This window comes from Hibiscus syriacus, unplaced genomic scaffold, assembly GCF_006381635.1.
Source record: "Hibiscus syriacus cultivar Baekdansim isolate YM2019G1 unplaced genomic scaffold, ASM638163v2 tig00001713_pilon, whole genome shotgun sequence".
Classification (NCBI taxonomy): Eukaryota; Viridiplantae; Streptophyta; class Magnoliopsida; order Malvales; family Malvaceae; genus Hibiscus; species Hibiscus syriacus.
The window spans coordinates 797,318-869,406 of NW_024061883.1; the positions used below are offsets into that span (position 1 = coordinate 797,318).

Genomic DNA, 72,089 nt, shown 5'->3' on the forward strand with positions numbered 1-72,089 from the left:
TAGTGAGAAACAAGGCTAGACTTGTTGCTCAAGGGTATACTCAAGAAGAGGGCATAGACTATGATGAAACATACACTCCCGTAGCTAGGATGGAAGCAATTAGAATGCTATTAGCATTTGCATGTTTTCATGAATTTAAATTATATCAAATGGATGTTAAAAGTGCATTTTTAAATGGTTTTATAAAAGAAGAAATGTATGTGGAACAACCTCCAGGTTTTGAAGATTCAAAATTTCCAGATCATGTTCTTAAATTAACAAAAGCTCTTTATGGTTTAAAACAAGCTCTTAGAGCTTGGTATGAAATATTGTCAAATTTTTTAATTGAAAAAGGATTTTCAAAAGGAAAGGTTGACACTACATTGTTTTTAAAGCATAAAGGTAAAGATTTATTAGTAGTTCAAATTTATGTTGATGATATAATATTTGGTTCTACTAATGATGTTCTTTGCCAAGAATTTTCTAAGCTAATGCAAAGTGAGTTTGAGATGAGCATGATGGGAGAGCTCTCATTTTTCTTGGGACTCCAAATCAAGCAAAGAAAATATGGCATCTTCATTAATCAAGCTAAGTACGTCAAAGATATGCTCAAGAAGTTTGGACTGGAAAATGGGAAACCTCATGAGACTCCAATGAGCTCTTCAACAAAGCTTGACTTAGATGAAGGAGGTAAATGTGTAGATGTTAAATTATATAGGTCAATGATTGGATCTTTGCTTTATCTAACTGTAAGTAGACCGGACATTATGTTTAGTGTTTGCTTATGTGCTAGATTTCAATCATGTCCTAAGGAATCACATTTACTAGCTGTTAAGAGAATCTTTAGATACCATAAGGACAATCCTAGTTTAGGACTTTGGTATCCTAGAGACTCTAGCTTTAGCTTGCATGCCTTTTGTGATGCGGATTATGGAGGATGCAAATTAGATAGGAAAAGCACCTCCGGTACTTGTCAATTCCTTGGAAATATGCTGATTTCTTGGTTTTCAAAGAAGCAAAATTGTGTTGCATTATCTACCACTGAAGCGGAATACATTTCAGCCGGTAGTTGTTGTGCACAAGTTTTATGGATGAAACAACAACTTTTTGATTATGGAATTGAAGTAGGTACCATTCCTATCAAGTGTGACAATACTAGTGCTATTTGTCTCACTAAAAATCCCATCCAACACTCTAGAACTAAGCACATTGAAATAAGACATCACTTCATTAGAGACCATGTCACTAAGGAAGATGTAGTTCTAGAATATGTTGATACTTTGCATCAATTAGCGGATATCTTTACAAAACCCTTAGACAAGGAAAGGTTTTGGACACTTAGAAGAGAATTAGGTTTAACTGACCTATATTCACTTAGTGTTTAAAATAATTTAGCACTTTTAATAAATACTGAAAAATGCTTATAATAATAATTTTTGATTGCATTCTTGCTATTAGTTAGGGGGAGTTTATGATTCTTAGTAAAAATTAATTTTATGTTCAAATAATGTTTAAAGATTAATTTAATTAATTGAACATAATTAATTTTTGATATATGAGTTGCCAACACCACTAGAGCCTATTAATTTAGCATTTTTAAGCGTTTGAAACATATTTTTCTTTTGACATTTTTGTGCTTAATGCACCGATGCACTTAACAATGCATCGATACATCCCTTTGAATGTGCATCAATGCATCCGTATGATGCACCGATGAATGCATTGAATATGCATCGATGCATAAGACCATGCACCGATGCATCCGTCGGGTTTTAGGTTAAAATGCTTCATCTTCTTCATTTTTCTCAAAACCTAAAACACTAAACACACGGCCGTCGATCCTCCGATGGAGTGGACTTGCTTGTCATGTTTTCTTGTTTTTAAAACTTGGATTGATTTTGATTTTTATGCTTTGTTTGGTACTTTGAACTTGATTAGTTGTTGGATGTTTGTTTGAGGATGCTTGAACTTATTATATATATTTGGTTTGACATTTTAACGCTTTCTGTTTATTAATTTTGCATCATTAGAAATTTATGACCAAATTATGCCATTTCACATTTTATTATGAATATTGTTTATGAAACCTAATGGCTAATCTCTCTTTTGATTGTAATCTTAGCAGCTTATAATTATTAAATAAATTGGCTAATGTCTTTCAAAAACCTTGTTTAAATCATTTTATAGAGTCTTTTTGATTTAACAAAAAGGGGGAGAAAATTTAAGATGTGCTATAGTAAGGGGGAGTAAGTTTTTCAAAATCGATTTCAAAAATAATTTCTTAAACAAATCTTAAAATTACTTAAATGTTTTGTTATATCAAAAAGGGGGAGATTGTTGAAAACATTTTTGATATTTCGATATAACAAATTAAGTTAAATGAATTTTAAGATTTTACAAATGATTTTACAAATTTATATTCGATTCAATTAACCGAATATCAAATTATTACTCCAAGTTTTTCAAGATCAATTTTAATCCTTACTAAATGTGTAAAATTGTGATTTGTACTTAAACTATTTTTGAAACAATTTTCACAAAGTATTTTGAACCAAAAACAAGCCTTAAATCAATTATTCAAAGGCATGCACCGATGCATCAGTCCATGCATCGATGCATCGATGAATTAATTGAACATCGAATGCATTCCATGCACCGATGCACTCACCATGCATCGATGCACTCTGAATATTTTCAAAACATCGAATGCATTTGATGCATCGATGCACAGGCCATGCATCGATGCACCAGGCTATTTTTCAAACATCGAATGCATTTTATGCATCGATGCATCCTTAGTGCACCGATGCACTAAGTGTCCCAACGGTCAAAATATTTGAATTTTACATGAATGCACCGATGCATCCTTTATCATGCATCGGTGCAGGAGACGCTCCACCTAGAAAAATTAATTGCTTTCACACTTAAACGGCTATATGATCTTCACTAATCATCCCCAACGTTCAGAAGTGATTCAAGGTGTATTTAAACAAGTTCTGAAGCCCTTGATCAACAAGAAATTATAGAGAAACAAGAGAGAAAGCATCAAACACCAAGTTTGTGCAAATCAAGCCAATTTTCCTTTCAATATTCATTTTGCTTTCAAGAACACCATTTGTGCTCATTTGTAATTATCTTTGAGTGTTCTTTTCTTGTTCTAGAATTGTGCAAACATCTTACCTTGTGAGGTTTTCCTTGTAAGTTTGCAAATTTGTAATCTTCTCTTTGGGAAAAGAGTGTTCTCAAGAATTGGGGTATATTCCTGAGGGTATTGTAAGGTTATCTCTTTGGCCTCAAAAGAAAGAACAAATTAGTGAATTTGTTGGAAAATCCTTAGTGTGGATAGCTAAGGTAGTGGACGTAGACTTTGATTGAGAAAGTCGAACCACTCTAAATCGCTGTGCAAATCTTTTCAATTTTCTGCAAAAGCTTCCATCGAATTTTTAATTGCCAATTCACCCCCCTCTTGGCTAATTCCGTCGATCGATTAACTCAACAAATTTCCAAGCATGTGTGATGTTTACAATTATGTGTATAGATTTGTATATGATTCGGCCATACCTAGGGTTTTAGGATATTAGTTGAATTTGGTTTAATTTAATGTTGTTATTGTTAGAATAACATGAATTTGATGTAAAGAAGTTGAATTCATGCTTGAAATTGAATTAAAATCAAGTCCTAGTCTACTAAGGTATTCTTTCATAAAAAATAAAATAAGGGGAAAATATTGAAAATTTTCCTATGATTTTGAATTATTGGAAGTATTCTATGTGATTTGGAGATCAATTTGGATTAATTTGGAAGCTTGAAATAGAAAAAGGGCTAATTTATAAGTACTAGAAATTGTGGCACATTATAGCATGAATGTGAGATTTAGAGTATTCAATGATAATATTTAGCATTAAGATGATGAAAAATTAAGTCACAAAGTTTGTTGGAACCAAATTGCAAGTTAGGTAAAATTTAAGGGTGGAATTCGAAAAGTCTAAGAAATATAGGGACTTGATTTCAAGTTTTTAAATGTGAAATTGCCATTTGGGTAAAATAATACATTGCTTAAAATTTTATTTATGTGTTCATGTTTTAGTTTAAATGTTGAGTTGGTATCGAATTCCAAGTTTATCAAGTTGGGTGGTTGAAATTGAAAAGTTTAAGAAAGTTTAGGATGAATTTACAAGCTTTTGAATGTTTAAGTGTTAATTTGAATATTTTATTAAGGTGCTGGAAATTTTATGTGATTAATGTGACAAGACCATAATAGTGAAAGGCTATTATGAATTTAATGGGAAGTCAAAGTGAATTCTAGAAAGAATTCATAATTAGTGGTTTGATTGTGCAATTAGTAAAAGTTGAATGGCTGATAATGGAAATATATATTTTTGGAATTTAAGGAAATATTTTGAGTAGTTTAAAATTTTGATGGGAGTAAAATTTAGTTTTATTTCGATTCAAGTATCGATTTTATTTCTATTGAATTTTATATTTATGCTTAGATTATGTTAGTTTAATACTAACATATACCATGAACATTTTATGTTAATATATGACGTCATCATACCTCAATAAATCTAGTGATTCAAGTAACTTGAAAAGAAGGAAAAAGTGCAAAAAATTGAGAAGATTATCGTGGAGGAGATTCGACAGGAAAGCAAAGGTGAGTGCATTTAATTCGTGTTTGTGTTATCGTACAAACATTGGTTTGTGATGAGCTAGTGACGGAGTTACTATGATAAGAAGTGAATCCTAATGTGATGTGAATTGTGATTTTATCCTAAAGGTTCATTTATTAATCTTACAGAACTATGAAATTAAGATAAGGATGCTAATTAAGGAAAGTTGTCTAGAAATTATAATTTGAAAAGTGAGTTTAAAAATTCACCATAAATTATACATAATTGATTAGAAGATTATCTCTATACTGTCAGATTCGTATAGCAGTCTAGCTTTGTGTAAAATAGACGGTGACTGATTTTGAGGTGTACAAAAAATATATGAATTTTTAATCGGTGATAGGTCAGAAAATAGGACATCAGATTCTGCCCGAAAAAGCTTCTGTCAGACAACTTTGAAAATTCACTATGAATTGTAAAAATAGAACTAGATGAAGTACCTTATATGATTAGATTCATATTTGAATTGAGTTTTCATTAGTTCAAATAGAATAATTTTTTAGTATATTAATTAATACAGAATAATATTTGTTTGAAGGTAGAGCAAACTGCTAGAATATAGAATTTTGATAAATTGTATATTGAAAGTAGTAGAAGGCAAATGATTTAAATTTAAAACTTAGTGAGTCTTATATTTTAATTTAAAATTAATAATAATAATAAAGTGTTAAAATGAGTACAATTTGTTTATTTGATTATTATAATCAAGGATGACTTGTGATAAGTTAACCTCATTTTATTTTCCAATATGATTTATAAATTTTCTGTAAAATTTTTCATCAAGTTTTATGAATGATTTTGGTTATGAACTACCCAAGTATGATATTTATGATGATTAATTCTAAATGTTTACAGTTATCAAATGATTTTCAATTATTAGATGATTTACAGTTATCAGATAATTACAAAGATAAGATATTTTACATTTATCATCTACATATTAATAAATGATTCTATGATGATAAATATAATCCCATTGTATGTTGCATTGAGAGTCGTAAGTACATTTGGCATGCCATTAAGTGAGTACTTATCAGTTTCAGTTCAGCTTTGGTATATTCTTGTATCAATGTTCAGTTATCAGTTATCAGTTCAGCTTTGGTACATTAGTGTATCAATGTTTAGCACTGTTGGTGCTCAGGTTATGATTGCACTAAAGTGCATCATACTCAGTTTCAATTATGATTTGGCACCGTGTTGTACCTAGTGCGCACCGGAAACTCACGTACCTTATATTCTCTTATATATACATTAGGTTATAACAGTAAGTGCGAATATTATAACAATACATAAAAGGAAAGAACATAGAATTGAAAAGAAAGTTATGAAATATGTTCGAATGATAAGAACAAAAGCTATTTATGATATTTAATGATGACTTACATGATTTTTGACAAAATCATGAGATGATGATTTTTCAGATTTTTAGAAGGAAAAACGGCTTGACTAGTGTTTTTACTTAAATTACAGTTTGTTTCTAATATTTTATGAAATTTATGGTTTTATATCATTTTAGTAATATTTCTACCTCATTAAGTTTTACTTAGTGTGTGATGATTTTTATGTGTAGGTTCGATAAAGTAGAGGTCGTGAAGTGAGGAGCTTGACAGCATCTTGTGCAAAATCAAACCTACCGACAATATCAGTAAGACATCCTAACTTTGACTTATTAGTGGCATGTACATTATATTGGTTGGGCTGCTTTATCATATTTGTTTTAAAATGGTCTGTAATAGTAATTATGGTTATTTTCTTTAGTTTTGTCTAATTTTAGTATTAATCGTATTTATGAGTGAATAGTATAATATATTTTAAAAGGTTTAAAAAACAAGCGGAATTAGGCAGTTGTATTTGGATATAAACAACACTAAACTGCCTATTTACTGACTGAAATCAGATTAGTTTTCAATGATCAAATCGTAATTTATAAATTTATATGATTAAAGAAAAAGTTTTTAAAGTTAAAGAGGAAATGTTTTAAAAGAAACAAAATTTTAAGCATTTAAGTTCATCAAATGTCAGTTGAGTTGATTTGACATCTGTGGCTCGTATTTCGAGATATATATGGGATATGTGTTAGACAATTCCTTGAATTTTTTGTACACTGCTACAAGGGGAGTTAACCTATCACAACTACCATCCCACACTCTAGATGGAACGGAACAAACATTTCATCCCCAGGCTAGTTAGGTGGAGTCATCATGTGGTTACTTTCATTCACTCATATGCATCCAGCTACTATTTATTCAAGGGGTTTCCAAGTAATGTTGTAGCATAGAGGAGTGCCCCTCTACAGTTATACCTGGGCAGTTATTTACATTTCACCACAATTAACAACATATGGGAGTTTGATTCAAACAATTAAGTTCATTCACATTAAAATATACTAAGGCATTCAGGATTTCTTTCCTAAAAATTTTCAATAATCCTAAGCATAAAGAGCATACAATTTATAACAATTTAAAGCCAAAACAACCAAGTCCTTAAAGTAAATCCTATTAAACTCCAAAGTCATGTACATTTAGTTCATGATAGCCGCAGCCGCAAGGATATATCATCATCGGGCATCCTTAAATTATTCCACTAACTGTCTAAAAATCACAAAAATTATGCTATAACAGAAATTATTAACTATCATGAATGCAAATGCTAACTATGAACACTACCTCCCCCAAACTTGAAGGATGCATTATATGCAATGTTTGAAAACAAAAATAAAAACTAAACTATATGCTAGGATATGTTATTCAAGGTACCTTGGCTATCTAGAGTGGTGGTGTTGTAGTGCTTGCCTTGCGTCTGTGACGTTTCTTTAGTGTAGTAGGGCTCAGTTGTTCAGACTTTGATTTCGACTTAACATGTGGTGTGACATCATCTTCCAACTTAGTAACAGGTGGGAGCTTTGTATGCCCATGATCCTTTTCAAATAACGTATAGTCGATCATTGGGGAGATTATTGCGAAATTTTGGATTGCTAGGATACTTTGATAGTAGGCTTAGCAATAACATGTTAGGGTTCAGGGGGCTACTCAGGTAAATCTGGTGTAGTATCCTCTGCTTTGTAGGCAGGTTCTTGAAAGGTTCCTACAAATAATATCGTGGCATTCTAAAATGGAGGCAGTATGGATTCGAGAAAAGTAGAGAAGTCATCGGTTGTCTAGGAAGCATCTCCTTAAAGTAGAACTCTAAAACTGCATCACGTTGCTTCACGTAAGTAAAGAACGTCCTTTGATCATTTACTCTGAGTGGACTCAACCATAGCAGCAAGTTTTACTGCAACAAAAGATTTTGCATCAGTCTCTATTGATTCGCTTGGCTTATCTTTATCAAATCCCAATAATTTTTGGATTTTCTCCTTAGTCATACTTTACTTCCCTTGGTGTATCTCATCAAACTCATCTTCAAAAATGTCTTTCTTTTGACATAGGGCGATAATAAGATTCGTGAAAACCAAAGGGCTAGCCTTTCGCTTCAAACATGCATGCACCTCCTTGGTATTGATCCATTCAATGTCAATGGTACATCCCATAAGAATAGAATGCAGTAGCAAAATTCGCCGCAACGATACAGTTGTATGATAGGATGTGGGCAAACACTTTGATTTATTGAAGTGATTTCATAGTCTGGCATTTGGAATGAGGTATGTCCTTTCCATCGTATAGCGGCTAGCTTGATTTTCTCACGATGTAATGCCTTGAAAAAAAAGGTCTTGTAAGACCCAAAAGTTGCACTCATTTTTTACCCCGTCCATAAACTTAGTATGTCGATGTACTACATCTTAGAGTTTAAATAAACGATTTATGAAAGAGGGAGTAAATAGAATGGTCTTACCTTAAACATAAATGGAGTGTTGAGATGAATACAATTCTTTCATGGCTGAGACATTGACATCCCTAAGGTGTTGAGAAAATTTATTCTACTTGTGCCTTGTCGCCAGATCCATCACCTTGTGTCCAAAGCCTTCTTCGTACAAAAATATAAAACCTTTCTCGAGAAGTATGTGACAGTACTTCACATGTTGGAATCACTCTTTGGCATCATCATCCTTAAAGGGTTGCGGTTATTGGTTGGCTAAAGATACTATCTTACTCCTTACCGTTGTCAAAAAATTCAAAAAGATCAATGGAAGACAAAGAAAGCTTGGAGTTTTAGCTATGGAGATGGCCAATTGTTAGGGAGAAAAAAAGGGTTAAGAGAAAGGCAAGGAAAACAAAAAGGAAGAAAGAGTAGGGAAAATAAAAATTAAGTGTGGTTTTAAAGTGGGGGAACGTGCAAAAAAGGGGAAAAGTAAGGGTTTTTAATTAATAAAAAGAAAGTATAATAAATAATGGCTGAACAGTTAGGGAGAGAAAATAATAAAGAAAATAAGAGTTGTGGAATTTGAAAATTGAAAAATAAAAAGTTTCCACTTTTTTGTTTGTTTGTTGCCCAAAACCCTATGAAGATAGGGTTTAATGTAATCCCTTTTGTCCAATTACCCAATGCCGCCACTTGTCTAAAAACTAAGTAAAATAATACCTAAAAAGAATCCATGGAAACTGAAAAATTAAATGACAAGATAAAGTAATTAAATAAAATAAAAGGCATGTGTCATTTATGCACACAGTAATAAACAAAAATGTTGTAGCAATTTAAAAAGGATAGAAGACCAAACTCATGCATCCTAAAGGTAGAGTGCAACCTTGTCTCATCGTGAGCTGCTTTCAGTTGCTACTCCCTCCTTTCCTACATATAAACACAACACCCGTTATGCTAGAGCAACCAAACTAATTGTCTCCCACAAAACACAAATAACATACATATATCATAACAAGTATGCATGAACATCAATTGGAATTTGAAACAAGGACAGATGAAAAGGAATGATGCATCACCTCTATGGTATAAAACCGAAAGCTCCGGCTAATATGCTTCACTAATGATGCATCATCTTCAGCAACTGCCAACAATGAGGCACATGAAGTAAGTTCTAGTACATCTTTGTTCATTCCAGGATTACAAATATTTCGAGCTAAAGGTTGCAAAGTGAACTCGAATATATAAATTTATAAGTGAAGTACATATTCAATGATAATCATTGATTATTATAAACCAATAGATTCCCCTAAATCAAATGACTGATACTAATACTCCTCATTACTTATGAGGTTTAACATTTAATACCTGTTAAATTTTATATTAAATAGCTAAATAGGGAAACACAAAAAATAAATTGAGATGAACTATGTTTCCACATGCTAAAGTATCACGTGACACTGATAGATTCTAATTGCTTTTCAGATACAGTTATGAAATGATATGGATAGATCGTCATCAAGTGGGGCATCTTTTTCAAACTCGAACTGTTCCCAGCCAGGGCTTTTTTGTTGGATCCTTTTCAGCTGCATGTAAAATTTAATTCTTACACACAAACCAGAAGGAAACATCTATTTTAGCAAGATAATTGAGGACTTACAGCTACTAGCTTTCATAATTAATAGTACTGTCATATAACATTACTGCAAATGAAATTATAATTTCATAAACCTGGCAACGGGATGGAAAAGATCATACAATAGAGAACAGTCAACCAGGTAAACCATCAAAGCCAAAGTCTGAAACAACCAGATCCCGAATAGTAAGCACAGTAACACTAAAAACACAGTTGGTGCCATCACCCTAGCAAACATTCTAGAATAAACGGGTACAGGAAACATAAGAAATAAGTTTTTGAAAGAAATAAGAGGAGGGGAGAGATGAAATACCTCTTCATCACCATCAAAATCATCTTTATCAGCATCTCACATTAAGTTACTAAAAAATTAATAAGGGAAGCAAAAGATGATCGTTATGTAAATGGTATGAAACAAAACCAGGGGAAGTTACAGTGTTGAAATATGCGAGGGGATTGGGCCATAAATCCTCCTTGATAATCTCCGCTACCTGCAGTTTTATCAAGTGAATGATTAGACTAGCTCTTTACCCAAATATGAAAAAAATGAAGGAAAAACTACATACATGCATCACATGCATATAGAGTTTACCTCATCATGAATCTCATCCATGTCATCTTTCTGCTGAGCATCAGTAAACCAGGTAAAGAACCAACATTCATGTGTATTAATCTTAGTACAATATTATAGATGAGTAGACATGATAAGAGAAGAAACCCTCACCATGCCTTCTTTCCACTTGATTTTGGTGGCAATAATCTTGGTTCCTTCATCAAGGAAGGTAAAGGTCTTTGTAAGTATCTTCAAAGTATGGATTGGAATCGAAGTTCTGAAAAGGCATAATAACATTTGCCAAAAAATTATGATGACTGATTAGACCATGATTAAATGTTTCTTATACCAGACGTTTAATGCAATAAAAAAAATCAAGTGCAACTTCAGTTTCTTATAGAATTAATATAAGAAAAGGAAAATAAATAAACTTACAAACGTAATGGAGTAGCCAGATTTCAGATCTTTAAAATCCTCCACTTCGAGTGAGCTTATATACTTGAATATCTATCAAGAAACAAAAGGTTGAAAATAAGAAGAATGAATAAATAAGAAAACAATTAACTAGAATATATCAGGCAAATCCAGAACACCTCTTAATAAATGAATAAATAAATAAATGGAACCAAAAATAAATTTTGCAAAGTAATATAACTATATAAGTGCAGAACCAGTTTCAGTTTTGGAAAGAAGTGATATTAAACCTTCTGATCCTCTTCATTCAAAAGTTCACCAAGAGTAGGATGACTCAAGAACTGTACATAAAGAACACAAGTCAACAAAAACCCTTCTCCTCAACATGGAGACAACTTTAAAGAAAATATATATAAATTTATAGGAAAGATTAGAACCGCTTACAGCCGTTAACCAGAAATCAGAAATTGACTTAATCTTCTCATTCCGCTTATCATAAATCGGCTTACGTATTTCATTGTACTTCTGCTCCACTTCTAAAACTTTCTCACTCGCTTCCTCATTGATCTACAAAAATAAAAAAAAGAAACAACAAAAGTTTAAAAATAGAAACACCATGTATAACCATTTACCACCTATAAATAAACTCAAAGAAAACATATCCAACTTAAATCACCTCTGTATTAAGACATAAGATCCTAAAGTAACCACCTACAACAATGTGTTGAACGACTCTTTACAATATGTGGAAGAGAACAATTAAGAGACTAAATCTTTTTACAATGATGCGATGCAGAACATAAAAATGACTACGAAAGCTGATCAGTACAGAAAGTAACAATCCAATTTTACCACATAACCCCCCCGGGGTGTGGCAATAAGACACAAACGTAAAGGAACTCCCCCCCGGCAAGTAATAAGACACAAAATTAAAGGAACTCCCCCACCTTATCTAAGTGAGGGAGACACTTAACACATGGAAGAGAATAATCAAGGGAATCGAGTTTCCTAAAAAATGCAGAACATAAAAACGACATAGGAAGACCGGATATAGAAATTAACAATCCCATTAACGCCTTCTCCGTAATAAGACATGATACCCAAAAGTGACCTCTCAAAATTCGTGTTTAAGACATCAAGTGGACACTTAAACTCGTAGAAGGAAACAATTAAGCTCGTCCATATAATTCAGACATATCCAACATACAAAGTTGATCAGGTACGGTAATTACTAATCAAAGAAAAAAAATTATAAACATTAATTTCATTGACAAAATTGTTATTACAGAAAATTCAATACTCACACACTTAAAATTATCCCAGATAAACACGAGAAAATCCAAAATTTCCCTGCAGCATTCCTCAAAATTTCTCATAAACCATATACAAAGAGCGAAAAAACATGAACATATATATAACTGAAAATGAAATGAGAATTAGAAAATTGGACCTTCTCGAGCTCGTCTTGGATATCTTGAAGCTTCTCGATGGAAAAATGAAGTCTTCGTTGATTTGTTCAGATTTATCTTCTTCTCCCTTCTCTGCTAGTTTCATATTCTTTCCTTTGTCTGCCACCATTTTGTTTTCTTTCTTACAACCAAACGATGAAAAATCAAAACCCTAACCTAAATAATTGCCTATTTCTCTCTGTTTTTCTAAAACCCTAATATTATTTCCCTCTCCTTGGATAGTTACGAGGGAGAAAGATGCTTTGTTTAGGGGTTTATGTTTAACTTCGACAGGAATAAAAATATGTGAAGTGGGAAAACTGAAAAAGGGTTAAAGGGCGATGGGATTTAAAACTGTAAATTTGTGGCGTTTGTATGGCATTTTTTTTTATAAAAACGCAACTAAAATAAGAGTCTTTAGCGGCGTTTGTATAAAAGCGCCACTAAAGTACGAGTCTTTAGCGGCATTTGTATAAAAATGACAGTAAAGTATGAGTCTTTAGCGGCATTTGTATAAAAACACCACTAAAACATGAGTTTTTAGTGACATTTGTATAAAAACGCCACTACTGTATGAGTCTATAGCGGCGTTTGTAAACACAAACGCCACTAAAGTACGAGTATATAACGGCGTTTGTATCAAAACGCCACTAAAATACGTGTCTATAGCGGCGTTTTTATAAAAACGCCACTAAAGTACTACTCTGTCACGGCGTTTGATGAAAAAATGCCACTATGTGTGCACATATTGCAGCGTTTGTACAAAAACGCCGCTAAAGTACTACTCTGTCGCAACGTTTTGTATAAAAACGCCGCTAAAGTTACCATTTTATGGCGTTTGGAATGTAAACGCTGCTATATGTTTAAAGTTAGTGGCGTTTACTCTTAAAACGCCACTAAAAACACCGCTGTAGAACAATTTTGCTGTAGTGGGATCTCCTTGATAGCCTCCAAACTATCCAACTCCACAAGAACTTGGCCTGGCCATCACCCAACTCCTTGACACACGGCATCCCCAAGGACACCCTCTATATCTCAGTTTCCAGTAATGAGCATATACCTATATATTTGGTGAAATCCATCCTCTATTCTCTACCATAATTTTGAATAACTCCTCCACATGGAGCATGACTCGATTTTATATTCCCAACTTCGTCCAGATTTACCTTCAGCCAACCACAAGGGGGAGGCTACCATAATTTTTCCCCAGGATTCGAATGTACCTACAACTAATAGTATAATCTATTTAGAATAGTTAGAAGTAAACTACATAAATGGTCACTGAAATATAAGTAAGCTTGTTTTTTTAGCATTGAAGTTTTAAAGGGATTACTTGGGTTATATAAGAGTCCAGAGTGGTAATCAGAATCTTCAAAACCGCCTCCATTTATATATACAAATATAAAAATCCAGATACATTCGTTGCTTTCTTCACATGTCAATGAAATAATTCATTGATTCCTTAAAAGTGGCAAGCTTAATATTGGGAATAGATAGTGGAGGGTCTTACTCTGTTCATCTTTGTTTTGCCAAAGAAAGAATTATGCGACAATGAAGGGGAAAAGAGTTGAACAAAATAAGGGGTGTTTTGCTAGATTTTGATGAGGGGTGGAATGCCAAGGAAATCAGGATAATGCAGTTTTCAAAAACTGGGTAAAGTGTAGTGTGTAGGGGTTGATGAGCTCAACAGTGGGTTCGAGTCAAAGTGTGAGGCATAACTTGACCAGGTCGAGTGCATAGGCACTGATAAAGCATTTTGGTGGTACTGGAGGTAAGCAGACGGCTGCTTATAGGGGCTTGGGTGAACCTAGGCTATACACCATTTATGTAATCCACCATCACAAGAAGCTTTATAATATTCTAAGCATATACAAATCTTAGATTCATTGTTCACTTAAAAAATTTACATCATCATTCTTCACTTGGAACCCACAACATATATAAATCCAAAAAAAAATCATCTTATTTCTTATTCTTTTCATTTTTCTTAATTTCTTCAATTGTCCCATCATGACAACTCTTGCACGAGACATTATGGGAAGATTCACCCAAATAAAAAAAAAAACGAAAATGTGTAGACATCTTCTTTCTATGATTTTGGCAGTCAAAGAATCTCCTCCTATAGTTGTTGTTTGTCCAAGCAATGGCCAACTTAATTGAATGTCAACCAGTGGCGGATGTATGTGGCTCCTTAGAGGAGCCACTACACGCCCATTATTTTAAGAAAATGTTAAAGTTTAATTTGTTAACGAGAATATAAAAAATAATAATATATACATACCTAAATTTTTTAGTATAAAGTATACAAGATTTTGGACTCTCATTTTAAATTTCTAGATTCGTCACTGATGTCAACAGTTACAAAGTGATATGTTGAGTCAATCTTTCATATTCTAATCCACTTGAAATTTCATTTTTTTCATGAAAACTTGTTCTTAAAAAAGATTTATGTTTGAAATTAGAGTTTACTTAGGGATTAGGGCTCCTTTTTAAGGAGGATTTTTTATTGGAGTCAAAAGTTGGCGACGATTATTAACAATCGAGTAATCTATTTGTTATAAAACGATAACGTGAGTGACCTTTCGTTATTTAAAAAAATTAACTATATATATTTAGATATTAATTGAATCAAAACTTAGACGTAGTAAATAAAGTAAAATAAAACAAAATCATTTGGAACAATGGACGAATAGTACAAAGGATATTACTGCCTTTGCTTTTGTTGATTCCCTTCATCTTTCACCAAAACAACGTGGGGCTCCGAAAGAGTGAAATTTTCCCAAATTTTGGCAATACAAAGAAGAAAAGAAAAGAAAAATAGATGGATTTGTAAAAGGCATAGCTTAATTTAGGGCTTAACAAGTGGTGTGGCTCATAATTTCATCACTAAAGCCCCCCGTGAGAGATATACCCAAAGGAATCTTGTCACACCCCAAAACTTGATTTTTAGGACAAAAGTGCAAGTTCTAAAATTTTTGGTCAAGTTTTGGACCAGTCACATAAATCTCTCATAACTCAGACACCTAAAATAAAATAAGGTGTACTTGTTGGGGATTGAACCCCTAACCCCTAGAGTAGTCAACCATGCCCCTAACAACTGGGCTAGGTTATTGTTATAAAATTAAATAATTAAAATTTTATTTCATATTATATTTTGGGTGTTAACCCATTTGGTGAAAACACCCCCCATTTCGTAAATCAAAACCCCCACAAACCCATTTTTCTCCAACTCGAACCACCCATTTCTCGTTTCCCTCTAGCCAACTGCCTTCGATCAGCTGTTGTATACACCGCCATTACCACTGAGTTTAGTAGCGACTAGCGATCCAACCCCAACCCTCCGATCACCCGATCCGACCACCATTAGGTGTTATATCGTGAAAATCCGTCGGCTCATCCTCCTCGTTTCGATGCTACCGTCCGTCGGTGGGTGTCACCACCGACCCCAACTGAAGCGCCACCTCTGTCCAATTGCAACCCAGCCGGTCACTCGCCGTGTAGACATAGCATTCACCGGGAACGAACAGTTGAAGCCTTGCCACAAAAATCTATTTTTCTCCCCTCGGTTTTTTATTTTTTTCGACCCCTCCAGCCATCGATGAACCTCACGCCAACCGCCATTGTACTCCCCAAGAGGTTCTGACCAGAACCCAACCAAAACCATCGCCCGACGTTGCGTCATTTTGGTCGATGGCCATGGGTAAGCTCCTGATCTCGTTTATCTGGTGGATTGTTATGATTTTGGCTGATTTTTGAGTTGATAATGTTGTATAACTGGATGTGGAAAACTCAACTGACCGAAACAACCCCCATAGCCGCTGCACGCGCCGCTATGCGTCGCATGTGCACGTGAGACTCATCCCCCATCTCTGGTTTCTTTTAGAAACTGTCTAGGTGGATCAAACCGGCTCAACCTGGTCTGAACTGGGTCAACCCGGACTAAGTCAACTTATTGGCTTTGACCCGTTGACTTTGACCAAAAAGTTAATTTTTTTGAAAAGACATATTTTATGTTTTCAGACGTCCTGAGTCCGAATCCGAAGTAAGTTTCGCCAAATTCGAACTTGGTATGCTATTTTCAACATTTAACCTTCCTCTTCGATCCTTTTCTGCAATTAAGCCCCACTTCTGATGTAATTTCTGTTTATATGCATCTGATATATTATTAGAAGTTGGATTCAAGATCGAGAGTTATCGAATGGAGTTTAAATGTTTGGTAAGTGGAGCACGAAAATCGAGGTAATAATCTATTGCCTTTTGTATGATATATGATACACATTGATAGTTGGTAAATGCATGAATGAGTTCAATTGATCTTATGGGTATCGTTGATTAAGGTGAACCCAATATGATTACGATAAGAAGCTAGTAAACCGTATAAGACTCGAATGACTCAGGTAAGAAATTAGAAGATATATAAGAAATAAATTCAAGTTCAATGATTAATTAGTAAATCAACTGAATTCAAGATCCTTAAACTTTGATTATTTTTGTTAAAGGTTAAATGTCGGATAGACATGCATAAGAAATTACAAAAATACCCTTAAGTTGTAAAAATGGTACGTATTGACCCTGATAGTGGAATTACCACGAGAATCTGTATTTTGACCCGTTAAAATTAATGACACACTTGTTAATTCCTAATTCATTTGGAAAATATCTTATAATCAGTTTTTAACCTCAGAAAAAAGCACAATACCTATAAATTTTGATTCTTGAATAAACACTTGAAGCCTAATTTATCGGAAGTATTGCCACTAACAGAATTGAATAGAGTGACGATAATACCCTTAGGGTTCGTTTGGTTCACGAAATGTAAGATTACCAGTGGGAATGCAAGATTACCAAGGAATAGGATTACTGGGAATGTTGTATTTTGTGTTTGGTTGGTTTAACATGAATGTAAGATTACTGTGTTTGGTTAAAGGAATAAAAGATTATTGGAATGTATATTTGACCAAATTATCCTTATTATATATTTGTTTTTTTAACAAGTTGGAAAATTTTTATATATTTTCTTTAAAAATTTAAATTCATAAAATTTATATAATATTTTTACAAAATTAAAAATATAAAAAGCTTTAATGAAAGGGTAAAATTTTATTTTAACTCTTGAACTTCATATAAAATTTTAATTATAGACTTATTTTGTAAATCTAAAATAGTTTAAGGATAAATTTGTAATTTAACCTTCGTAGAATTTTTATTATTCAATGACAGAAGAATGATATTTTTGAAAAAAAAATTAAGGGTAATTTAGTCCAAAATGCCGGTAATCCAACAATACCTAAGGAAAGGGAGGTAATGACATTCTCGGTAATATACCCCAAAAAATCCACTATTGGTAATCTTACATTACCAGGAATGAGATTCCCGAGCTAACCAAACAGGGGAATGTGGATTCCATTCCCATGGGAATCCCACATTCTCCCATCCAAACTCCCCCTTAAAGTGTAAAAAGGACTATGGATATCTATGATAATGGAGACGACCTGAGAACTCATATTTTGATCCACTTGAACCTTGGATTCACCGATTAAATTCCCGATCTATTTGAAAAACCTCAACAATAAGTTTCTACATTTGAATTTCTTAATATGATGATCTCCTTGTTTTTGAATGACCATTTGAACACTAGATTAATGGAAGTGCGACACGTCATTGAAATATTTAAATGATGGATTATCCTCAAGTTTTGAAATGACTAAAATAGTGAAGTACTAAGGTCCGAATGATTGACAAGTATCGTAGTGTTGGGATCTGTAGTTCAATTAGACTCGAAATCCTGATAATTTAATATATAATCTTGAATACCACAAATCATTGATTTACCCTTATTGAGTTAAATTACTGAGAATTCTCTAAGAATCAAAATGTATGAAATACCCCTGTTTGTTTGAATAATGGAATCACTCCTGTCATACTTGAAATCTTAATTAACTTTGATGCAAAAGATTTTGAATACCTTCCTGATTACCAAGTACCTCTGAAGAATAATTGGAACCGCTAGTGTGTTCACGATTTTATGAAATTATGGATTTACTGATGTTTTGATTTACTTTTAAATGAACTATGGCTACATGATATTTGTTCTATGATTACCTATTTCCACTGGAAATTATAATCGTTCCTGATTTATAGATCATGAGATCTACAAGTTACTACTTGAATTGTTTTATTGGGATATTATCTGGGTAGGCTGTAGTATGGAGGTTAAGCTCAGTCAAACTGGTAATACCTTTTATAGTTTCAGACCGATCGAGCTGGTAATTCCTTACGGGCCTAAGGTGACCTTTGGGTAGGCTTCGAGGCCCCGAGAAACTTTCTTGGATAGACTCCCAGGCCCCAATGCACTCATTGGGTAAATCATGGGATTGCATATGTTTCATCTGAACTGAAATCTTCATGTCTTTGACTCGAAGAAATATCAGTGAAACCTCATCTCATCCCGAAAATCGATAGACATCTGAATCAATAAGGAAAATTTATGCTAGCCTATTATCTGCATGTCCTTCAACATCACTTAGTAGTTCTGTATTACTGAGCTTCCCAAAGCTCACTCTTTACTCACCATTTTAGGTTAAAAGAATCAAACTAGTGCAGCTATCAACATCAGTAAAGGAGTTCCATCCGAGTGTGATTAGAGGGAATGTGGGTTGTACTCTATTTTTATATCCGAGTCTGAAACCTGTTTTATTACTGGATAGTGTTGAATTTTACTTTTAATATATAAATAATTTTATGAAATTGCATTTTATTTATAAATTGGTATATGATGTTTACACGTTAAACAAAATTTTAAATTTTTTCCTGGATTTTTACTGTGGATCGCTCCAGTGGCCCCAATGTGACACCTCATATCGGATCGAGTCACTTGCATCGGTCTGAGGGTGTAACAAATCTCACATTGTGCAAATAAAGAATGGAAGAAAGAAAGAAAGGTGGTGGGAAATCAACAATGTGTCGGTCAATCAATTTCTTTTCCACTTAAAACCCATCACCCCTTCTACTACTATTCATGGTATATAAAAGTTTGGTTAATGAAGCGATTTATCTTTGTTCATTTATATTTTCTTAAGTCATGAGTTCTAGACCCATAATACCTTTTTTTTTTCTTAGAGTTCTTTTTCCTCTTTCTTCTAAATAGGATTAAGATTATATTTAATTTTTTTAAAAAAAATTGATTTACAAGTCGAACTAGTTTTAGATGATTAAATTTGCTTATCATTTTAAGTTCAAATCAATTTTAAATTTGAGTCATTTTGAATTTAGAATAGAGCATTTCATTTTGGATTTGGTTCCTTTAAATGTGACAATTGAATTTCATCATGGCAAACCATTTTAAATTTGTTATTCGAATTTAATTTGAGTTCATATTTAAGTTAGTTTTATTTAGATCAAATGAATTCAAAGTATTAATCTATTATAGTTAAATTTGACTAAGTCGAATTTAAATTTATATTAATGGAACTAAAATTGAGAAAATTGATGTACTTTTAGTTTCATTTAAAAGATACTCTCCATCTATATATATTACACAAATCAAACGACTTTAATGGTTAAAAAAATAATTGTTATCTCTCGAGGTCTTGAGTTCGAGCACAACATCTATAGGAATATTTGAGCAATCATTGTCAAATAATTGAAAGACTTTCAAGCAATATAATATCGTAATCACTCTAAATTAATATATATTATAATTTTTTGGGTGTTTTGTTTGACTCATTCTCTTACACAACCTTTATTTTTATTTATTTGCATCTTAGCTGCCATTGCATAAACCTTACAAAATCACATTACATATAGGAAATTTTTTCATTAGAAGAAAAAAAAATAAAAACTTTAATCAAAATCATAGACTATAAAGACCAGAAGCACATGAGTTTATTGGTAACATGAGACCCGTATTTATAATGATATGAATATGCTTAGAAACTAAAAGCTATGTATGTAACAAAATTCATCGCTATTACTTTACAAGTAACTTAGCAAACATTGAGGCCAAACCCCACGAACCCATTGCCTCCATCGAAGGAAATTTGGATCCCCTCTTGCTGGATGTTCCCTATTATTGAAAGCCCATAACTTGAGGGAGCAAAAGCAAAGCAGAAAGTTCCCACATCATCAACCAGATTAAGAAAGTTCCTTACTGGTAGGGTCATGATCGGTCCACCTGAGAAATAGAATGATATAGTCAGAACCCGAACCGAGATAAAACCCGATAACATGTACCAAAGATGGACAATCCTGAGGCACGAGGAAGGTTAGTTGTTTGCATGATAAAAGTGTCGCGAAAGGCATTGTAAGCTGAGGTTGGGAACCTTGTCACGGCAGTATCCGTGTCCATAACAACTCCTCCATACCCTAGTTCGGTGAGTCGGAAAATGTCTTCGGATATGGGCACCGAAATAACTCCTACTCCGAGACCTGAAAGTCCAACATAGTAAAAACTCGGGGCTCTTGGATTACGTAGCAAAGGGACCCATGAAGCCCCGACGGGCATTGCTCCACGATCGAATACCAATGACCCGGATGCATCGGTGCCCCGACTAACTAAACAGTAGCTAAATGCACCACCTGTTTGACCACCCAATTGACCCACAAGTGACATGGATCCACCTCCAAGGCCCAGCAACCCAGCTGCCCCGATGAACATGCCCCTGTTAATATGCCCGCATCCGATAGCCACGTTTTTAACGACGGTTCGACCAAAAGTGAGCGTTTCGAGTGCCAGGGTCCCTTTCGCATAAGATCCATCACCATACGAAACTTTGTACCGGCAGGACCGACCCGCATTGCAACCCGAATTCTCGATCCGATCACAAACTGAAGATCTACACGTTACGCCGGTGAAAGAAGCAGAATCAGCCGGGTTGAAAACCGGGTCGGATTGTCGATAGCATTGGTTACAAGGCTGACACTGGACCCAAACAATATCACTGCCCAAATCAACAACCATATACTGATTCCTCGGAGGGCTACCAACGCCTATCCTCAAGAAATACTCTCCACTTCCTAGCGCCGTTCCTGAAACGACGTCCGACCCAAAATGTCCACCTCGTAAGAAGCGTCACCGTCGTGGGTTCTGCCTCCGGGAAGACGGCGGAGGAGGCTTGCCTCCCTTTTCACGTCCCTTTCCATACGAGCTAGAAAACGGCGGCGATGGTCGTGCAAAGTAGAGGCAGCTTTGAAAGATAACTTGTCTCGATGGAAGAGTTTCAGTTTCGAAGTCCCTCGACGATCAGTTTCGGTAACGTTGGAGAGTTGATGAAATTGAGATGGTTTGAGAGGCTTAAACATCTCCGTGTCTAAGAGTTTGTTTGACGTTCAAGAGTTGAAAGTGAGGGTACGAGGCAGTGGCGATGCCGATGCTAAATAGAGATAATTGCAGTATGGTCACCAGGATTGTTGACATTGCTGCTGGTGAAGCTAATGGCATGGTCCTTGAGGATGGTAATAGAAAGGGAGGGATTTATTTGAGGCGGGTTTAGGCCTAGAAGAAGAAGAAGGACATGTGGGGTTTGGAAATTGATGTCGAAGGACTAAAGATGTTTCTGTTTTGGTTTTTGGACTGATCAAGAGTTTCGGAAAATTGTACATTGTTTTTCAACTTTCTCTCCTAATAGTTGTGTTTGTAAAGATGTATACATATATTATCAACTAATTAAAAAGTTTTAAATAAATATCATCTTATAAATATTCTAGACTAACCAAAATAATAATAATAATAATAATAATAATAATAATAATAATAATAATAATAATAATAATAATAATAATAATAATAATAATAATAATAATAAGATTTAGTCAGAAAAAATATTACTTTCTTAGTTAGCTTAAGCCCACGAGAATGAGAAATGAATGTGCTTAGCGGACATGGAATCCCTTTTTGCAATTTAATTTGTGGGTCTGCTTCCTTTGTGAAGAAGACCTTGCGTATCTGATTAGCTCCTTGAAGGAAGCGCAAAAGTGTGAATATACCTTTTGTACATAGTATGGTTCGTCCACTCGACTCAATATTATAAGTTTAAGAAGCGAATTAATATATCTAAAAATTTAAAATTGGCAAAATTACATTTTACATCTCAAATTTATCATTTTTTTACTTCATTCATTAATTTTTTAGGTAAAGAACTCCACCAACTATATGATGTTACTTTATCGAATCCCCTAACTATTTAAAGTTATAAAATAGTCCCACGATTATATGGTATTACTTTATCGAATCCTTTAACTATTAAAAGTTATAAAATAGTCTCCCGACTATAAGATTTTGCTTTATTGAGTCCCTTGACTATTCATATGTTCTAAACTCGTCCTTCTTCATTAAAAAGTGATGACAATCTAAGTTGGGTGTTAATCTGTTAACTAAGATATGATAGTCATTTGAGATTTTAGGATCAAATTTCATCATTTTACAGTCAGTAGGTTAACGTCCAGATTAGGCCACCATCAATTTTTTAATAGAAGATTATGAGTTAGAAACATATGAATAGTCGAGTGACCATTTTGTAACTTTTAATAGTAAAAAAGACTCAATAAAGTATTATACTATAGTCAAGGACCATGTCATAACTTTTAATAGTTGAAGACTCAACAAAGCAGCGCACTATAGTCGGAGGACCATTTATGTACTTTATCCTATTGTTTATTATATTTTTGTATCAAACTTTTATTTTTTTAATGGACTCAAATATTTAGGAAATTACTTTGTTAAAATATTTATTACATTTTCTTTAACTTTTACCCTATTGTTTATTATATTTTAATAAGATTGTATAGTCAACGACAATTTAACAACTTGTTATTATTCTATCATTTTCAAATTAATTTATTAAAAATAAAAATATAATAAAATTTTAAATAAAATTAATAAATTTGAAGAATAAAATATTTATTCTGAGATTTTCATATTATCACACTTTATATGGATTTGAATCTTAAAATTTTCTTTAAAAATATATATTTATGTTTAGACAAAATAATAATAATTGTTCTAATAATCGATGAGATAATTATTAACTACAAGGAAAGCAAAAGATATTGGTTGTGTGTGTAATGTATTATGCTACGGTACATAAAAATGTGTGCAAGTATACACAATCAAACATGTAATATAAAAGTGAGTGAGTATTGTCTCCACAGGAATTGGTGGGACTTAGAGTAAATAAGTAATGGTATGGACAAGTGATTAAGAATGTTGTGGCAAAATGGTATGCATAAGAGTGTGAGTGTGAAAATGTTGTGCCAACCAGTAAAAGAATGTTATGGAAAATAAAGGAAGAACGTTATAACAAAATAAAATTGAACACCGAAGAATGAAATAAGACTTGACAACCTCACACAATTATGCCTCTATAAGGATAAATAGGTGGGTTTGCTATGACAATTAATATTATGTGTCTAGAATGGTCTATGCGTTCTATGAGTATGCTGCTCGATAGGGTTTGCACTAATGCTCCTAGGCTATCTCTACTAAGGAAACTGATAGAGAAAATGCTACGACAATGCCTCTCAGTGTAAATTGTAGCGCATTCCTATCAATTATGTTCTACCCATTTTAGTCGATGAAACCATCTCCTTATCTCTAAGGTGGATTAGAACCTCACCATCTCGATTTAGTTCCTTTGTTCATGTCGATCTAGCCTAACTCTCTCGATATTAAGCATCTATACTTAGAAAATGGCTAACTCTAGCTCTTACAAGTCTAAGCAATTAAATAAATAAACAATGAGCCAAACAAACATTTAAACATAAAAATATTCACCCATCCATTAAACACAAAATAAAAATCATCCAAGTAAACCCGCGCCAAGTAAGTTAGTTCATGTTGGCCTAAGTTCAACCATCATCATCATTTAGTACAAAACCACTTAAAATAAGAAGACTCCCAACGTGAGTTGATTCCGTGACTTTTCTACCACCTTGAACAACCTTAACAAACTAGCCTCTCTCTCAAGGGCATAGCTTGTTATCCCCTTGAAGCTTGGTTATGGAGGTCACCACAAAAGAAGGAAGAAAAAATAGAAGTTTTGTATAACTACCTTTTCTTCTCTCCCTTATCTCATATTTCCAAAAGCTTCATTCATTTAAGGTGTCCTTAACTATTTATACTAAGGGAATTTACTAGGGTTTTGTGCCAAAATTCCTTTTATACTCTAGGTGTCATCCCTTTCATGTGAAGGGTATGCTAGGCTGGCATGTGGTCTCAAAAAGGACAGCTTGGCATGACATTCACGTGCAAACATAGACAACTGACAGCTCTCATAAAAATATCTTCGTTCTTTTTGTCATTTTCTACCTAGAAATATCATCCAGAATGCTATAGCATTTCATCGAGTCTCCTAATCCAGAATGCTATGGAAAATAAATGTTTTTCCTTTAGCTCTCTTCACCTGCACATCATCACAAGAGCACAACCTTTCCTGACAAGCAACACCAGTTTTCAAAATAAACAAAACAATACCATTATATGCAACTATATTAGCCTAAATGTAGCTAAATGCAATGAAATGGGCTTTTAGACAACTAATAACCTAAGTAAAAACACAAAATATAACCTTGTCTCATTCGGCTGTACGCCTTCAGAAAAAGGAATCCAACCTCGTCATCAACATGCAACGGCAAAGAGAGAAATTATCAAAATTAAGAGCATATTTTCTACCCAAAAATTACTGTAAAATGGTAGGGTATAAAACCCGAACCAGAATGTCTTTGTAAGGGTCCTTTCTTTTTGGAAAAGACCCTAAGAGAAGCAATCAAAAAGAGTAAAGAATTTTTCAGCGGTACTACTTCATATTTTCGATTATTTCAATACATGCATGTTATTGTCGAGTTAAAAAAAAAAAAAGGAAAATCACTTGTTTGTTCGAAAACCTCAAAAGGACTTTCACGGCTTCCTTTGTGCCGATAAGAGTCCCGTCTGGGGAGAGACAGTAGCCATTGTGGTTTGCTAGAGAGGGAGAAGTCGAGAGATAAAGGTTGTTTCGAGAGTTTAGAGTCTCGGGATTAGAGTTTTAAGACCAAAATTTGGGTTGTGAATCTGAGCGTTTCGTTTGAAGGGGGTTTGGAGAGGTAGCAGTCACCGAAGAGTGGTAATCGGAGGAAGGAGACGCCGTTCGTAACCCTAGGTCACAAAATGAGAAGAGGGTGAGAAAGGAGGGAGGCGGCCGAGAGAGAGTGAGGAAGTGATTAGAGCCTTAGGTTAATTTTAGGGTTTTAGGATTAAAAATAATTAATAACAGGGTAAAAATAGTCTTATAACAAAACTTTAGGTCTAATTTGTTTCAATTCCCTTAACTTTCAGCTTCTATTTGCATTTTAGCCACTGTTTACTTTTTATTGCTAATTTGTTTCAAATACAGGGCACTGATTGCGTAATTTTTCCTTTCTGTGTTAATAGTTAATTACACGCCGAAAAAAGGAATAATTGCTTAAATGCCATCAAACTTTGCACTTGTTTTTGCATATTAGTCTTCACTTGTATGATTTTATTATTATTTTTTAAATTTCATCACTATGTTTTGTATGTTTTCATTTCGATCCTTTAAATTTGTTTAATTAATTAATTATTTGTATTCAATTTAGTGTTAAACCTTTTAATTTAGGTTATTTAGTACTATTAGGTTTTATTTTAGATTCGATTAGTACTCAAATTTAGGGTTTAGATTTCACTTATAACTTTTAGTAAAACTATTCTTTTACATTTGATCCTTTGATTTAGTTAGTTCACATTTTAGTCTCTATACTATTAATTATGGCTCTAGCATTAACATGCTTGAGGGTTCTCATCGATTACTCGACTCAATAATTCGTAAAATAAAAATTAATTAAGTGATAGAGCCTTCACTATTAGGTTAAATTTCATTTAGTCCTTTAATTTAGGGGATATTCGATTTGGCTCTCATATTAACATGCCCGAGAGTGCTCATCGATTATTCGATTTAATAATTGGGTAAAATTGACTAGGAATAATATTAGAGATTACAATTTCTAGGTTTAGTCCCTTAGGTTCTTTAAATTTCATGATTTGACACTCTTGGTTAGAAATTTACCTTAATTAACGACTTAGTGTAATTAGGTTTAATAACAAATTGATTGATTGCATTTTGATTTTAAAATCAAGGCAATGTTAATTTACTAGGCGATTAATGATGTATCCTCCGTCATTGCTTGAGGGTGACCACTGTTAGTCTTCGAAATAAATTGACATCATTTTCAAACTTCGCATCATATTTTAAAAATTAAGACAATGTTTATTTATTGAGGTCGATAACAAAGCTTCCGCTGGTGCTTAGAGGTGGTCGTTATTGGCCTTGGTAAGTCAACATTCTTTTGTAAATCTTGCATACATGGTTGAATATTGGGCGCTGTGAGGTGCTTAGAGGTGGTCGTTATTAGCCTTGGTAAGTCAAATTTCGAACTCAAAAATTCCAACTTTAGAATATAAGGTAATCCACTACGTATCAATTTTGGGCGCTGTGAGGTGCTAATTCTTCCCCATGCATAACATACTCTCAAACTTGATTTATGATTTCACAGTCCAAAATTGGGTAGTTTTGATAAAATAAATTTTTTATTAAAATTACCTATTTTGGTGTCCAATTGCATTTTAAAATGATTGGTGGTGACTCCTTAATTTTTTTCATAAACGATTTTTAAAAGCGTTGATAATCGATTTTTCACCCAAAAGTCGATCATCACAGTTATAATTATGGTTTTAGTAATTTCACTATACTAACATTTGAAATTTATTTTTCATATTTTATTTTTATGATATTATTAGTAGGTTTAAATTGATAATACGTTATGGTTAAAATGATGACATGTAATGTAAACTTATTATTAATTAAACATAACTAATTAAATTTCATAAGCAAATAGCAATAAACTCGAATTCACGACAATGAATATCAATATTATCAATATGAATCTACTATTATATGAAGGTAGATGATCGAATTTTTCCAAACTAGAACAATGCTATCAAAGTTTAACAAATGCAATTATTACAATGGTTATGACGCACTTACTTTTAACATAAAAATTTTAATTTTACATATTTTTAGAATCATTCTATGGATGAAAATAGACGATTGATATTATCTCTGTATTTTTTTTTAATGAATATATTCTTATTTTTTATCTAACAATCTTACAAATATGTAAAATTAAAAGTTTTCACGGTGTGAATGGATATTGTTGTCGTAACATTTTAAAAAAATTGACTTTAGGGTTCATTTTGATTAAATTGGGTTTTCTTTTAAAAATAAAAAAAAACGTCACCAATCTTTATTTAAGGTATGATTGGATCACCCAAAAATATTTTAACTTAAAAACTACTAAAACAACTTTTAGTCTATTTTTCAAAAAAAAAAACGAGTTCGGAGTCGATTATAGGGAAGAATTAGCACCTCTTAATGTCTTAAAACTAGTATCAAGTCGATTAATTATTGTGTTTGCAATGGAATTTATGACTTCGAATTTTAATTTAATTGATGAGACCTTTTTCAACTGAATAAATACAACGTTATTTTAAAAAGGTTATAGAGAAAAAAGTTAATAATCCGTTATATTTATGTAGATAGACCACATAATATAAAGTAAAATGGTGTCCCATATTTTCCAGCCAAAGGGTGAATTACTAATATTTCTTCTTAGGAATTTAAAAACTTTTAAAATAAAGTAACAACGTTTCAACACCACGAACCGAGAAGAAATGCCATTTAATATAAAGTAGAATGATGATTTTTCCATTCTCGGAAAGAAACATTGTTCTTTTCCTTTACAATCAAATGTTGAAATTATTCTATTGAAACTATACAACAAGCAAATATTTTATTATTAATAATTACCAAGGATGTTCAAATATTTATAAAATGTCGAGTTTGGACCATTGAAAAGAATTGAACAACCAATCCTCGTTAAATCAAAATATAAGAACATTTTCTCTTTCTACCATCTCATTAATTTTAAAGTGTCCTCATTTTATTTGGTTTCAATAGAAGATATTTATTTATTTTAAATTGCGAGAATCGAACTATAGGATGGATTAAGACAATCCTTTTTAATAATTTAAAATAAAAAATATTATCTTTTAATCATATTATGAAAAAGATTAGAATTATTCTTGTGATGTTATCATGCATAATTGATTAAAATGTCAGGAAAGTCAATCAACATGCTTCAATAAACATTAATTAAAATTTTATATATCTAACATAAACAAAATAGTAAATAAATACTACATATTATACAAATACACAACAAAAATAATACATACTACTAACAACGACTAAAGTAAAATCAGAATATGTCAACCTTAGACATGAAACTTAATTAGTGACTACAATAAAAAAGATTACAAATTGCAAATGAAATAAAGTTTTAATAACTAAAGGGTACCCATCCGAATATTATAAACTAAATAAATTAGAAATAAAAAGTTAAAGGTAAAGCAAAATCACTAAATACGATATTCTAAGAAAAAATGAAATTAAAAATAAACAAAATCGACTCTCTCTCCTTCGATGAGATTTTTGCATAAAAACAAGATCGGGGACTAACGAAACAACAATCACATAAGTAAATAAAAATAAAAAGAAGATCATCAATTTTAATTGAGAAGTCTCAAGGAATAATAGATGCTATATTTGAAAAAATATATTCGAAAACATTTTAATTATTTATCGATTCTCTCTTCCAATAATATTTTTAAGAAAAAAATAGACCAAAACAACAAGAATAAAAGATAAATAAAATTAAAAATTTTGCCTTTAAACAAAAAAACTTCTTTTATTGCTTTCATTTCCTATCACCTTTCGGTAGAAAAGAAGCAAATGCAAGCTGGGAAATCCAACACATGGAATTGGGTCTTTTCGAATTGTTTATTCTTATATTTTTCCAATTTTTGGTATTTTAGCATTTCTGAATGCATAAGTATTTTCAAATTTATATGAATCAAGCGATTTCGGCGATAAAATAATTGTTGTTATTCTTTAAAGTTTCGAGTTTAAGCACAATGTCAAATGATTGAACATTACCTTGTATTAACTCCGATTAATTAAAAAATATTTGAATTTAATTAGATTTATTTAGATTATAGACCTTTTACTAATAAGGATAAATTACATATTTAATACTTAAACTATTACTTTTATTCTATTTTAGTACTTAATTTTTTTCTCTTCAAAACCATACTTAATATTTTTCTCTTCAAAACCATACTTAATATTCAGTTTATGTTTCAATTCAGTATCATACTGTTAAAAACTTAGTGACAACAATGACGTTGAATTATTTTCCCTTTTTTGATATTCCACGCATCTTTAAATGTAAATTACACGTCATTAGTGCAATTAAGTTTTTAACGACGGAGTTCCAAATTGAAACCTAAATTAAACGTTATTTGTAGTTTTGGAAAAAAAAAAACAGAGTTTAGGTATTGAAACGGAATAAAAATGATAGTTTATATATCAAATGTGTAATTTATCCTATTAATAAATTAGATTGTACCAAATTAATGAGAAGTTATTAAATGGTCTTGGCTCAGCACATCATCTGTGATCCCAACCAATAGTATTTGTCCATATAATTTTTTTTTAAGGTGAATCTTCACCTTTTTCCTACGTGTAAATAAAAAGTATGTGATTATTTGATAGTTATTTTGAAATTTGTGATCGTCATTCATTGGGACTATGGATAACGTGGTGAGCCGGGTCCATGAAATAATTTATCCAAACTAAATATATAAAAAATAGATTGTACCAAATTGGGCTTATTGATTTTTTGGATCATAATTGAGAAATATATGTTTAATCTAATAATAAATAATTTTAAAATTGCAGACAAGATGTATTAGGGATGTTAATATGTTGGTTAGAAATGTTGATATTTACGTTTTATAAACTATATTTAGATATTAAAATTTGTTGTGTGGGCTAGAAAAAATTATATGGAACTCATTTTGTTCGTTCAAAGTACATTATAGCAAATGACTTAGATTTTAAATTAATTTTTCAGTGTACATTTCTTAAGATTTTTTCTTAACAAGTGGCAACGTACACTTATCTTATCAACTATTTGAACTCAAGAACAATACTCTCCTAAATTATTGATGTGATTTGATGGGTTTAAAAGTTTAATATATTAAATAATTATGAACATCTTAATTATATAAGATATACACTTTTGTTTTATAATGGAATAATTGATTAGCGTATCATATTCGTATTTATACTTAGTTTATCCTTTTTTAGTGGGGCTCATCCATTAATGGCTTTAATAAAAGAGAAAATAACAACAGTGATCGAAAATGCCTTATAATATACGATTTTAACAAATTTTTTTTGGATTTGCGAAAATGACCAACAAATTTGCAACGCGAACTCCAATTTCGCAACCCAGTTTCCAAATTCGCAACGCGAATACGTGAATCGCATTGCGATTTTCTAAATTCGCATTGCGATTTTCTAAATTCGCGTTGCGATTTTCCAAATTCGCAATGCGAATATGTTAATCGCAACGCGAATTTGGAAAATCACAACGCGAATTTGGAAAATCGCAACGTGAATTTGTAAATCGCAGCGCGAATTTAGAAAATCGCAACAAAGAAGTCAAATTCGCAACACAAAAGTCAAATTCGCAACACAGAAGTCAAAGCACGTTTATTTTCGCAATATTAATTTCGCAACACAAATGTAAACAGTATTATCGCAAATCATAACCTAAAACCCTAAATCACAACTCAGCCTCATCTCCATCTCTCACTCTCTACGGCGACATCTGTCCCCATCTCCGACGAAATCCGACCCCATCTCCGACGAAATCCGTCTATCTCTATCTCTCATAGCAACCCTCACAACCATTCACGGTCAGAAATGGAAAATCTACCATCGATGGTTAGTTTTTATAATCTCTTATTTTTATTTTGAAATTTTTGTATTATTATTAGATTTTTCTTATATTGATGATAAATTTATTGGTAATTTCAATATATAGATTAACCATTTCACTTAGATTGCTTAGTAAATTCATTCGGTTGCTGCCAATACTGCTAAACTGTTTAGTCTTTAACACGGTGAAGTTAGTATTTGTCTTTTGGTTGAAGTAATGCAATTCATTCAAGTTTCAATTTGCAGAAGAATAGTTTTTGAAACTTAAATTCGCAACACAAAAATCGCAACGCGAATTTAGTTTTGTGTTGCAATTTTCATTTTCGCGTTGCGATTTTGTTGTTGCGATTTCATTTTCGCGTTACGATTTTCATGTTCGCGTTGCGATTTTCATTTTCGCGTTGCGATTTTCATTTCGCATTGTGAATTTAAGTTTCAGAAACTACTCTTCTTCTGCAAATTGAAACTTGAATGAATTGCATTACTTCAACCAAAAAACAAAGATAAATACTAACTTCACAGTGTTGTGAATTTAAGTTTCAAGAATAAACTACTACTCTTTATGTTGTCCTTGAACCTACATTAAACCTATATGTTGTCCTTTTAAATATTTTATAAGTGCTTACTTTTGGAATGTTATCTGATGCATTTTGTGAACTATGATGGAATAATGACTTGGGTGAATACCGTGCTAGTTTGAATTATATTTGGTTTTGTTTTCACTGTTTAATATCATGTCTGTTTATAGTGTATAATTTGTAGTTTTTGGTATATCTAACTTGGTATGTTTATTGTTTTTGTAGAAATTTTTTTCGGCTCAATTGACCTTAAGGAATAAATTAAGCCTAGCCAATAAAATTGCGTCGACGCTTACACCTCTACAAAGAAAATTGTTTGAGGATACTTGCTTCGGGCCATGGATGAAAGTACAACATCCGGGTGGAGATGCTATGTTGACACATTTGTTTCTTCAGATCATGACTAACGATCTACCCGAGAGGATACAACGTGGTGATGAAGAGATATGGTTTCATTTTCCTCCGGCGTATACTTGTTTTGGGCGGGAGGAGTTTTGCTTAATCACTAGTCTACGCTTCGGACACGGTGAAGTAACCCGGTACACTAGTCATATCTCCCGCCCATCATGGTTATCTCGGGTTTTTCCTGAGCTGGCAAAGTCGAAGCCGAGTTTACACGTCGATGACTTGAAGAGATTATTTGTTAAAGATGGTTTTACTCGATGGATGACCTTGATGTTGTCCAAGTATGCCATTTATTACTTTTTCATGCCGGCTTTTTAGGCAAAGAGGGCAGACAACCTATTTCTGAGGACCTAATATTATTGGTAGAGGACCTAAATGCATGGAACTTGTTTCCGTGGGGTTCATATCTATGGAAAGCTACCTGGAAGAAGTTTTCGTCTACCTTTGAGGACCGAAAAAGTTTGCGGGGCGACGGTTCTAAATACACTTTGGCAGGCTTTATTTGGGCCTTTAAGGTAAGAATTTATATATAATGTTTCCAAATTTATAATTAATTATTTAACAATTACTGATGTTTGTGTATTATATTGTTTGTAGATTTGGATATTTGAGGCTTTCCCCAGCATGCGGACATATGCGATAAAAAATTCAAATGATATTCCTAGGGCTATTACCTGGAGGAGGATCCGCCTGTTGGATTGGGAAGAGTTACTCCCATATACGACGATGAATGATGTAAGATTACACACAAATACTACCATATTTAAACAAGTTATTACTAGTACACGTTTAACTTAGTTTGAGCTTTTATATTGTTAGGAGGCCAACTATCCATTACAGAGGCTAACACCCATAGAGGCTGAGCTTGCCACTGATTGGTGGCAAGCTAGTAAGCGGTTTTTTGATGGGACGGATGATGAGCACCCCCTACTTCGAGAGCCATCACCTGATCGGGCCGATTCTACAGCTCGACACCCGGAGCCATCACTTGATCGAGCCTCTTCTCCACCTCCACCATCACTTATTCCATCACATCATCGAGCCTCTTCTCCACCATCACCTCATTATAGGCGACCAATAAAGAGGCCACGACATTTATCTCCCTATTCTCCACCTCCACGGGATGAGTTAGGGGAGTTACGTGATGAGGTCGGTGCTTTGCGTCATGAGGTCGGTACTTTACATGAAGACAATGGTGCGCTACGTGATGAGGTACGGTCTTTACGTGGTGAGGTGGATGTTTTTCGCGATGACAATGGTGCGCTATGTGGTGAGGTATCTACTTTACGTGATGAGGTAGCCGCTCTACGTGAGATTGTTTCATCGTTGCATAATAAGGTTCATAATCTACGCAATGAGGTAAATTTGTTTAATACTATACTAAAAATGCAAATAATCTTTTTTCGACATTATTTATTTATTTATTTATTAATTTATTTTCAGCGGCCTGATAAAGTAGATGCTTTACGTCAGGTTTTTCTTGCACGACGGGGTTCACGCATCAAACATTGTACACGTCTCCTTTCACCCCACTAGTGCCAAGACTCCGTAAGAAGAAGCTCGATGCACCTGTAATCGTTCAAGAGGCACCTCCTATCGTTCAAGAGGCCCCTCTCATCATTCAAGAGGCCCCTCCCACCGTTCAAGAGGCCCCTGTCATCATTCAAGAGGTCCCTCCCACCGTTCAATAGCCCGATTCACATAGAGTCATATGTCGACATATTGATAAACCCCTCCCGTGCCCAATATGATGGATGCAAGTTGGCTTTCGTATGTGTTACCGGCCAGTACCATTCCTTAGCAGGAGAGGGAAACACTACCGGACACAATTACGGATAATACCCTTTGGGCTAAGACCGTAGTTGATTTTTATCTACATAAGCGGAGAAAGGGGTGTTATTCTGACATATGCAAACTCGACGATGTTATTCATTTGTTTCTTGATCGGTCTTTGTGGGGTATTTTATTAGGGGTTGAAGATAATAGCTACCTCGAAGGGGTGGTAAGTCTTATATTCTTCTTATATTGCATTTTGATTAATTTTTTTAAATTTATTAATAAATTCACTAATATATGTATTTTTTTATAAAACTGTATATTGATGCATGGGTGTCACGTCTTCTAATAATAAGGAAATTGAATAAAATAAAAAATACTCGATGGACTATTATGCCGACGTCTTTTCACGTAGCTCACTTGAAGGATCTGAAAGATGCTTCATATATGCTGAGTAATGGAAAAACTAAACTTTATCCTGCGTGGTGGGAGGTCGATAAGGTTAGTATTTTTTTTTTGGAATATTTTAAAGGTGTTTATCCCTGTTTTGGAACGTCTTTTATTTGATGTGCGCAATTATTTATGATGGCATATTGCAGGTGTTTATCCCTATTTTAGAACATCGTCATTGGCTTCTCCTCGAGATTCAGCTCCAATCCCTGAAGACAATAGTATATGACAGCATGTTAAATTACATACCATTGTCTGATTTGAGAGATATTATTTGTAAGGGATGGAGCGCTCATTTGGCGAAATACTTGAATGCAATTGATTATTGAACTAATTCTGGAAACAAGAAGCCAAAAAAATTCAAAGTTACAATGATCAGAGACGATACCGCGCCATAACAAACGGAGGGAGCCAGAGGGGATTGTGGTCCTCTCGTATGCATGTGCTTGGAACGTTTGACGACAGGAAGTAAATAGTTTCTACCTCCCATAGATAGAGATAAAGGTGCAGAAGGCTTGTGGTTTCGGCATTTTATGGCTAGAGCGATATATGCGAGACGCTGCCTACCTGCATCCGCTTGCTGAAAGGTTGCATAAACAATTGGTAAGTTTGAGCAAGTGTTGTTAACATATATACTCTTTGTTGGTTTGAAAATGTTTGGTTAAGTACCTAGAATTCAATAATTTGCTGTTTGTTGGTTTTAGATGTGTAGAAAGTGTTGTTTGAGCAAATATTTGGTTTCTGCAGGCTAATCCTGAAGTGAGATGCGTGAAATTGAAGTATTTGTTCATAAACAACTGTCTGGGGTACAATTTTTTGCTTGTTTAATTGGATTTTACATTTGATTTGTAAAAGTTGATTTTTTTAATTGATGAGGAAATAAGAATTATTTTTTGCTTGTTTAATTGATTTGTAAAAGTTGATTTGTTTAATTGATGTGTAAATAAGAATTATTTTTTGCTTGTTTAATTGATTTGTTGTTTATTCAATCTGCATTATGTTGAAGGTAAAAAATACCTGTTGAAGGCACACTTTCGCAACGCGAAAATCAAATTCGCAACGCGAAAGTCAAATACGCGTTGCGATTTTTTCGTTACGATAGTCAAATTCGCAACGCGAAAGTCAAATTCGCGTTGCGATTTTTGGTTTGCGATTTCACGTTTTGAATTTGACTTTTGCAACAATCGCAACACTATAATCGCGTTGCGAATTTGACTTTCGCGTTGCGAATTTAACTTTCGCATCAATCGCAATAAAAAATCGCAACGTGGATTTGACTTTCGCGTTGCGAATTCAAGGAAAACACCTTCAAAAAGATAACAGACAATAATCTGATAAGTGATAACAACTGAACAGATCATAGGAATGTTCAAACTCAAGTTACTAATGAATGTCTAACTGAAAATGTATGCATTCACACATAAAATACACATAATACAACGTTTGCATTTAAAAATCACCTAAGTTAATAAGTCCCAAAAGGTGAAGCCAGTTGTGATTGGGATTTTGATTTTGATTTCGATTTTGATTTCCTTTTGATTGGCACCATATGATCTTTGGATTTTGATGAGGATCCATATTTTGGTAGAGGAAAAGATGATTGTGATGGCACTGGTGATCCACAGGTCAACCTTGTATAACCACTTTCCTTACACCGACTACATGTCGATATCCTCTTTTCTTCACCCTTAGATGGTATACGATTGTGATTTTTTGGTCGGCCAGGTAGCCTGCTGTCCATGGCTGGTGGCAAAACTGTTTATAAGCCATCTGGTATGTCCCAATCAGAAGGATGTGGAATAGGGTAGACAATCTCAGCATAAGTCTGTCGATATACTTTTGTAGTGTAGCAATCCATAGCGTATGCGCTTGAATCATCTTGGTTTAGATGAAGAGCAACTTTTATAACATGGCCACACGAATAACCAGATGTTTGTCATTTCATACAACTACACGTCTTTGCATTTAGATCGACAAACCCATTTAAGTTATTATCCAATACTTCAAACAAAGTGTTTGAACATGGTTCAACTCTCTATGACGTTGACTTCACAACACGTTTCATTATCTTTTTTTCATTCCATGGTGTAACACGACGTTCCAATGTTCCTGTAAATTTATTTAAATAAATAATACTTAGTAAAATATATGATAAGTTACGAATTTAAAGAAATAATGCATGCATGGTTTCTTTTCTTGTAGTACCACTGTTGAATAGAGGCTCGAAAAAACTCCATTAACATATTAATGAGTAATTTCCGAGAATGACGACTTAGAGCGTTGATTGATTCTGCACTATTAGACGTCATGAAACAATATCTTTCTCCAAGTTGATGTACTCTTGACCATCTTTCAAAAGTGACATTTTCTAGTGTTTGAACATATTGAGGCAAAACACGTCTTAAACAATTTATATGCTTATTAAAATCCATTTCCCGATAAGTTTTTACAGCCTTCCAATATGTCTATTTGTGATTTTTTATATTAGCAGACCTTGATTTTAGATTTATGTACAAATGAACACCACAAAGTCCATGAAAAGCATCTGGGAAACACCTTCTAATAGCGTTGTCAATTGAGTTTTCCCTATCGGATATGATTGTCAGATTGCTAATAGGACCTATGAAATCCCTAAGATGCCCCATAAACCATGTCCATGAATCAAAGGTTTCAGATTTGCCAACCCCGTAAGCTATTGGAAGTATCCCATTGTTAGCATCCATGGCTACTTCTAATAAGTTTACTCCAATGTATCAACCTTTCAAATGTGCTCCGTCAACTATAATAACTGGGCGCATGCAAGTAATAAACGAACAAATCTACAAAATAATATACACAAGACATATAATCATTTAAATGTGAAATGCATGTAACAAACAAAAATGAGTCAACAAAATTATATTGATTTACTAACCGCAACACCAATGGCGATAAACAATAACTCAAAGCGTCCATCTCTATCTATTTTGATATGAGTTACCGACCCAGGATTTTTCAGCTTTAAATTGTGACAATAAGCCGACAGTTGGGAAAACGATGCTTCTGGAGACCCCCTCAACAATTCCAATGCATAACATTTGGCTCTCCAAGCTTGAGAATATGAGATACTAATCTTGAACCGAGAATTCATGTCAGTCATAATTTCATGTCCCCGATATACTCTTCCATTCAAAAACATTAACTCAGCCAGAAAACCACCAAACACCTTTTTGTTTGCTTGTCTATGGTGAGGAAAAACTTGGGTTCTTGAACATGTATGTTTATCAATAAAGTCCTAACTTGAAACATTTCACAATCTTTTATCCTCTTTGCAATCATACGTCACGTACAGTTTTTGTCAATTATGCACTTTGTTTCGAAACGATCTTTGCTTGATTTGTTAACTTTTAGTTGATAGCCATCTTCCACACATTTCGTATACAAAGCTATCTTCAAGTCTTCCTTTCTATCAAAACAATCATCTTTCTAGATACAAATAACTTTTTTGTAACAACCAACTGTTATCTTTACCAACTCTTCTTCCGGTATCTGAAGTAATTCTGACATATTCCAGTTATACTCCCGTGGTATTTTCTTCTTTTTCTTTTCTTCGGGGACTTCTTCTTCTTCTTTTTCTTCTTCATGGTTATATGAATTACATAATGGATGTTCAACATGTTCATTCACAGTCGTAACTTCCTCCTCATTATCATCAACAACATCTTCCTCAGCAGCGGTTGTTTCATCATCAAAATTCGGGTATTGACCAATATCAAAATCATTACACGCAAGGTCTGTTTCTTCTTCTGAAACATCATCAAAATCTGAGTATTGACCAAGATCAAAGTCCGGGTATTAACCAAGATCAAATTTTGAATACTGACTACTACTCACAATTTTTTATGTTGGCTCATAATCGTCTAACTAGTCAATACGAAAACTGGAATTTGGTGCTGAAAGTTGATTGGGATTTGGATTAGGAAAAGGTTATGGTTTTTGATATTGTGTTTGGTATTGGAAATGTGGTGAAACAAAATTTTCTTGGTGATGAAATTGTGGTGGAATCATTAAATTTTGAGGTTGATAACAACGTTGTACATTGTGAGCACCATTAACTGGGGTTGAAGAACTTAGTTGATTACTACTCGCTACTGACCCAACTTCACTACTTCTAGGTTCAACAACATACAATGTAACATCATATTCTTGTGAAACACTAATGTAAGCAATGAATCGTTCAACATCTTCTTGTCGGTTAACAAATAAAATTTACCTTTTCTCTGATAAGATAACCTAAATCCACTTAGAGGCTCTAAATTCAATTTCTTTGCAACACGTAACATTAGAGTTTCATAAGTTAACTTTTTTAATGACAATTTTAGTTGAAGATTCATGGGTAAAGACACATATTGTAAAACACCATGAACATTCTCCCATGACCCTCCAAAACACAAATCTATCCAAACATGATAAACATTAGATGAATTCATTCTACAAATTGTAAATTAATTTACTAAACAAACGAGCTATAAACTAGATATCATCACTAACTTAGAGAAAAACATACCTTTATTAAGTTGATAGTTGATAATTTGGGAGAGAAATCATTGAAAAATTATATAGAAATAAAATTATGTAAAACAAAATTAGAGATGGGGAAGGATGTCATTGGATATAGGAATGGATGTCGCCGGAGAGAGTGATAGATGGAGATGGAATGAGTTGCGATTTAGGGATTTAGGTTATGAGTTGTTGCTGCTGCGTAGTTATATACCCAAAAGATTTGTGTTGCGAAACTAAAACCTGTTGCGAAATTAAATTCGTGTTGCGAATTCGAAAATCGAGTTGTGAATTTGAAATTCAAAAATTAAGTGTTGCGAATTTGACTTATGTGTTGCGAATTTGACTTATTTGTTGCGATTTTATAAATTCGCGTTGCGAATTTGGAAACTGGTTGCGAAATTTGAGATCGCGTTGCGAATTTGTTGGTCATTTTCGTAAATCCAAAAAACGTTGGTTAAAATCGTATTTTATAAGGCATTTTCGGTCACTGAGTTTATTTTCTCGTAATAAAATCCTAATTGATGCCCAAAATGATGGAAGACACAGGCTTGAAGAGGGTCAGTGAGTCCACTCCCTTCACATTCATTCACTATTTTTATTTTTATTTTCAAATTAATTATCAAAAAAGAAAAAAAAAGAAAAGAAAATATGAATATTAGTTGTCATCACTTGCTTTAAGCATAATCAATGGAAAGCAACACAAGGCAAAATAAAACTAATTGATAAAATATCATTAAATTAGCTGCTTTTTACTTTCCTAATTTTGTAACGTTCTGGATAACAATTAGTTTTAGAGAAAATAACCTCAGTGACCGAAAATGCCTTATAATATACGATTTTGACCAACTTTTTTTCGATTTGCCAAAATGACCAACAAAATCGTAATGCAATCTCTAAATCGCAACGCGATCTCCAGTATCACAAATCAGTTTCCAGATTCGCAACACGATTTTGATTATCGCAATGCGAATATGTAAATCGCAACGTGATTCTGACTATTGCAACGCGATTTCCACTATCGCAAATCAGTTTCCAGATTCGCAACGCGATTTTGACTATCGCAACGCGATAATACAAAATCGCAACGCGATAATACAAAATCGCAACTCGATAATACAAAATCGTAACGCGATAATACAAAATCGCAATGCGATTATGACTATAACGCGATAATACAAAATCGCAATGCGATTATGACTATAACGCGATAATACAAAATCGCAATGCGATTATGACTATCGCAACGCGATAATACAAAATCGCAACGCGATTATGACTATCGCAACGCGATAATACAAAATCGCAACGCGATTATGACTATCGCAACGCGATAATACAAAATCGCAATGCAATTTTCCAAATTCGTTGCAATAGTCCAAGTTCACGTTACGATTTCTTAAGAATTTTCTCTAAAAAGATAGTATCCGCGCGGACGTGTCGAAGACACATATTACCACGACCACGACCACGACGATGGGACGAGACGGCGGCGGCGGCGGTGCGCGAGAGTCCCCCTTGTTCTCTTCCACTCAACAAGGAAGTGGGAAATCCAAGCCTTAAATACTCATTCCCAATAGTGTTTCCAATACTATGTGGGATTGAGCATTGCAAACACTTGGGAATCTTTTATACTATCGCAACACATTCTTTATTGTTTCTAACTAAGATCTTACAAATGGCTTGGGAATCTTTTACGCTATCTCAACACATTCTTTATTGTTTAAAACTCCACGTGAATTTGGAATAGTTAAAATGTAAACTTATTTTGGATTTTTCACTATCGCAACACTTTTTCACTATTGCAACAACACGTTTTTCAAACTCTTGCAACACATTTTAACTATCGCAACACATTTTTCAAAATCGCGTTGCGAATCTTACAATCGCGTTGCGAATTTGGAAACTGAGTTGAAAAATTAGAGTTCGCGTTGCAATTTTGTTGGTCATTTTGGCAAATCTAAAAAAAATTGGTTAAAATCGTATATTATAAGGCATTTTCGGTCACTGAAGTTATTTTCTCTTAGTTTTATTAAATAGAAAATATGTATAATAAATTTATAATTTCAAAAAGAAGAATCTTTAAAATTTAAAATAGAATAATTATATTAGTAATTTATTTTCTCTAAAAACATCAAAAAAATTAATTAGCAAATAATAAAATTAGGAGTACATAAGTAAAGTGTTTAATAACTTTAAATAATTAAAGAAAGAAAAAAAAAGATACAAGCCAATATCATTGTCATGATAATGAAAGATATCATTAATATTAATATAATAATAAAATATTAAGATATTTTAATAATTGACATCATCACAATTCAAGTGTGACATAATTAGAGTGATTGTGAACACCTATCAATATGAGAAAACCAGTTCAAGAATCTAAAGTATGAATATATTAATAAGATGATTAAATAAAAACATTCACTTTTGTAATAAAAAGAAGAAGACTTATTATAACTCATCAAGCGATCGTAGTTGTTGAACGGAGTGTTATTCTCTCTTGAAATCCTAGATTCAGTAGTTGTATTTATAGAGTGTGCATGCATTATCAATGATTAAGAAATATTCTAAACAAATATTATTATATAATCACCTTACACTATTAAAAAAACCTACTAAATACAATAATTAGCCTACAAAATTCAAATATACAAAAGCAAAAAACTAGATGGATGAGAAGAAGAAATAAGAAAGGAAGAAAAATATAATAAATGTTATTCCCTTATGTCTCATTAAAATTGTTCTTTACTACCTAAACCAGGGACGGAGCCAGAATTAAATATTGACAGAGAGCGAAATATTATACTATTTAAGAAAAATATAAAGACTTATTAGGTATTTAAACTCGAAATTCAACATGAATCAAGCGACCTTTGTGATTAAGGGATTATAGTTATCCTTGAGGTCCCGAGTTCAAGCACGTTTGTAGGGGATGAGCGTTTATTGTCAAATAGTTGAAAGTTTTTGTACAAATATTACCTTGTATTCACCCTAAATTTAAAAAAAAAAACTTAAAACTCAAAAGACAACTTCTAATTTGTCTAATATTTAAACTTACAATAACTTAAATTGTAATTAGACCAAAAATTTGAGAACACAAACTTGTCATTCTTTAGTTCGACCCCTACTTAATTAAATATTTAATAAATTTTTATATTTTTTAAAATTTAAATATTTATATTTACATGAACTAAAATACTATTAAACTAAAATTATATCCGGTGGCCTTTGGGCCCTAAGGGAGCTCTCTCCCTGCAAAAAAGGAAGAAACAAATACGAAGGAAGGAGGGTCCAATGATTCATCACTCAAAAATGATGCAGTTGATTCTTATCTAATAATATTCAAGACTCGTACGGTTAAACATGTGAGTCATTTAAAGGAAACAACATTAAGCTAATAGCTAATCAACCACAAATCCCAACAAAGTTCTTGTCATTTTCTTTATATCTTCTAATGGCTAAGCCATCTTCCATAGCTATTGCTACCTTCGCATTACTGTCATTCTTGATATTGCTATATGTTATGCAACCAAAAAATGGTGATTTCCATGTTCCCCTTTCCTTTTGCTTCTCTGCTTACAGTTTAAGGCTAACTCATTTACCAAATCATTCTGCTACAAGTATTCTAATATGATTTTAGTATTTTCTTGCAATGTCTACAGTTTATGATACAACATACCAGCAATTGCATGCAATAGCACCATTACCAGTTGCCGTGATCTATCATGCATATAACAGTTTAAAAACATACCAACCAACAGATTCAGGAAGCAAAATACAAATATAAGAAGTTGCATAAAGAAAAGAAGAGGTTACATCCATTCATAAACTCTAAGAACCTTCCATATTGTACATGTGAACAAATAACAGGAAACCAAGAAAATGGGGCAGCACAGGGGGGGCTTACAAATTTCAGAAGCCTAGCAAAAGAAGATAACATAAAAAACAGAAGAGTTAAAGTGCTTTCTGAGATGTTTTCTTCCCAAACCAAAGGTGATTTCTTGTTCAGAAACTGTAACATCTTTATCATTAAAAAAAACCTTTCGTTTTGATGTTCCAAAAACATATATCTTTCTAAATACAGAAACTTATAAAATGTATTCATTGCAATACTTTCTTTGAGGTGAAAAAATCTGCTTGCATCCTTCATGAAATAAAGGTGAACAACAAATCTCATTTCAGTGCTTAAGATCGAAGTCGGCCAGATGTTGGTTGATTATGGTCGAGGCAGTGCCTGCACAGAGGGCGTGGTTTGTGTCTGATGTTGGTTGAGGCAGTTCCCGCAGGAAGGTCAAGGTAGTGCCTGATTGTGATCAAGACGGAACCTCTCCATGCAAGGCACGAAATGTAATATATTTGATGAAGTGTTGAACTTCTTAGTTACTGTTAATCGAAGTTCAAACTTCGGCAAAATCAAACCCTGAAAAATGAAGCTAATAGTCGTTTAAAGCAGAATTTCCTATATTTTATGGATATACTATGTCTAAAAAAGAATTTACTTGCCTCTACGGCAATAAAATTTAAAAATTACACAAAGTTGACTTTCAGCTCTTCTTGCTCCTGTAATTGGTTTGCCTCCTCTTCAAGCAAAAAGTCTATATCATCCATGTAGCATCCAATTTCATCAACTAAGATACCAAGCATTTCATATATCTCTTTGCATCTTGGATGAGCCTTTTCACCAACAAGGAATGCATGGACCTCATCTTTTATTTCAATCCAACTACACCGAGGTCCCTTCTTGAGCTTATTATTGTAGACACTCACTTTCGTCCAAGGTTTTTTTCATATAGCATAGTATACATAATAATCTCAAATATAGTTTTTAAAGTATATAATATATAGTTTTTGGAAATTTATTTTTGAAAACGTATAATATATAGTTTTAAAAAAAAATATTTTGAAAATATATAATACATGTTTTTGAAAACATTTTTAAAAAACGTATAATATATGTTTTTGAAAACATTTTTTGAAAAAGTATAATCTATGTTTTTGAAAACATTTTTGTAAAACATATAATATATGGCTTTTTTTTAAAAAAAACATTTTTGAAAAACATATATATAATATAGTTTTGAAAACATATTTTAAAAACGTGTATATAGTTTTTTGGAAGAATATATAATATATAATTTTTGAAAACATATTAATTTTTGAAAATATAATATATTATATAGTTTTTCCCTTTTGAAATATATATATATATATATTAAGCTTATTATTATTTTATATATTATTATTAATTTTATTTTTATTTTTAGGGTCCAAGTCCTGTTCGATAAAAAGGTCCAAAGGTCCAAGTCCAAGGCCTAGTTCAAAGCCCAAATCGAACTAGGGTTTTATACTTAGTGAGGGCACCGCATGGTGTAGCGCGTGAGGGCCACACGCTGGTTAGACAGCACCGAGAATCCCTGGCTGGTTTCTGGTGTCTCAAATCATAGCAGAATCGGAGCAAACGAGAACCACCTCTCCATAACTCTGGGCAAAGAGGGAACATATCCCCAAAATTCGAGCAAATCGAAAATGAGGGGAACACCCCTGTATTTTTCGATCGAATAACCACCGGCGAATGACTATATAACCCCTACAAGTCGAACAAGAGAGAACACGAAGAAATCGAACTACACAACAATAAAATCAACCAAAAAACAACAAAGAAAGTAAAAAAAAAAATCAGTGTGTCAGTGTTGGCTCGAGAGAAGATGAGTCGTCAGAACATGAAGGGACACCGGTTTCAAGGTAAAAAAATTGAAACATTGGGCGTAGATATACGTTTTTCGAGGACTTTTGCGATATTTTGGCCTCAGATTTGGTCTCACTGGGTTGGGGGAGAGTGTTTTAAGTGAGTTTGGTTTTTTCGGCCACCGGTGGTGGTGGCCGGAGAGGTGGTCGGCGGCGACCGGTACAGTGGGGGGGCGTCGGAGTGTGGCTGACCCATGGTCGGTTGGGGGAAGGGTTGAGAGAGTTTTGAGAATTTTGGGGGGTTTGGGGGTGAAAATTATATTTTTGGGTGATTTTAGGGGTATTTATAGGGGACTAGGTTTTAATTATGAGATTTTAAATTATTTTTGCAGTCTTTATACTTTTGATGTGTGGTTCATTTTGGTCACCTATTGCAATTTTGCCTTTGAATTTTCAATTAATTCAATCCAGTCCCTGATCATATTTCTTGTATGTTGTAATTTAGTCCCCTAACCTTTTTTATTTCTTCTGGCAGCCCATTTCTAGAATTAATTGGATCCATAAATTCCAATTTGTTTCGATTCGATCCTATACATATGTTTTTTTGTTTTATTTTATTTATTTCTTTTATTTAACATTTTTTCTTTTTCTTTTTAACATATATATATATATATTTACATATATTATCTTTTTTTTACTCATCATTTTTTTTCTATTTCTATATTTTTTATTTTGTTTATTTTTTTATTCTTTCTTTATTTCTTTTATGTAACTTTATTATATATATATATATATATATTATTTCTTTTATTTATTATTTTATGGATATATGTAAATTTGGTTTTATCTTCTTTTAGGAACAACTTTAATTGTTCAAAGGCAAGTAATTTAGATCGACTCTTTAAATTTCAGTTTAACTTTTAATTTTCGCAATTAAGACAACCGATAAATTAAATTGGTGTCGAAAGGGCATTACAAGAGTGCTAATCCTTCCTTGACTGTAATCGACTCCCGAATCCAACATATTTTTGGTAAAACACAGTTCAGGTAAGATGATAAATTAAGGTGTCCGGTCAACAATATGATTGGTGGCAGATCTAGCACATTTATTTAAGTCGAAGTACAATTCCGGGCCTACCTGAAGGACAATTACGATAGCTTGGATAATCTACTGGGGAAGGTAAGTGAGTTAGGCTAAAATTAATTTATGGTTGTCTTCTTAAGCGAAAATTGTAAGTTTAAATTTTAATTTAACTTTTCGATCCTTATTATTTACCTTTGATTATTATTTTTCAACTAAATAGTCATACTGATGTTTTCTAATGATTTCAGCTTTTCAAAAAAAATGCATCTCATGCTCTATACTCGAGCTCCTAACCCTTCGTAAGTGGGGGTGAAAACGACACCTTCGTGTGAATTTATTCTCCGTATAGACCTAGCAAATAACCTTCGGGATTCATATACCTTATGTCTTCTTGTGAATTTATTCTCCGTACAGACATAAGGGAATGTGTCCTCTCGAGTTGAACTCGGTCCACATAAGCTTGTAATGGGATTAGGACTGAGGGTCTGACAAGCCCAAGGGGGCACCAGCAAGGAAAAATCGAGTACCCTTTTTTAGAACCTAAACTGGGAGATTGCAAGGAATTAGAGCCCACCCTAAAACTTCATTTCAAAACCTAGGATGCTTGAGTTATTTCCTGTTTTATTTTCTGTTCAAAGTATGCGAACTAGAAATATATGCGATTAGGAATTGCTCAAAATTAAATTAACATGCGGGATAAAAATCATGTCCGATTAAGAATTAAAGCATGTGGGTTAGATATCATGTGGGGTAGGAATTTTTAATTTTTTCATTATTATTATTATTATTATCATCTTACTAACTTGTTTCCTTCTCATTTATTGTTTTCTTTTATTTATTTTCCATCTTTATCATTTAAAAGAGGTGTTGATCCATCAAAAAGTGTTCGTTAAACAAAAATAATTTGCATCAATGGACAAAGGGGTTGTAATGCAAGAGGTGAAAAAAGTGGAGGTCCGGCTATGGTCAGATAAAGACTCAGAAGAAAAAGGGAGAGTGTGCAAGGAAACTATGTGTCAGATCGGTTGGTTATACTTTAGTCAGCCTTAAACAGAACGATGTTCAAGAACTGCAGAGCATTTGGGATAGCTGGAAAAGCGACCAAAAATAGAAATTCTGCCAGCAGTATGGTGATGTCGTGCTTATACTCTATGTCAAGATAGATGAACCCCTAATTCGAGCCTTAGTGCAATTTTAGAATCCGATATACAACTGTTTTACATTCAATCAAGAGAACATGGTGCCCACAATTGAAAAGTATACTACTTTACTACATTGTGAATGAATCAGAATGGACAGGGTCTACACCAAGTACATCAAAAGTCAGCCTTTTAAGAATGGGTTGACAAAGGTTATAGGGGTAGATGAAAAGTGGGTGACTGACTAGATTCAGTACAAAGGTAAAGGAGATGGAATTGCTTGGACCTACATCAAGCAATTAATAAAGAATAATCCTGATGAATGGAAGGTGATTGATGTCTTCGCATTGGATATATACGGCTTAGTTATTTTCCCAACAACTTTGGGATATATCGAGGCAGTTATGGTAGAATTGTTCGAACAACTACCAAAGCAAGTGAACCCTGCACCAACAATATTAGCTGAAACTTTTCGTTCACTCAACCATTGCAGAAAGACTGGGGGAGGAAGATTTATAAGGTGCACACATGTTGAAAACATTTTGATATTTCGATATAACAAATTAAGTTAAATGAATTTTAAGATTTTCCAAATGATTTTCTAAGTATATTCGATATAATTATTCGAATATCAAAACATTACTCCAAATATTTTAAAAATCATTTTTAATCCTTACTTAAGTGTAAAATTAAGTTTTAATCTTAAATCAATTTCAAAATAATCTTTCAAAGTATTTCGAACCATTTCAAAGTCAAAAATTCCAGATTGCTCAGAGAGAACCGATTCCCCCTCAAGGGGGTACCGATTCCCCCTGAACGGTTTGGATCCGAGATTTCCAGAATGCTCGGAGGGAACCGATTCCCCCATAGGGGGTACCGATTCCCCCCTGTTCGAAATATTTGAATTTTACACTTAGGGAACCGATTCCCTATGAGGGGGAACCGATTCCCCCACGCTCCAAGCTGTTTTATTAATTGCTTTCACACTAAAACGGCTATATGATCTTCACTAATCATCCCCAACGTTCAGAAGTGATTCAAGGTGTATTTAAACAAGTTCTGAAGCCCTTGATCAATAAGAAATCATAGAGAAACAAGATAGAAATCATCAAACACCAAGTTTGTGCAAATCAAGCCAATTTTCCTTTCAATATTCATTTTGCTTTCAAGAACACCATTTGTGCTCATTTGTAATTATCTTTGAGTGTTCTTTTCTTGTTCTAGAATTGTGCAAACATCTTACCTTGTGAGGTTTTCCTTGTAAGTTTGCAAATTTGTAATATTCTCTTTGGGAAAGAGTGTTCTCAAGAATTGGGGTATATTCTTGAGGGTGTTGTAAGGTTATCTCTTTGGCCTCAAAAGAAAGAACAAATTAGTGAATTTGTTGGAAAATCCTTAGTGTGGATAGCTAAGGTAGTGGACGTAGACTTTGATTGAGAAAGTCGAACCACTCTAAATCGCTGTGCAATTACTTTCAATTTTCTGCAAAAGCTTCCACCAAATTTTTAATTGCCAATTCACCCCCCTCTTGGCCAATTCCGTCAATCGATTAACTCAACAATTGGTATCAGAGTCTCACTCATTTGAAGGTTTAATCGCCTCTTGAGTCGATCCGGGAATAGTTAAATCAATAAAGATGGCGTCTACTTCCGGTTCATTTTCCATGGAAGAATCCAGACCTATTGACGTGCCTCCACACTTCAATGGAACAAATTATCGTCATTGGAAGAGGTGTATGATGATATTCATCAAAGCATTTGATATGGAAGCTTGGATGATAATCAAGAAAGGATATTCCTCTCCTACTAAGAAGGCAAAGAAGTGGAGTGTTCAAGAACGAAAAGAAGCTCAACAAAACTCAAAGGCTATGCACATGTTGTGTTGTGCAATTGATCCTAATGTATATAAAGGAGTTTTTTCTTGTTCAAGTGCCAAGGAAATGTGGGATAAGCTTGAGGAGATCTATAGAGACAAGGAAGAAGAAGAACCAATAAAAGTGATGTCTCTATTAGCTCTCACAGAGCCAAAGGTATCTTCTAACTCAAATATATCAAATTCAAAATCTTTTAATGAGTTACAAGATGCTTATGATAAATTATTTTCGGAGTTTGAGACCATGAACTCCAAATACAATAAATTGATTTCTAAATTTATTGCTAAAAATGATCTTCTTTTGAAAGCTAAAACAGACTTGGAAAATCAAAATGAAATGTTGAGAAAGGAGTTTTCAAAAATAAAATCTGAAAACTTTGAAAAAGAAATTTTCAAATTAAACAAACTTCTTCTAGAAATGAAAATAGATTTTGAAAATCAAAAAGAAATCTTGAAGAAGGATTTAGAACTCTCAAAAATGAAATTTGAAAGTATTGAAAAAGAAATTTTCAATTTGAAAGATAAGCTTGAATGTTTAACAAGAGAAAAAGAGATCATTCTAAATAATTCATCTAGTTCAATAATGACAAAATGTTCACATTGTCATTATCATGGTCATAAGGAACTTACTTGTCCTTTAAAGAAAGGAAAACGATTTAAAATTAGATAAGTATGGGTTCCAAAAGGAACAAGAGGCATTGAAACTAATGTTCAAGGATCCAAAGCAATTTGGATACCAAAATCTACTTAAATGTCTCTTGTAGGTGTGTGAGAGCAATTGTGATAAAGATGATGATATTCAAGATGCTCTAAGCCACACATAAAAAGGGAATGGGTAACCTCTAAACTTAATGTTTTTATTATTTGGTTGCTCATTTAGTTTATGCATGCATGAGGTTTTAAAAAAAATTGAATTATGTTTTATCTCATGTATGTTGAAAAATATTGTATGATGAACATGGTAAATTTTGGTAATGTTTTATAAACTCTAGTTCATCATATTAATTTTTGGTCAAAATTGTTTTTAAAAAGTAATTGATATCTCTTTAACAATTGATATCGATTTTTCAAGAACTTTGGTTTTGCAAAATTTTGACCTAAATTTTTTTTTAATGTTTATGCATAGATTTTTTGTTTAAATATTATAAAGTTTTAATGCATAACATTTTCAAAAACTTTATGCATGTTCTCTTAATCTCTATAATCAACATTGCATAATGTTTTATATGTGAATAGGTTAAAAGTATAATCTTTTGAAAAATAAATAAAAGATACAATGTTTTATTTTAAATGATTGCAAAATTGATTAACATTGCATCTATTTTCGATTATGCTTGTTGGTCATAAAATAGGGATATATATATATACATGATGCATTTAGATTTTAATATGACTATTTTGTGTCTAGTTGCTAGGGATGAGCATGATGATTTGTTATGGCATAGGAGACTAGGACATGCTAGTATGAGTGTTTTGCAACGGCTAATTCAAGGTGATTTAGTTCGAGGGTTGCCTAAGCTTAAATTTGATAATGATAAAATCTGTAATTCTTATGCTAAAGGAAAAACAAAAGCGAGTTTCTTTTAAATCCATTAATGATGTATCAACTAGTAGAGTTTTACAATTGATCCATTTAGATCTTTTTGGGCCAACTAGAACTACTAGCTTGGGTGGAAAACAATATGCATTTGTCTTGGTAGATGACTATTCTAGATATACTTGGGTTCTATTTTTAAATACTAAAGATGAAGCATTAGAACAATTCATCACGTTTGCAAAAGTAATCCAAAATGAAAAGGGTTACTCTATAACTAGTGTTAAGAGTGATCATGGCACTGAATTTGAAAATCTTGGATTTATTGAATTTTGTAATTCTAATGGTATTAGTCATAATTTTTCAGCACCTAGAACCCCTCAACAAAATGGAGTTGTTGAGAGGAAAAATCGAACTTTAGAAGAAATGGCTAGAACCATGCTTTGTGAAAATAATTTGCCAAAATATTTTTTGGGCGAAAGCCACAAATACTGCTTGTTATGTTGTTAATCGAGTAATGATTAGGCCAATTTTAAAGAAAACTCCATATGAAATTTTCAAAAATAAAAAGCCTAACATTAGCTATTTTCATCCTTTTGGATGTAAATGTTTTGTTTTAAACAACGGTAAAGAAAACCTTGGCAAATTTGATGCTAAAAGTGATGAAGGAATTTTTCTGGGTTACTCCTTAAAATCTAAAGCTTATCGAGTATTTAATAAAAGAACTTTAGTTGTAGAAGAGTCTATACATGTTGTTTTCGATGATAATCCCCTTCCAAGGAAGGATTCTTGTGTGAATGATGATGTATGTGTTATAAATACAAATGATGTTAGACATGAAGTTGGAGAATTATCATCAAAGGAAGAAACGAAGAATGAGGAAACTCATGATCCTTTTGAGAATCCAACCATTGAAGATAGGGAAGTATCTTATCCAAGAGAGTACAACTATGTCAAGGGTGGTGAGATTATAGGTGATCCATCCAAAGGGGTAACAACTCGATCTTCTCTTAGAAATATTTGTAATTATGTTGCATTTATTTCATGCATAGAGCCTAAGAATATTAAAGAAGCATTAAATGATGAACATTGGATTATGGCTATGCAAGAAGAGTTAAATCAATTTGAGAGAAGTAAAGTATGGACATTAGTTGAAAGGCCTAGTAATAAATCTACTGTAGGTACTAGATGGGTATTTAGGAATAAGCTTGATGAGAGTGGTAATATAGTGAGAAACAAGGCTAGACTTGTTGCTCAAGGGTATACTCAAGAAGAGGGCATAGACTATGATGAAACATACGCTCCCGTAGTTAGGATGGAAGCAATTAGAATGTTATTAGCATTTGCATGTTTTCATGAATTTAAATTATATCAAATGGATGTTAAAAGTGCATTTTTAAATGGTTTTATAAAAGAAGAAGTGTATGTGGAACAACCTCCAGGTTTTGAAGATTCAAAATTTCCAGATCATGTTCTTAAATTGACAAAAGCTCTTTATGGTTTGAAACAAGCTCCTAGAGCTTGGTATGAAAGATTGTCAAATTGTTTAATTAAAAAAGGTTTTTCAAAAGGAAAGGTTGACACTACATTGTTTTTAAAGCATAAAGGTAAAGATTTATTAGTAGTTCAAATGTATGTTGATGATATAATATTTGGTTCTACTAATGATGTTCTTTGCCAAGAATTTTCTAAGCTAATGCAAAGTGAGTTTGAGATGAGCATGATGGGGGAGCTCTCATTTTTCTTGGGACTCCAAATTAAGCAAAGAAAAGATGAAATCTTCATTAATCAAGCTAAGTACGTCAAAGATATGCTCAAGAAGTTTGGACTGGAAAATGGGAAACCTCATGACACTTCAATGAGCTCTTCAACAAAGCTTGACTTAGATGAAGGAGGTAAATGTGTAGATGTTAAATCATATAGGTCAATGATTGGCTCTTTGCTTTATCTAATTGCAAGTAGACCGGACATTATGTTTAGTGTTTGCTTATGTGCTAGATTTCAATCATGTCCTAAGGAATCACATTTACTAGCTGTTAAGAGAATCTTTAGATACCTTAAGGACACTCCTAGTTTAGGACTTTGGTATCCTAGAGACTCTAGTTTTAGCTTGCATGCCTTCTCTGATGCGGATTATGGAGGATGTAAATTAGATAGGAAAAGCACCTCCGGTACTTGTCAATTCCTTGGAAATATGCTGATTTCTTGGTTTTCAAAGAAACAAAATTGTGTTGCATTATCTACCACTAAAGCAGAATATATTTCAGCCGGTAGTTGTTGTGCACAAGTTTTATGGATGAAACAACAACTTTTTGATTATGGAATTGAAGTTGGTACCATTCCTATCAAGTGTGACAATACTAGTGCTATTTGTCTCACTAAAAATCCCATCCAACACTCTAGAACTAAGCACATTGAAATAAGACATCACTTCATTAGAGACCATGTCACGAAGGAAGATGTAGTTCTAGAATTTGTTGATACTTTGCACCAATTAGCGGATATCTTTACAAAACCTTTAGACAAAGAAAGATTTTGGACACTTAGAAGAGAATTAGGATTGACCAACCTATCTTCACTTAGTGTTTAAAATAATTTTAGAACTTTTAAGAATAAATGAAAAATGCTTATAATAGTAATTTTTGATTGCATTCGTTGCTATTAGTTAGGGGGAGTTTATGATTCTTGATGAAAAATTAATTTTATGTTCAAATATCGTTTAAAGATTAATTTAATTGTTTGAACATGATTAATTTTCAATATATGAGTTGCCAATACCACTAGAGGAAATTATTTTAGCATTTTGAGTGTTTAAAATCGGATTTTAGCCTTTTGGTGCAGAGGGAATCGATCCCCCCATAAGGGAACCGATTCCCCCTTTGAAGGGGAACCGATTCCCCCCACAAGGGAATTGATACCCCCCTGGGGTTCTGGTTATACACGGGTAGAACCCTTCAAAATCCTCAAAAACCATCTATTTTCTTTATTCCGCTGTTTCTCACCCTCTAAGCACTGAAATCTCCATTTTTGCCTCAAATCAACGTTTTTAATCGGAATTCACTTCAAATATCATCCTCTAAACCTGTTGGAATCATCAAAAACGTGCAAACTTCATCTAATCTCACTCAAATCTGAAATCATTCAAGGTATTTTTCCAAAACTTCTATTTTATCAATTTATGAACATAGAACTAGTTTTGATTAGTTCTAAGATGAACATTACATCGGGCATTGGTTATATGATGATTTTACAACCAATTTCATAAAAACTATACGTATTATGATTTTCAAACATTATTTTCCAAATAGTTTTTCAAAACATTGCCCTTTAGGATTCAGTTTAGAGAACCTTGAAATATTGAGGACTCATTTGAGTTTTGAGTTTGATTATATTGCATACGTGTGTTTAAATTTGCAGGTTACATGTTTTATTCTGATTCTTAAACCATGTCAAATCCTAAACGACCTAGGACATTGTCTAGTAGCTCAAGTCAAAATCGACCTCTTATTCCTCCACCCAATCCAAATAACCCAAATATGACCATTATGAACTCTTGTTTCAACATACCTGGTTATGGAATAAATCTATACCATATGTACCATACTTGTTTTGAGTCATACAAAATCTGGGAAGAGCGTATCCTTTCGATCCAAGCTATAGAAGATATGAACTTCCAATATCTTCTTACTCTTAAATCCTAGAAGTTTGATAAACTCTTTAAACTCAAACCTTTGGTTTATCATCAATTAGTCCACATTTTTTTATTCCAATATGGTATGTGTCCAAAACGAGCACCGATCTGAAACTATAGGAATTTGATCCTATTTAGGATAATTTATTTTTATTGACTCTGGCACAATCGCTACCCATTTTGGACTAGATAACTCAGGTTTAATGAAAAAGAGACTGTGGATTCATCCTATAAGTCTAAGGATAGTGAGAGTACCCTAAGAACTCATCGTGATAGATTCATTCATTATTTGATCTCTTGGTGGTTCAGACCATCCGGAGGTAGGTACTCCTCCCTTAGGAACATAGATATATGGTGGATATATTGTATCCAACATAAAAAGAAGATTAATCTGCCATAGATCATCTTTAGTGAGTTTCCATAAACATTGTTCCTTCCAAGAATATAGAAACCTTGGTTTATGGTTGTCTCCTTAGTAATTTGTTTATCAAACTCGGTCTTAGGGTCAATGGATTTATCGTCCCGAACTCAGAACTTTTAATTGTGAAACATTTTGATGTTCATGGATTGTTTTATTTTGGGTGTTTGAATTTGTTGAATAATTGGATATTTGAACTTACATGCTTATATATTTGATTTGATTTTCACTTTCATTTTGAGCTTAATGTTTATTATTGCATCATTTACATCATTATTAGCAATATGACCAATTTTGCCATATCACATTGTTTATGAATATTGATTATGGAACTAATGGCTAACGTTTCTCTTGATTTTGATCTTAGCAGCTTATGCATACATATACCTAATCAATTGGCTAAATGATTTTCACGTTTCTTTGAATCTTTTTGATTTAACAAAAAGGGGGAGAAGTGTGTGTTTTTAAAAATGATAAATGGGAGAAGTGTTAAAGTAAGGGGGAGTAATTTCAAAACTTGATTTCAAAATCTTAAAATTACTAAAATGTTTTGTTATATCAAAAAGGGGGAGATTGTTGAAAACATTTTGATATTTCGATATAACAAATTAAGTTAAATGAATTTTAAGATTTTCCAAATGATTTTCTAAGTATATTCGATATAATTATTCGAATATCAAAACATTACTCCAAATATTTCAAAAATCATTTTTAATCCTTACTTAAGTGTAAAATTAAGTTTTAATCTTAAATCAATTTCAAAATAATCTTTCAAAGTATTTCGAACCATTTCAAAGTCAAAAATTCTAGATTGCTCAGAGGGAACCGATTCCCCCCCAAGGGGGTACCGATTCCCCCCTGAATGGTTTGGCTCCCGAGATTTCCAGAATGCTCAGAGGGAACCGATTCCCCCATAGGGGGTACCGATTCCCCCTGTTCAACGGTCGAAATATTTGAATTTTACACTTAGGGAACCGATTCCCTATGAGGGGGAATCGATTCCCCCCACGCTCCAAGCTATTTTATTAATTGCTTTCATACTAAAACGGCTATATGATCTTCACTAATCATCCCCAACGTTCAGAAGTGATTCAAGGTGTATTTAAACAAGTTCTGAAGCCCTTGATCAATAAGAAATCATAGAGAAACAAGAGAGAAAGCATCAAACACCAAGTTTGTGCAAATCAAGCCAATTTTTCCTTTCAATATTCATTTTGCTTTCAAGAACACCATTTGTGCTCATTTGTAATTATCTTTGAGTGTTCTTTTCTTGTTCTAGAATTGTGCAAACATCTTACCTTGTGAGGTTTTCCTTGTAAGTTTGCAAATTTGTAATCTTCTCTTTGGGAAAGAGTGTTCTCAAGAATTGGGGTATATTCTTGAGGGTGTTGTAAGGTTATCTCTTTGGCCTCAAAAGAAAGAACAAATTAGTGAATTTGTTGGAAAATCCTTAGTGTGGATAGCTAAGGTAGTGGACGTAGACTTTGATTGAGAAAGTTGAACCACTCTAAATCGCTGTGCAATTACTTTCAATTTTCTGCAAAAGCTTTCATCAAATTTTTAATTGCCAATTCACCCCCCTCTTGGCCAATTCCGTCAATCGATTAACTCAACAACACAGCTTCTTCAGGTTTGGATTCATAGTCACTTCTGGAAAACTGACAGACTTTCTTACCACCGATTCGACACCACTTACTCTCCTTTGGGGAAATTCCTTACACTGAAGTGGCAAGAAGGCATCCCAAAAGAAAAATGAGTAAAGGTATTCATGCACCTTCAAGATAAGGACATAGTCTGGAGAGCCCCTTGGTTAACCCATAGCGACATCCTTTATCGATGTGGAGACTCAGAAATCATAACGTTACTTGGGTTATAGGGAGCAGTCAGATATTATCCACTTTTGGCACTTCGGCAGTATGGGTCACGCCAGTTTGTCCCAACTACACATGGAATATTTGGATCATAATTTATATACCATGAGGACAACTACAAGAAGAAGGTCAAAGATATAGTTGAGTTATGGAAGAAGATATTTCGTATGGATGTCGTGGTTGCTAAAGACATTCTTACTCCAGATTATTTGGAATGGCGGATCATGAAGATACTCGGACCATAGAAGAGCATCTTAAACCAGTTCTCTCCGAATTGGAGATAGCCAAGAAAAAATTCAAAGCTGAAAAAAAAGTGCTGAAACAAAGGCTAAGGGAACTCGAGGCTGAAAGATTCCAGTGGAAGTTAGATTTCGATACTCAGAAGGATTGGGTAGACAAGTTAGAAAAATAATAGAAGAAAGTCTGCTTTGAGCTGGAAGATTTAAGAAAGGGGTATCATGAGCAAGTCTAGAACAATTCCAGTCTGAAAAAATCTTCCAAATACTGGAAAGGTGGAGCTAACAACCTGAAAAGGAAGTTTAAAGGACAAGATAAAAAAGAGACACTGGAAGAACAACTAAAGACTTCCCAAAGACTTCTGTTAGAAAGCCAACACCAGAACAAACGGTTGAAGACTAAGGTAGCTGATCTGGAGACGTCTCTTCAAAGACAACAAGAACAAGATGGCAAAACCATAGCTGAGTTGCAGGCTATTGTAGAAAAGTTTAAGAAACAAGCAAGTGAGCTTCAGATAGTTTCTTTTGATGGAGGATTTTAATGGTGTTTTCATTGGGAGCTAGCTCAGCAAAGGGTGAAAGCCAGAGATATGGTCATTCGAGACTTCTTAGAGCAAGTACAGAAAACGACACATCACTTGTACGGTTTGGCAAGAGAAGCTGAAGTGGTCCGACAAGGTATTCAGTTAGTAACAAATGAAAGAAGAAGACTTGTCAACCTGTTAGAAGCCGTTTGGGGTCTAGAGGACTTAGTCAGAATGTACCTTTGAGATGTTTTTATCTCTTAAGAAATAACACTTTTGTCCCAATAAAAATTATTTTATAATAACAGACACATTTTTGGATCAGTGCCTTGAAATTTCATGCATCACGCATTTTTACATACTTTGTATTTGTTTATTTTGTCCTCCATTTATTTACATTCACATTAACTAACAAAAAATGGCTCATCAAAAAAAGGAACAAAAACTGGACATATCACCCCAAGCATTGGACACACCTCATCCACATAATACTCGTTCAAAGAAGAAGAAAATGAAATCAAAGATTGCTCAACTCGAAGAGAACAAGGTGAGGTTACAAAGAGAGCTTGAAGAAAAAATAAGTCAGAATAATCAAAGCACTATGGAATCTATCACTAAAAGCCAAGAGACTTTGGTTGATCAAATCGTCGCAAAATTATCTGTCTTGAATAAGGTAAGTACTCATAGGGCAGGGAAATCTGAAGGAGTAATAGTGCCACCTACCCCGCAAGTGGTTATCTCACCAGGAATCCTACCAGGACTTCAAGGGGACTCATTCGCTGCGAAATCACAAGCCTCATCTGCTATGAAAGTACAGACTTATGTATACAATCCTCAAAATAATCTGGATGACTACCATGTACCCGATTTTGATGAAAACGACAAGCCAAAGAAAATAGAGGAAAAAATCAAGCAGTTGGAAGACCAGATGAAGATGGTTAAAGGGGACAACGATTATTATGGAGTTGATGCTTTGGAGTTAAGCCTAGTCCCGAATTTGATTCTTCCTCCAAAATTTAAAGTACTAGACTTCAAAAAGTTCGACGAGAATAGTTTCCCTTCATCTCACATTACTATGTTCTGTCGAAAGATGACAGGGTACGTAGGAAATGACCAACTCTTGATTCACTGCTTCCAGGAGAGTTTGTCAGGTTCGACTATCAGGTGGTACAATCAGTTGAACCGCTCGCATATCCGGACATGGAAAGATCTCGCCAAGTCATTCTTGGAACAGTACAAAAACGTAAACGATATAAGGCATAATCGTGTTATGCTACAGGGCATGGAAAAGAAGTATAACGAAAGTTTCCAATAGTATGCACAACGATGGAGGGATTTGGTTGTACAAGTTCATCCGCCCTTCGATGAAAAAGAAACAATGAAGCTCTTCATACATACCTTGAAGGCCCCTTACTTTAGGAATTTAGTTGCCATTATGTCCGGAAACTTCTTTGATTTGGTTATGGCATAGGAGATGGTGCAAAACGACCATTAAGCAAGGAAAATTAAAGGAGGTGGGTCTAGAATAAGAACTTCTATAAAGAAAAGAGAATGAGAGATCAATAACGTCAATGCTTTCAATACCAGCAAAGGTGTTACGGTCTCCAATTCAAAACCAACCGCAGTTGTACCGTCAGGTACTTCTAAACAAGACTTAAGGGAACCAATGAAAGAAAGAGAGAGAGAACATTTCGATCATATTCCCATGACTTATAAGGAACTCTATCAACAGCTCTTCGATACACATGTGATGTCACCTTATCCAGTGGAACCTTTAAGCACCCATACCCCAAGTGGTATGATGGAAATGCATATTGTGAATATCATGGTGGAGTTCCGGGACATACCATCGAGAACTGCCTCGCCTTAAAAAGAATTGTGTAACTGATGCGCAAAAGGAACTGGATCCATTTCAATAATATAGACTCACCAAATGTTGCACAGAACTCTCTGCCTAACCACCAAGAAAGCAGAGTTAATACAATTTTTGATGAGATGAGCAAAAGGGTCAAAACAAGTATTTTTGAAATAAAGTCTCCACTAGTCTAGGTATGGAGACAGATAGTAAAAGTAGGATTTCTTGCACCATATTCTAACACAGTAGAATGTGAAGAAGGTAAAAATTATTGTTACCACAATGAAGAATGACATGATGTGCAAGATTGCCCAGAGTTTAAAGTTTTGATCCATCTCATGATGGATATGAAGGAGCTAGAATTTTACGAGGAAGTCTAGGATGCTCCAGAAGCTAATGTTTGTACGATTGGATATTCATCTGAAAGAGGATATGGCACGATTCATCCTTTGGTAATCACCCTCAAAGTTAAAGCAACATATAAAGCACTGGCAAAGGTGGTGTTAGTAACACCAAGACCTTTTCCCTACAAGGACAACAAACAAGTGCCTTGGGAGTATGAATGTCAAGTAAGCATGTTGAAGAAAGATGTCAACGAGGTGGGGCATACTATTGGGAAGTACTACTCCTAAAAGCTTAACTTACCCCAAAGACTGCTTGAACCATTCAAAGGGGACGTGCTAGTAGTAAATGAGCCAATAAAGAAAAAAGAGGTTGTGGAGTTCCTGAAATTTCTAAAACACAGTGAGTACATCATCATGGAACAATTACATAGCCTGCCAACACGTATTTCAATGTTAAAATTGATGCTAAGTTTGGAGGAACACAATGAGGCACTTCTGAAGGGCTTAAATCAGACATTTGTACCACAAAAACATACCAGTCAACAAGATTGATCGACTGGTTAACAACATCCAAGCTGATAATCTAATCTCATTTTCTGATGATGAGATTTTGTCTGGAGGAAGAGGTCGAGCTAAGGCATTACACATCACCACTCATTACAAGGGGCACGCCTTGCCTAGTATATTAATCGACAATGTCTCTGCCCTTAATATGATCCTTTTGGTTACTCTGAAAATGCTACCAATGGATATTTCCCACATGAGAGCATGCCATAGTGTGGTTCGAGCATTCGATAGGACAAAGAGAGAAATGCTCGACAAAATTGAGGTACCATTGACCATCGGGCCTGCCACTTATAGCATAGAGTTCCTGGTGATTGACATTATGATTTTCTTACAACTGCCTTCTGGGAAGGCTGTGGATCCATCAAGTTGGGGCAGTACCATCAACACTGCACCAGAAAGTCAAGTTTGTCATCGATGGAACTTTAATAATCATTAATGCTGAAGAGAATATAGTGGTTAGTGTAACTACTAGCGCCCCCCTACATAGATAAAAATGAGGAAGCCTTAGAGTGTTTGTTCGCTCTTTGAAATTTGTTAATGCCATATTTGTGGCTGAAAGGGGAAATATTTCCAAACCCAGACTCTCGGAATGAACCAAGATGGAAATTAAGCAAACTTTGGGAAAATGTGCGAATGTAGGAAGAGGTTTTGAGAGTTCTTTACAAGGAAGAGTCAGACCTTTCTTTCCTATTGCTAAGCTAGATCAGTTCAGACTCAGATTCTAACCCAGTCATCAACAAAGAAGAAAGGAGATTCAAAAATGTCAAGAAAGAAGAAAGGCCAGATTGACCGGGGAAGACATTCAATGAGAGCCTATGTCCTTTCTTCCCCTTCACAACACATTCAGGTTTGATGGTTATACCTTCGAGGAAGAACCAATGATGGCCTTACCTAACATAGAAGAAGCTCTGAAAGACTTGAGCATCAATGTTGTAACAACGGATAACACTGAAGACGTTGATAGATCCGGAATTCGTCCGTTGCCGCATGGGGTTTGTGCTTAACAACTGGACCGCTGAAGAACAACATGTGGTTTTCAAATCTTTTTCAGAGTATTACTCAGACTTTCTCTATTTACCTATACTCGGGGCAAAAGATGATTTTTTTGTAAGGGTTAATAAATTGTTTATATTCATATTTCAATAAAAGATGCAGTTTCTTTTCCGGCAAACATTTCTTCCTTCTTCTTTTTCCTTATTTTCGTATTTAATTTTTTCATTTCTGTGTAGGATACCTTCCTCTCGCATATACACACTTCTCTTCTCCTTTCACTTTTAGGTCCCCAGATACTAATGATGCAAACAATGATGATTCTGACCCGGAGGTGGATTTTGAGCAGCTCAGTTGTCTTGGGGAAATTGACGAACGTGACAATGAAGAAGAATGTAGCTTACCTTCTGAATTATTAAGAATGTTGGAGAAAGAAGACAAAAAAATATTGCTAAATGAGGAGAAAATTAAGATTTTGAATTTAGGAACAGAAGAGGAAAATAAGGAAGTTAATATTGGCACAACACTTTCGTCTAAAGCAAGGAAAAGCCTGATAGACTTACTTCAGGAGTACAAAGACGTGTTTGCATGGTCTTATCAAGACATACCTAGGCTAGATACAGACATGGTAGTCCACAAACTACCCATCAAGCTAGAATGAAAACATGTCTAACAAAAACTAAGGAGGATGATAACTGAAATGCTCCTTAAAATAAAAGAATAAATCAAGAATCAGTTTGATGTTGGCTTTCTTCAAGTGGCCAAGTATCTAGAATTGGTGGCTAACATAGTGTCGGTGCCAAAAAAAGGATGGAAAAGTACGCATATACGTCGATTACCGAGACCTCAATAAAGCAAGTCCTAAAAACAACTTCCCCTTACCACACACAGATACTCTGATGGACAACACAGAAGGAAATACTTTCTTTTCATTCATAGACGGATTCTCAGGATACAACCAGATTAAAATGGATCCAGATGACATGGAAAAAACCATATTCGTCATTATATGAGGAACGTTTTGCTACATGGTGATGCCCTTCATATTAAAGAATACTAGGGCAACATACGAAAGAGCTATGGTGACCTTGTTTCTTGACATGATGCACAAGAAAATTGAATTTTATGTAGATGACATGATTGTCAAGGTACAAACTGAAAATAAACATGGCGAGAATCTGATAAAACTCTTCCAAATATTGAGAAAGTTTCAGTTGATACTAAATCCTAACAAGTGTACCTTCAGAGTAATATCTGGAAAGTTGTTAGGCTTCATTGTTAGAAGGAAATGTATTGAGGTTTATCAAGACAAAGTCAAGGCCATTCAGAACCTACCTTCCCCACGAACACAGAAAGAAGTTAGAGGTTTTTTGGTAGACTAAACTACATCGCCCGGTTCATATCACAGTTGACAGACAAATGTGATCCAATTTTTCGTCTTCTTTGAAAGAACAATTATGAAACATGGGATGAAGACTGTCAGATTTCATTCGAGAAAATAAAAGAGTATTTGTCTCGCACTCCTATTTTAATGTCTCTTATCCCGGTCAAACCTCTATTTTAATGAGTCTGAAAGAAAAGAATGAGCCATTTACTACCTAAGCAAGAAGTTCACCGAGTGCGATGTTAGATATCTACCTATTGAAAATGTTTATTGTGCTTAAGTATGGGCTACACGAAGGCTCAGACAATACATGTTGTACCACATCACTTGGTTGATTTTCCAGTTAGATCCAATAAAATACATGATAGGTGTGTCTGCTCTCTCTGGAAGGTTAGCTTGATGGCAGATGTTGTTATAAGAATTTAACATTTAATACATGAGCCAAAAGGCTATAAAGGGAAGTGCCATATTAGACTTCTTAGCAAGTAGAACTTCTGAAATTTACGAGCCACTAGACTTTGACTTTCCAAATGAAGACTTGATGGCAATATCTCTAGAAAAAGCAAGTACTTCCACATGTGATTCCTGGATAATGTATTTTGATGGTGCATCGAATGCATTAGGACACGATATTGGGGCTATATTAGTTTCACCTAAAGGAAATCATTACCCGTTTACTAGCAGATTGAACTTTGATTGCACTAAAGAACATGACAGAGTATGAAGCTTGTGTTTTAGGGATTCGAGCTGCTATTGGACAGAATATAAAGACCTTACGAGTATATGGAGATTCTGCTTTAGTAATCTATCAGCTCCGAGGAGAGTGAGAGAAAAAATATGTTAATTTCATAGAATATAGACGGATCATATTGGATCTACTCAAAGAGTTTGATGAAGTCACTTTCCATTACGTACCTGGAGAGGAAAACCAAATGGTTGATGCTTTAGCTACCTTGGCAGCAACATTCAAGGCTGGTGGGTAATCTGATATGATGTCAATTGGCATGTAGTCATATGAGTACCCAACTTATTGTTACCAAATCGAAGAGATAAAAGATACCAAACATTGGTACCACGACATCCTACAATACATTAAGAATCAAAGCTATCCAGAAGAAGCCATCAAAACTGACAAAAGAACAATCAAAATGATAGAGGCCATATATGTTCTTGAAAAAGAAATCTTATACAAGAAAAGTCATGATCAAGTCTTGTTAAGATGCATAGATGCATAAGAAGCAAAGATGATATTGGAGGAAGTACATGATGGAGTTTGTGGAACTCATACAAACGGACATATGATGGCAAGACAAGTTATGAGATGTGGATACTTCTGGTCTACATTGGAGAGTGATTGCATCAACTATGCTAGAAGATGTCATAAGTGCCAAATCTATGGGGATAAAATAAATGTTCTGTCTCACTCTCTTCACGTGATAACGGCACCGTGGCCCTTTTATATGTGGGGCATAGATGTCATTGGACAAATCTATCCAAAAGCTTCAAATGGTCATCGGTTCATTCTCGTAGCAATTGACTATTTTACCAAATGGGTGGAAGCTGCATCTTATGTCAGTGTCACTCATTCCACTATTTGCAAGTTCTTGAAAAAGGAGATCATATGTCGATATGGTTTGCTAGAAAGAATCATTACTGATAATGCAACAAATTTGAACAACATGATGGATGTTACATTGGAACAATTAAATATAAAACATCACAACTCTACTGCTTACCGACCAAAGATGAATGGAGCGGTAGAAGCAGCAAACAAAAATATCAAGAAAATACTGGAGAAAACGACTAAGACATAAAAGGATTGGCACGAGAAGTTACATTTTGTTTTTTTTGCTTATCGAACTTCAGTGCGAACTTCGACTATGGGAACCCATTTTCATTAGCATATGGGATAGAGGTAGTATTTCCCATTAAGGTGGAGATCTCGTCACTCTGGGTTTTGTCAGAAGTTAAAATGGATGATGCAGAATGGGTGCAAGCTCGATATGATCAATTAAACCTAATAGAAGAAAAGAGGTTGAAATCCATTCACCATGGTCAACTTTACCAAAGACGAATGATCCGAGCACACAACAAGAAGGTGCGCCCAAGAGTATTCCGTGAAAGAGATCTTGTACTGAAAAAGGTCTGACCAATCTAAAAGGACTTCAGAGGAAAGTAGATACCAAATTGGTAAGCACCTTATGTCTTGAAAAAGTCCTTCTCCGGAGGAGCACTGATCTTGACTGAAATGGACGGGTCTGAACTACCTAATCTCATTAATTCTAACGAAGTCAAGAATTATTTTGCTTAGAGTGAAAACCCTAAAGGGTGCCCTAAGTTGAATTTCATTTTTTTAAAAAAAAAGAGAAAAAAGTTTAGAGTGAAAACACGAAAGGGAGATCTAAATTTGAAAAAACAAAAAACAAAATAAGGTGGCTCCAAGATGAAAACCACAAAGGGAATCTTGAAACCAATGAAGGAACTAAGTTGAAAACCCGAAAAGGGCAGCTTGGATAACGGTCCAGGATTCACGCATAGGAAGGTCTCTGATCAAGGCAATAAAACATCGCGGCATCCAAGTCTATAGGAAACTTAGTAACTTGGAAGGAACTATGCGCTCTTCCAAACATTGTTGCATATTTAAAGTCCCCTTGACAAAAGCTGCACTCAAAAGTCACTTAACGGTGCATCAATTCAAAAGCGTCTGCATTATCAAGATCTGGGGCATATATTTGTGTTCATGTATATCTTGACTTTTCAGAATGTTTGCCATGTATTCATTTTCATCCTCACAAATAAATATTGTCTTTTCTCGAAATGAAAATCAATTCCTTTCAAGCATCTCCCATTGAATTTAAATAAGGATAATTTATTCACTTTTAGGAAAGATAATTGCGTATTATTGTACAAAGTTTTTTTGAAAGGTACAGGTGTTCGGAAGCCGTCAAAGGTTTTTTGCACCATACTCGAGATAATGGGTTTTAGTTAATTGAAAGACATTGTTTAAATCAAGACTAGAAGTAAACCTTTTTTGTAAGTTCACAGAATGTATATTGGATCAAAGTCTGTTGAAGAATCCAAGAAAATAAATCAGAAATTCAAGATTCCAGAATCAAGAGTCATCCGAAATGACCTCAAGATATTGAGATTTCTCTCTAAACCCTAAAATAACATATTGCATATGCATTTTAGGCATACATAGGAACATTACATCCATAGCATCGCATATATGCGTAATTTTACAGATTTTTGTCAGAGTCAATTTCAAGAATATTGAATTCAAAGGAAGCCCAAAATTAAAAAACAATGCAGCCTATCCAAGTTAGATTTCAACTTCCCAAGGAATGATATCTGGCCCAAGGCAAATTTATTTAATATGGACTCAACTTCACGTGGAATGAGTCACCCTCGATTTCAACTTTACGACGAATGATATCATGCCCAATAGATCGACTTAACTTCACAACAACTAAGTCGTCTGCAACAACAAGAAACTATCTCTCAACTTAATTTACAGCATAGCTCAAGACGAAAAGGGCTATCTTTCAACGAAAACTTTCTAGTTTTATTTCATTCAGCTCGAGGACACATCAACCGCATGGTAATAGTAAAGAACTACTTTCCGGTCGAATTTTCAAACCGAGGTCTTTCAGCCAAGAAGAAGACCAAGGTTGACTACGATTTAGAAACAAGAAGTCATTTTCTAGTTCAGATTTCGAACTAGATTTCAACTTCACAGCGAATGATATCATGCTCGAAGCATCCAAGATCGAGTCAACTTCATGACGAATGAGTCACACGCAATTCAGCTCAACAGCAGGTAGCCATGATTTATTAAATTTTTCAAGTCAAATTTCAACTCCGTGATGGAAGATATCCAATAAGTTGGAAAATGATCTCAGACTCCAGGGGTAAATTCGCTTTTGTTCGGAGCTTTTTTTCATATAGCATAATATACATAATAATCTCAAACATAGTTTTTAAAGTATATAATATATAATTTTTGGAAATTTATTTTTGAAAACATATAATATATAGTTTTCAAAAAAATAATTTTGAAAACATATAATATATGTTTTTGAAAAACGTATAATATATGTTTTTGAAAACATTTTTTGAAAACGTATAATATATGTTTTTGAAAACATATAATATATAGTTTTTAAATTTTTTTTTTGAAAAATATACATATATAATATAGTTTTGAAAACATGTACATAGTTTTTTGGAAGAATATATAATATATAATTTTTGAAAACATATTATTTTTGAAAATATAATATATTATATAATTTTTTTCCTTTCGAAATATATATATATATATATATATATTAAGCTTATTATTATTTTATATATTATTATTATTATTTCCTCATATACGAAACCTTGTCCCACAATCCAGCATCCGCATAAATGTTTGATAGAAGAATATAAGCAGAGGAATCTTGAGGGTCCAATCGCAAAAGAGAATCCACTACTTTCTCTACCACCTCTACATTCCCATGGATCTTGCAAATGTTAAGCAGAGTTCTTCATATAACATCATCTGGTTCAAAAGGCATATCATTTATGAGTCTCAATGCCTCAGTAATTTGTCCTGCCCTTCCCATCATATCCACCATACACGAATAGTGCTCCAACTGAGGTGCTAAACCATAGTCACTTGACATCAAGGCAAAATAATGCAATCCCTTTTCTACCAGCCCCAGTATGTGCACATGCTCGAAGGACTGAAATAAATGTTGCGTGCTTTGGTGTCACATTCTCGATAATCATATCCTCAAAAATTTGAAGAGCCTCTTCTCCGAGGCCATGTTGGGAATACCCACAAATCATGGCATTCCATGTTACAAAATCCCGATTAGTTGCTTTCCCAAATATGAGCTTGGAATCGTACATGTTTCCATATTTTGAGTACATATCCACAAGGGTGCTGCATATGTATACATCCGATTGCAGTTCAAGTTTGATGATTTGAGCATGAATTTGCTTACCAAGTCCAATAGTGACCAAATTAGCACATGTATCAAGAACTGTTGCATAAGTGAAGTGATCAGGCTTTACTCCCATTTCCATCATTCGGGGAAAAAAAATTCTGAGCTTCTTTTCTTCATGCTATTTCCTATGTATTACTTCAGATTTTAAGGACAGGTTTTCTCTATTGTTGTCAAGCCCAAGCTTGAATTTTTCCAGGAAGTTCACATCAGATTGAAAATCTTCTCTCGTCTTTAGGATCAGAAGCAAGCTGAAACGAGGAACCATTACGATCAAAGTTGGATCTTTTAGTTTCACGAAAAGAAGAATTGGAAGGCCTTTGACCCCTTAAGGGCCTACCGGGGATTGAGTAGGGGTTCAATTTTCGATTTTAACCGAATTAACTGATTGAACTTAATTAGTTCGATTAACTCGGTCAATCAAATGAGTTCAGTCGGAGAACGGTTAATAAATTTTTTAGAATTCAGTTAACGGTTCAAGGTTCAGGGTGAGGGTTTAAATTGAGAGAAGTTAGGTTTTTGAGCCCAAGGATAGGAATGGCAGAACGACCCGAACTCGACGGGAAACCCGAAACCTGGCTAAGTTCAGGTCGGGTCGAGTTTGAATAATATCGGGTTGGGTCGGGTATCGGGGTAAAATTCAGAGATATTTTCGGGTTCAAGTTCGGGCAAGGTATTCCCGCCCCGCCCTCCAGTTCTCACTTTCCCCTTTGTATTTGCTATTCTTACGCAACCGCAGGCAAGTAAGCTTCACTGCTTCAGTCTTCGATTCTTCGTTGTATGATTTGAATATCGGAACAAGTTTATATTTAATTATGTATGTGTTTTATTTTAGAGTTTAGACAATTATTTAGAATTGAGTTTGAATTTGTGACTGTAATTTGAATTGTAAATCATGTAGTCTAATTTTCCAGTTTTTTGTGATCGTTGTTTTTTATTTTTTATGAAAATTACGACTTCTCGGTTTTTCTCGGGTTCGAGTTCAGGTACAATATTTCGGGTCCGGTTCGGGGACGTGACAAAAAAAATTCCCGACGGAACGCCCCGTTAAAAAACCCGACGGGAAAAGGGGCAGGGACGGAGACGGGAGAGTAAAACCCGCCCCGTTGCCATTCCTACCCAAGGAAGAGAAGAAGGGAAAAGTTTCTAACTTTAGGGGCAAAATAGAACTTTTACGTACAAACATGAAGGGTAATACCGGTAACAAAAGTGAGCAAATCCTAGTTTTTATTTCAGCGGTAAACCCAGACCCCAGTAGCAAAGAGACACTGGTTATTAGATAAGGCTTCACAATACGCATAGTCGGAGCTCGAAGCTCCTTTTCATCCCAGTAGCATATGCAGCTTTAATGCCCCCTTCAACCTAACCACTTACAGAGAGCACTTGGGTTTTGCCTTTGGTTTTCTTATTTCAGCTTCAGTAGGTAAAGGTAATGTTGCATCTTTCAACCTATTTCACCTGTTAATAAACACCAATAGAATTGGGAACCCAGAGTAAAATTGTCTTTGTTTCTTTCATTTTTTTAATATTTTGTTTGGGAGACTCTTGTGATTTTGCTTTGTTGCTTGGTGCTAATCATCATTATTCTTCTTGGTCTTCCATTGGTTAAGTTTTATCATTATTTGTTTGTTTGTTTGTTACAGCCCCTGAATCCATCTTCTGTGACTTTTATTCGGCAGTGATTACTTTTAAGAGTCTTCCTTCAAGAAGCTCCATTTACCCATTGTTTGCTTCTTAACTATGGCGCCATTGCAACATAATTTACTTGGGAGTCTTCAAGTTCTATTATCAATGTGAATTTGTGACTGTTTCAAGATACTAATGCTCTGCATTATGCCTTTGTTGCAGACATGGAGGTTGCTAGCGTTCAAAATGGTGGTAGCATCATGTGGTTCTTCAGAGACAAAGGTTTTGATGATAAAAGTATCAACAAAATGTTCAAAAAGTGTAAGCGCCTTGAGGGTGTGCAGAAGGAAAGAGCCTCGGAGAACTGGTCTTACCTGAATAGCATTGGCATTCAAGAGAGAAAGCTACCTTCTATTGTTTCCAGGTGCCCCAAAATTCTTGCTCTTGGTCTAAATGAGAAGATTGTCCCCATGGTAGAGTGCCTTGCTACTCTTGGAACTAAACGCTGTGAAGTCGCTTCTGTCATCGCTAGATTCCCTCAGATAGTCTCGCACAGTGTTGAAGAGAAGCTTTGCCCACTCTTGGCTTTCTTCCAAGCATTGGGAGTCCCCGAAAAGCAACTACGCAAAATGATATTGCTGAATCCTAGGCTCATCAGCTATAGCATTGAATCTAAACTCACAGAAATAGTTAACTTCCTTGCCACCCTTGGCCTTACCAGAGATGGGATGATAGGTAAAGTTCTGGCTAAATACCCGTTTATAATGGGTTATAGTGTCGACAAAAGGCTACGTCCTACATCCGAGTTTTTGAAATCAATCGGTCTGTCGGAGACAGATCTTCAAAGAGTGACCATGAACTTCCCTGAAGTCTTGTCTAGAGATGTTAGCAAGGTTCTAAGACCCAGTTTTGCGTATCTCCAAAGAAGTGGGTTTGGGGATAGACAGATAGCAGCTATGGTGACTGGCTATCCCCTGATTCTTATCAAGAGCATAAAAAATTCTTTAGCACCTAGGATTAGGTTCTTGGTTGATGTGATGGGGAGGCAAACCGATGAAGTAGCTAATTACCCTGACTTCTTCCAGCACGGTTTGAAGAAGAGAATAGAGTTGCGGCACCTGCTTTTGAAAGAAAAGGGTGTCAATTGTAGCTTAAGGGAAATGCTAGACTGCAATCAGAAGAAGTTTCTATTAAAATTTGGTTTGTTTAAAGGGCATGCCTAAGGTACCATAAGCCATTAGCCACATTCCCATTCTCTTTGATGATCATTCTTCGTATTGTAGCTTAATTGTCACGTTAGTACATGTGTTTTTGTCAATGAGAAATTAAGATAAGCTAAATTTCTGCCATTATCATTGAGTTCTGAACATCAAGTCTTTGCTAAGTTTATGCAATGCAGTAGTCCATAGAGATACCATCATTTGATGCATGAGAAGGTTATCCAGAAATCTTCAGACTATTATTGACAGTGTCAACTAATCTCCACACAGTTTTACTAGAAGAAACTAATCACTAAAATTAACAAACTGTGCACCTAAATGGCTAAAACACATCAATTATACTGTACATGGCTACAAGCCAGAAGCTGATCCTAATTGCTCACAGCATTCAAAGATGAAGAAAAACCTAAGGGTCGGATTGATGACAGACTTGAAATATGAAATCAGATGGGATTAGATGGGAGAAATGTGGTTGTGGCGTCACAGACCATCTTTCATGCTGATCTTTATATTTTGCACTTTAATTGACAACTGTAGCTTATGGTCTTCGATTTCTTTTAAAACAGAAAGCAAATTTGACCGGTAAACTTCACTTTTTCGACTTGCAAACTCCAACTCATCAGTGAGTTCTCGGATTTTCTTGTCCATGTCATTCTGAAAAACAATAGCGCCCAGAGTCAATTTTTTCCTTTTTTGTTCCCTTGTATGTGCATATTCGGTGATGTTCTTTTTACAATTCTAGCATAAAGAAACTGATAGTGAGTAGAGACAGTCTGGGAAAACCAGATTGTTTACATCCTAGGAATCATTGAACAAAGTCCCTGAAGATAGCATACATCAGATTCTAAGCTACATGATGGAAAGCCAACATGGAAGGGAGTATAATCAAAATGACCATTCAGTATGAACATGTTATGCCTTGCTTAATCATGAGCAGAACACCTTAGGCAGACAAAAGATACCATGCTTTGACCTAAACTTATGACCAGATTGTCGAACAAGAACATGGAATTGGAAGGATATATAATGCAAAAACATTCTCTAAGAACCGTTAAAGCAAAAGCATGAGGAAACACAAAACAATGTGTTGGAGCTAAAAACCTAAGAAAATAGTGAACATAGCTTACAAATTCATCAAGCAGATAATTCTTTCACTTCATAGAAACATGATATATTAACAATATAATAAAGAGAAAGAAAAAAAAAGGAATAAACCTAGAGACATTCACTACCAGAAAACAAATGTATGTGCTTTAGTCTCAAATGCTGAGCCTGCTAAGGTAACTCTACAACTTATCTATTTCCACTGAAATTAGGATTTGGATGGTCCCCTTCAAGTGGATCGTGCAATCAAAAAGTTTACAAGTTTACAACACAATTTCTAGATCTACCAATATCTTCAATTACATATCATGGGACAGAAATAATCTCTTAGGTAAGGCTTACTACAATAAAAACAATTCCAAATGCATGCAGTAAACCGGGCACTGAAGAAAATGGGAAAGCAAAAATTTACATAAAAGTTTAAACAAGAATATTAAAAGCACTCATGGTCATAGATTTTCGTTCAAGATGTCATATGTAGAACAAGCAACAGGAATAACTGAATAATAGTTCTCACCTCAGATACAGGTTGCCTGTGCATTTTGTGATTAAGAGTATTTGCCCGATTACCATCATGTGAAGAGTCCCCCCTGATCTGCCCATTAACCAGTGTAGTCCTGCCATCATTCTTTGTCGCAAGTGCAACTCTTCTTGCAGCTTGTTGGAGAGCATCGATTGCCACATTGCAAGCGTCTAAAGACTTTGATCCTTCATCAACAAGCTTGAAGGCCTCATGGCGTAGGGTATTATATCGGACTGTATGAGATTCTAGATAATTAGTATATACATCGCTTGAACGTTCTTCT

The 72,089-nt window shown here is 34.1% G+C and overlaps 1 protein-coding gene and 3 pseudogenes across 1 annotated transcript; 1 reads left to right on the forward strand and 3 right to left on the reverse strand.

Annotated features, from left to right (window-relative positions):
- Nucleotides 1-10,214: 10,214 nt before the first annotated feature.
- Nucleotides 10,215-12,745, reverse strand: LOC120131955 (annotated as a pseudogene).
- A 7,678-nt stretch (nt 12,746-20,423) lies between these two features.
- On the reverse strand, nt 20,424-21,930 carry LOC120131752 (annotated as a pseudogene).
- Nucleotides 21,931-68,495: 46,565 nt separating this feature from the next.
- Nucleotides 68,496-70,237, forward strand: LOC120132124 (transcription termination factor MTERF6, chloroplastic/mitochondrial-like). Its single transcript, XM_039148950.1, has 2 exons — nt 68,496-68,762; nt 69,182-70,237. Exon 2 carries the CDS (start codon nt 69,184-69,186, stop codon nt 70,180-70,182), a length of 999 nt encoding a protein of 332 aa, XP_039004881.1. The 5' UTR covers nt 68,496-68,762; nt 69,182-69,183; the 3' UTR covers nt 70,183-70,237.
- A 403-nt stretch (nt 70,238-70,640) lies between these two features.
- Nucleotides 70,641-72,089, reverse strand: part of LOC120132134 — a 3,478-nt pseudogene continuing 2,029 nt past the window's right edge.

What these genes read in the sequence shown, in the direction of transcription:
- LOC120132124 (XM_039148950.1), top strand. Translation starts at nt 69,184, where the DNA reads ATGGAGGTTGCTAGCGTTCAAAATGGTGGTAGCATCATGTGGTTCTTC.